The sequence below is a fragment of the Azolla caroliniana genome, unplaced genomic scaffold (genome assembly GCF_043228905.1).
Source record: "Azolla caroliniana isolate FFs.n. ecotype wild unplaced genomic scaffold, voAzoCaro1.0.p SCAF_16, whole genome shotgun sequence".
NCBI classification, from domain to species: domain Eukaryota; kingdom Viridiplantae; phylum Streptophyta; class Polypodiopsida; order Salviniales; family Salviniaceae; genus Azolla; species Azolla caroliniana.
The window spans coordinates 5,968,133-6,039,941 of record NW_028230451.1 but is presented as its reverse complement, the minus strand read 5'-3'; the positions used below and the strand labels follow the sequence as shown (position 1 = coordinate 6,039,941).

General features: G+C 39.0%; 7 protein-coding genes and 1 non-coding gene across 12 annotated transcripts in view; 3 read left to right on the top strand and 5 right to left on the bottom strand.

The window, feature by feature from the left end:
- Positions 1–3,555, bottom strand: part of LOC147853813 (uncharacterized) — a 7,620-nt gene extending 4,065 nt beyond the window's left edge. The window contains exons 1-5 of one of the 2 annotated variants that reach the window (XM_087332115.1): positions 2,831–3,555; positions 1,520–1,633; positions 1,362–1,427; positions 311–330; positions 181–233 (exon numbers count right to left, since the gene is read on the bottom strand). In XM_087332115.1, the coding sequence (XP_087188241.1) occupies positions 181–233; positions 311–330; positions 1,362–1,427; positions 1,520–1,633; positions 2,831–3,359 (782 nt within the window). In that variant the 5' untranslated portion in view covers positions 3,360–3,555. The remainder of the gene's footprint in view (positions 1–180; positions 234–310; positions 331–1,361; positions 1,428–1,519; positions 1,634–2,830) is intronic. The other variant, XM_087332114.1, reaches the window with a different exon arrangement.
- Positions 3,556–4,334: 779 nt separating this feature from the next.
- TRNAP-CGG (transfer RNA proline (anticodon CGG)) lies at positions 4,335–4,406 on the top strand. Its single transcript has one exon. It is a non-coding gene; the product is annotated as a tRNA-Pro (tRNA).
- A 338-nt stretch (positions 4,407–4,744) lies between these two features.
- Positions 4,745–8,387, bottom strand: LOC147853811 (pentatricopeptide repeat-containing protein At2g03380, mitochondrial-like). Its single transcript, XM_087332616.1, has one exon. The coding sequence runs from the start codon at positions 8,256–8,258 to the stop codon at positions 5,289–5,291; it is 2,970 nt and encodes a 989-aa protein (XP_087188742.1). The 5' UTR covers positions 8,259–8,387; the 3' UTR covers positions 4,745–5,288.
- Positions 8,388–12,639: 4,252 nt separating this feature from the next.
- LOC147853810 (pentatricopeptide repeat-containing protein At3g09040, mitochondrial-like) lies at positions 12,640–15,971 on the top strand. The gene has a single exon (XM_087332296.1). It carries the CDS (start codon positions 12,872–12,874, stop codon positions 15,458–15,460), a length of 2,589 nt encoding a protein of 862 aa, XP_087188422.1. The 5' UTR covers positions 12,640–12,871; the 3' UTR covers positions 15,461–15,971.
- Positions 15,972–16,702: 731 nt separating this feature from the next.
- Positions 16,703–19,435, bottom strand: LOC147853809 (pentatricopeptide repeat-containing protein At2g03380, mitochondrial-like). The gene has a single exon (XM_087332441.1). It carries the CDS (start codon positions 19,433–19,435, stop codon positions 16,703–16,705), a length of 2,733 nt encoding a protein of 910 aa, XP_087188567.1.
- Positions 19,436–23,752: 4,317 nt separating this feature from the next.
- Positions 23,753–27,875, top strand: LOC147853808 (putative pentatricopeptide repeat-containing protein At3g01580). The gene has a single exon (XM_087332297.1). The coding sequence runs from the start codon at positions 23,901–23,903 to the stop codon at positions 26,382–26,384; it is 2,484 nt and encodes an 827-aa protein (XP_087188423.1). The 5' UTR covers positions 23,753–23,900; the 3' UTR covers positions 26,385–27,875.
- Positions 27,876–28,825: 950 nt separating this feature from the next.
- Positions 28,826–37,945, bottom strand: LOC147853807 (uncharacterized). 3 transcript variants are annotated; one of them, XM_087331910.1, is made up of 16 exons: positions 37,852–37,945; positions 36,184–36,770; positions 35,099–35,393; positions 34,677–34,966; positions 34,453–34,598; positions 33,538–34,366; positions 33,327–33,424; positions 33,174–33,236; positions 33,006–33,094; positions 32,851–32,922; positions 32,178–32,771; positions 31,986–32,060; positions 31,842–31,912; positions 31,435–31,492; positions 30,645–30,927; positions 28,826–29,886 (listed from the first exon to the last, which is right to left on the bottom strand). In XM_087331910.1, exons 2-16 carry the CDS (start codon positions 36,621–36,623, stop codon positions 29,267–29,269), a joined length of 4,023 nt encoding a protein of 1,340 aa, XP_087188036.1. In that variant the 5' UTR covers positions 36,624–36,770; positions 37,852–37,945; the 3' UTR covers positions 28,826–29,266. The 3 variants fall into 3 exon arrangements, with proteins under 3 accessions (XP_087188036.1, XP_087188034.1, XP_087188035.1); XM_087331908.1 differs by having other exon boundaries at positions 33,538–34,374; positions 34,458–34,598; XM_087331909.1 differs by having other exon boundaries at positions 33,174–33,233; positions 33,538–34,374; positions 34,458–34,598.
- An 8,485-nt stretch (positions 37,946–46,430) lies between these two features.
- LOC147853806 (uncharacterized) lies at positions 46,431–50,099 on the bottom strand. 2 transcript variants are annotated; one of them, XM_087332197.1, is made up of 6 exons: positions 49,938–50,099; positions 49,086–49,125; positions 48,808–48,903; positions 48,404–48,591; positions 47,423–47,530; positions 46,431–46,903 (listed from the first exon to the last, which is right to left on the bottom strand). In XM_087332197.1, exons 1-6 carry the CDS (start codon positions 50,042–50,044, stop codon positions 46,432–46,434), a joined length of 1,011 nt encoding a protein of 336 aa, XP_087188323.1. In that variant the 5' UTR covers positions 50,045–50,099; the 3' UTR covers position 46,431. The 2 variants fall into 2 exon arrangements, with proteins under 2 accessions (XP_087188323.1, XP_087188324.1); XM_087332198.1 differs by having other exon boundaries at positions 49,086–49,345; positions 49,938–50,086.
- Between the last annotated feature and the right edge of the window lie 21,710 nt (positions 50,100–71,809).

Here is a 71,809-nt window from a genome sequence, read left to right as displayed (position 1 = left end):
AAGATAGTCTTTTGACTTTCCTCTTTGTGTGCATGTTGTAAGGTCAAACTCTTTGGGCTTATATTACATATACACATATGTAAGTAGAATTTAATATAAAAGTAGCATTTTGATTCAGAGAACAACTGAACAAGGACTAACATTCTCAGAAAAAAAGAGATGTATGCAGTTGTATTATACCTGTTAACTTCTGCGATCATCAGGGGTACACTATACGGCCCACCAGCTACACACTACCAAAAGGAGTTAGAGATTTCCCTGAGATAAGGTTTCTATTTTATTCATTTAAGAGACATGCTCTAGTTCATACCATTATTGCATCCAGAGTGCCTGCATACAAACATATGGGAAAACTGCTTTAATCCCAAGTAAAGACATCTAGAGCAAGAAATTTTACAACCAAGTGATTTATTTCCTAATTGAACTTTGTGCATCTTAACCTAATCCCCACTATATCATCTGACCATATCTCACTTATATTTGGCATTCATCACTTTCTTACAGTGTACATTTTATAGCTCAATTTTGCATGAATCGCCTGCAGTTGGAATGAATCAAATATGAAATATTTTAACAAACCATGAGATTTTCACACAGCCATTGTATGTGTGCCTATTCATCTTATAATGTCCAAATCAATGACAGAAGAGACTGAAAAAAATGAATGTCTAAAACCCATATCTGATCATACATTATTACACGATGGCTAATAAGTGCGCATTAGTCAAGAGGAGTTGGGTAATGCCCCTAATAAGTGCCAGCATTCAGATTATCCAAATTTATTTACACAATTTTCAAAAAATGAGAATGGATCCACATTATGAACTAAAGAGATTGATTCATCCCAAAAATGTTTAACACGATATTCAATAATCAGAGAATTTGAAGTGAATTGTCAACATTGAATTTCATATTCTTTTTATCATCAATTATTCAATGAAGTAATCAAATCATTTTGCATAGTGTACAATGTAATTTTTGCTTGCTGGTAAACAAGGTGACATGTTTTCCACAACCACAAAATTTAAGAGCCAAACAATATGTGATATCTGTGAAATTTTGTGAGTGATTGCACAGTTTTGGAACAGAGAGAAGTGAACTAAATTTGAGTCAAAAGTTTATCAATTTTAGGTTTCACTATATTTTAACAGTGACCGTCGAAGCCCCTAGAACCACATTAACGAATCTTCTATCTTAAATTTTCATATAGAAATCCTTCATTTGTCTATATCTTTATAATTCAAGAACATACGTAATATTTTTATACAATTTTGTACTTCAGACTGTATATCATCATTTGACACATGGGTTAAGATGGATTTTCAAACTTGACCCTGTAAAAGATCAAAGGAATAACATACCTTTGTCGATGACAGAATCAAAGGAGTCATCATCAAACAATAATTTTGAAACATCCATCGTCAGGTCTGCAAGGTTTAATCAAGGATACAAATGTTTATAATCTGAAATGTGGGGATACCCAAAAGCATGCATTCAAATTCAGACAAGGAGTGGATACATTTGAGCTCAGGAATATTGTGATACTTTTTTTGCATAGCCTCGATGACAATTGATGAGTTATCAATGTTAACAATATCATTGAATCCATCCTTGACCATATGTTCTGACATTTCTGCAAAAGAAGGATGCATGCAAACATTACAACAAGAAACTAATCGTAAACCACAACAAACCACATGCATCAACAACTATTGTTACTTAGTCATTAAAAACGTCTTGCTAAGTAGAATAGATGATAGAAGGTTCAATTTGTTGAGCTTGCACATTGCCAATGCATGTTCATTACCGCAAAAGGATAATAGTAATAGCATTTTTTTTAGAAATGCCCTGTTTGAATCTTAGTCATTCAAAGCATACATGTCTTGGTTAAGGTAGTTTCCTTTGTGGTTCACTTACATATCTGCTCTCATCATGAATGTTGGATGTGACAAGACTATAGTAGAAGCATCTATAAGTGTGTCCCATTACAATTACAATTTCTCCCCTATAGTCAATCTAGAAGACAATTTGAAATGAGATGTGGTATCAGTATGTGTTGCCATCGCAGATTCTTCCACGGAAATCGTTAAAATCACTGGCAATGATCCGTGTGTCTCGTATACTGGCCCCATCCTATAAATGAAGATGTCAATAGCTGATAATGGAGGCTTACCCCAATTTGCAGCAGTCACAAACTTTATTAGGCCATTTTATTTTAATCTCAGAACCCATACTGATATTTTTAATTCAGCCAATCTATAATTTTGTGATCAGGTTCAAAATAAAACATAGTCTGACTCAATTTATATTCATCTTCCAGCCTTCAAAAACTTTCAAACTTGTCCTCAGTCTCATGTCTTTATCCAAAGTCCACTAACCCTGATCTTTCATGTTGCTGCCTGCTTTTGCACACTTCTACAGTTTATTAATTTATGTGTATTTCAATTTTCATTTACCACTTCTACATTTTGATCATACAAATCCACTCTATATAGCAAAGCAATTGTCATCAAAATGCTGCATTGGCAGCACCTTCTAAACTATGAATATATCATGTTGTGCTATGTATAATGAGCAAAGTCCCTCATTCATACATGTATAATTGTGTTAGATTCTTCACAAGAAGAATCATAGGATCAAATACATAGTCTTCACAAACATAATCTTAGGATTGTCTCAGTATGCATTCTTTCACATAATTTCCGATGATTTTTATATGGTATCTAAAGCAATACAGCATTCTTCACAAGCATAATCTCGATTTGCCAAAATATGCATAGTTCCCAATCCACAAACTAAAAAACAAAGCAAAGGAAATTGAGAAACAAGCCTGCATTTCCACAGCCAGCCATGAGAATACGGGAAGAAAAAGGAATGTATCTCCGCACAAGGGGCGCCATATCCCCATAACTCTGATACCATTCTAAAGGTTCACTCTCTTTAGCATAGGTTCTATCCCAAAAGAGAGGCTCTCCATAATTGAAAAACTTTTCTTCTTCTTCTTCTTCTTCTTCTTCTTCTTCCTCTCCTTTATATTTTACTTTAAACTTGTCTTCTTTTTCATCACCCATTCCTTCCAATCTTTCATCTGCCTCTACTTTCAACTCTTCTTCTTCTTCTTCGAAGGTAGAATCTTTAGCTCTCTCGGAGCAAAAATACGACCTTGTCGCTTTCCTATGATCTCTGAAACGAGGGGCGTCAGAGCGAGCAAGGCAATGATCTGATGCGGAGGAAGAAAGAGAAGAAGATTCCCGAAGGAGACGTAGGATCTTGTAAGACAGAAGCTTCTGATGGGGGTGGGAATGATGGAGCGTAGCCATGAGCTTCCCTGCGCGCAGCAGGGATAGCGACAGCGTCATCCTACTAAACCCTAACTCTAGCCCCCAAGGGCAATCTACAGAACGGAGTAATTTAATTTTGAAACTTGAAAGAGTTAGATCCTAACCCTAACCCTAACCCTAACCCTAACTCTAACTCTAGTCCTCAAGTCAATCCGCAGAACAAAGTAATTTGATGTTGATGGATTTAGACCCTAACCCTCAGGCCAATCCACAGAAACAGAGTAATTTTAATGTTGAGATAATCAGATCCTAACCCTAAGATTTAGACCCTAACCCTCAGGCCAATCCACAGAAACAGAGTAATTTTAATGTTGAGAATCGAGATAATGAAATCCTAACCCTAAAATTTAGACCCTAACCCTAACCCTAACCCTCAGGCCAATCCACAGAACAGAGTAATTTAATGTTAAGAGATTTAGGGGGATTTGGCCGGGTGGTCTCAATGGGCGGGCAAAGGGCCGCGGAGGGGCATTTGGGTCGGTCGGTGGAAATATGTGACCATCTCAATACGGTAAACATATGTACATACATAATAAGTATACCGTTCGGATTCATTGATAAGTCTCATACTCTTCATGTCTACCATCGAACATAAAAGCGTTACGCCGCAACCCCCAATGCCCAAAAAAATCTTATATGATCACCATCTCATCATCATTTTTGGAAGCATGTATGTATGTATGTTTGACGTGTTGGGATCCATCGTTGCTCTCATCAGATATAGTCGAACAAAGATAAGAGATTTTCGAGAGAAAAACACAAATATAACATGGATTCTCACACCTTGATAGTTCAGATTCCATTCCAAAATTAGTCTGTGGTGGCCATAAATTGTCCAAGAAGATGCAATGTCAGTTAGATCTTTCTAGAGGGGTGGTGGCCATAAACTAGTCATGGTGTTGTCCATAACAGTTATGTATTTAGTTGATGATTAGATTTTTTAAATTCATTTTCTGTTAATTTATTTAATGTCTTCAATGTTGGTGCTGTCAAGGGTGTTTGGTCTAGTGGTATGATTCTCGCTTCGGGTGCGAGAGGCCGCGAGTTCGATTCTCGCAACACCCCCTTACTCTCTCCATCTATATTAATTTGAAAAAGCACATGTCTGGTTGACCTTTTTTTAAAGCCTATTCCACTTGACATTGATATCTTCATAGATTTGTGTGATGGTAACGTTTTTGCTCTCTTCTCTTTTAACCTTTTAAAAACAAATTATATCTAATCTTTAGTTTAGGTTGATTTCTTGCTGCTTTTCTTTCACAATATATATACATATAGGCTCGGGGGTATATTTATACATACATACATACACAATAATGAACTATGACCCGAACTTGTTGAGTAACTCAGGCCAAGGAAGGTTCTCGGATTAACTCGTATCCCGTTAAGTCGAAATTTGGAAGACATTTCCCCTAAATCTAGTTGTTCTAGGATGACATATAATACAAGGGTCTCGATCGGTGGCAAATTTGAAGAGATTTGTGGTACATCGAGTGTATGTGCCATTGCTAGGAATAAGAAGATGTATATCTTCCAAATATATGAGAGAATGAGTTTATGTCCAAACTTAGGTACATTTTAGCCATTTTTTCGGGATTAACATGACACACTACATGAGCATATATTGTATTGTCTCAATGTATGGCTTTGCCAAATCTAGCCCTATTATGCCATTATTAGGAAGACCAAGACACATAATCCACGCAGTAAGGGGTATCAATGTAAGGCGAATATGGAACATTTATCCCAAATCTAATCCTTCATGCCATTATTAGAAATAGTACAGTATATCATCCGCGCATTATCGGACTCTACATTGCTTGTTTGTTCAAACAAATTTTACGAACAAGCGAAGGTAAATGTATAATACAACATGAATACCTAGATAACTCTAGGGTTTTATGGTGCACAACACTAAGGATGAGAATGGCACTAGATTTTATATAGTTACGCATATTCATATTTTCTTCCCACTCTCATGGCTTCGATCTTTTGGGCTTCCTCTAGCATGCCGGCCGTCAAGTAAATATTAGCCATACTTTGATAAGCTGCATCATTATTATAATCAATTTCCACTGCTCGTTCAAACGCTACTTTTCCGAGGCTAATGTTCCCTCCTTTTAGACAAGCACCCAATAGAGCACCCCAAACTGGAGCATAATCTGAACAATTCATCTCTTTAATCACGACCAATGCCTCTTCAAAAAGCCCCGCCCTTCCAAAAAGATCTACTAAACAAGCATGATGTTCTATATCAGGATTTATACCATATGAGGCATTCATATATGCATAGTGCATTTGACCCTCATCCAAAAGCCCAGAGTGGCTACAAGCGGTCAACACTGAGCGAAATGTGACCTCATTAGGTGAGATACCCTCGAGTTGCATCTCTTGGAAGCAGTCAATGGCTCTCCCCCCTTGGCCTTGCAATGCATATCCTGAAATTAGTGAAGTCCAAGAGATCACATCCCTTATAAGAAGCTTATGAAGAATTTCTTTAGCTTTCTCAAGTTCACCACATTTGGCATACATATCCACCAAAGCATTTCCGAGAACACAATCTTTTTCTACTAGTCCCTTGCTTGCAATCTCATTGTAGATTTGTTTTCCTTTGTCAATCGAGCCTGTAGAGCCACATGCTTTCAACAGGGAAATGCAGATAATAGCATTAGGAGAGAGACCATCGCCTAGCATTTGTTCAAAACACTCAAGTGCTTCTTTGCCTTGATCATAGTTGGCATACCCGGAAATAAGAGTCGACCATGACACTACGTCTCGAATAGGAAGGTCGCTGAGGACTTCTTTTGCCTTTACAAGGCTACCACACCTAGCATACATATCCACCAATGCATTTCCAAGGCTAATATCTTCTTTTCCTAGCAACCCTCGGTGTATAATCTCATCGTGGATTTTCCTACCCATCCAGACTGCCCCCATGTCGCCACACATTCTCAAGATGCAAATGAAAGTTATTGAATCAGGAGTGAGACCCTCTTGTCTCATTGTATTGAAACACTCCATTGCTTCCTCAGTATGCCCTTCCCGAGTATACCCTGTTATCAATGCATTCCAAGAGGCGACCTTCCGACTTGGAAGCTCGTAGAGCACGTCTCGAGCCTTTGTTAATGCACCAGATCTTGCATACATATCCACTAAAGAAGTGCCCAACATGATAGCTTCTTCTTCTTTTCCTAGCAATAACCCTTTCCTTACAATCTCATCATGAATTTGTTTGCCTTTGTAGATGGCTCGCATGTTTCCACATGCTTTCAAAATGCAATTGAAAGCGATGACATTTGGAGTGATGCCTTCTTCGCGCATTCTTTCAAAGCATTGGAAGGCATTCTCACTCAGACCATGTCGGGCATATCCCGAGATTAAAGAAGTCCATGAGACTACATCCCTAAATGGCATCTCAACAAGTGATTTGTGAGCCCTTGCAAGTGCACCGCATTTAACATACATATCCACCACTGCTGTACTGAGCATAATATCTTTTTCTAGCATCCCCTTTCGAGAAATTTCTTCGTGTATTTTCCTCCCCTTATCGATTGCTCCTATGTTACCACAAATTTTCATGATGCAAGCCAGTACTATATTGTTTGGCTCTAGACCTTCATGTTGCATTTGCTCAAAGCAATTAAATGCTTCTTGATACTGGCCTTTTTGGGCATATGCTTGAATGAGTATCGACCATGAGACCACATCCCTGATAGGAAGCACGTTAAGAACTTTGTGAGCATCAGAAATCGCACTGCATCTAGCATACATATCAATCAAAGCATTTCCAATTAGATTATTCGTTCTCAGAGATAAAAGACCCTTCCCGACAACCTCGTCATGAATTTCTCGTCCCTTATTGATTTCTCTCCTGCTACCACAAACCTTCAAAATGCAAGCAAAAGTGAGCACATCTGGTGAGATCCCTTCATTTTGCATGCATTTGAAAGAGTTTAGAGCATCCTCATACTGATGCCAGCGGGCATATCCCGAGATCATGGCATTCCAAGAGGCCAATTCGCGAACACGAATACCATCCAATACTTGTTTTGCGTCTACAAACATACCACATCTAGCATACATATCCACCACAGCATTATCAAGCACGATATCTTTACCAAAATACCCTTTACATATAATCTCTCCATGAACAGAAAAGCCCTTACCATCAGTCCCGCTATCACATGCCTTTAATACACATGTGAAGGTGATTGCATCAGGAGAAAGGCCATCGGTTTGAATTTGTTTAAAGCTCATTATTACTTCATTGTTTTTCCCTTGTTTGGCATACCCTGACATCAATGCATTCCATGAAACTATATCCCGAACACCCTGAAGACCCTCTATCACTTCTTGTGCTTTCTCTAATGCACCACATTTGGCATACATATCAATCAAAGCATTACCAAGCACGGCATCATTCCATAGGAACCCTCTCTTAACAACCTCATAATGGATTTTTTCCCCTTCATTAAAGTTTCTTAAGCTACCACATGCCTTCAAAATGCAAGTAAATGTGATAGCATGCGGAGATAAACCTTCGTTTTTCATCTTTTTGAAGCATTTTATGGCTTTTTCAAAATGACCCAATTGAGTATAGCCTGAAATTAATGCATTCCAAGAAGCAACACAAGGAGATTTTAGCTCTTCTAGAACTTTGGATGCTTTTTCAAGTTCGCCACATTTAGAATACATATTGATCAAAGAGCTTCCTAAATAAGGAATTTTTTCCAGCATTCCTCTTTTCAAAATCTCTATATGGATTTTAGAGCCTGTGTCTAGGTCCTTTTTAGTAGCACAAACCTTCAATAAAGTCAAAGGATCAACATACGCATTGCCATTTTGGATGGTCTCTTCGTATTTGTCCTGTTTTTCCATCACTATTTCTCTTTGCTTCCTCGGGAAATCCTTACCCATGGCTTTCTTTCAAAGTGCAAAGTCTTCCTTCCAAAATCCTGGTTTGATCTTGTAAAGCATGAAATCCATGGATGCATCTGTGCATGTATGTCTGTGAGCATCATATATGCACCATTATGAACCGAGATGAAAAAGTGTATGTATATAATAGGTGTTGTCTAGACTCTATGATGAGTTAAGCAAAATATGGAAGAGACTTGAGAGCAATACAAGGATCTCAATTTTGTTTTCACACACAGTTGAACATGCTGCATTTCTGATCGGGTTGCCCCCCACGTAACAATCGGCAATGGTTTGGTTCGGTTTTAGAGGGTCCAAACCAAACCGGTTTAAAATTGATCGTTTAGAGATGTTAGAAACCTGAACCAAACCAAACCATTAAAAAAAATTCAAACCGTTAAGCCATTAAACCGGTAAAACCGCGGTTTCATGGTTCGGTTTCGGTTTTCAGCTTAGGTCAAATTTTTTATTTTTTATTTTTTAAATTTCAAAAAATTTAAAATTCTCATTTTTAAAATTTTTAAAATTTTCCCAAAATGTGAGAATAATGCGTGAAAATGAAAAGATTATTTAAAAACAATTTATTTTCTTTAATTTTTAAAGAAAATAAAAAATAAAAAACCATTTAACCATTTAAACCATGGTTTTTAATTGTTGAAACTGAACCGTTGCCAATTGTTACCCCCACGCCCATGAGGATGACTACTTAGAACAAGTGGGCTTGGGCAGGAGAGGGATGGGAAGTTGAACTAAGCAAGCCCTGAACAAGGCAAAAAGGGTATGGAATTAGCCACGCTAAAGCATTGGGGCCAAATTATAACCATGTCAAACCTTGGAATACTCTTAAGGCACAATTTCCTCACATTATATTGCAAAGTAGGAGAGTATGTTATGCACATATAATGTAAGGTAAGCGTAGGTCACTAATATTTACATAACATAAATGAAGGGTATGTTCAACTAATGTTAGAAAGTAACCAATGTGATTAGGTAGAAGGAATGATGGGTGGATGCACTATCATGATCTCGACAACCAATGAATGGAGAGTCTTTTAGAAAAGCACATCTATTCAAGGGGCCTTGGAAGAAGTATAATTCTTGAGACATTAGTGGTGCATGCTAGGCTAGGTTTAGGCACATCTCGACAACCAATGAATGGAGAGTCTTTTAGAAAAGCACATCTATTCAAGGAGCCTTGGAAGAAGTATAATTCTTGAGACACTAGTGGTGCAGGCTAGGCTAGGTTTTCATCGTGACGATCATGTTACCTATTCCAAGATACCAAGTCATCCTAATATACATCGTGTTGAGAATCAATCTCAATATAGTGCAACATGTGAACACATCTTTTGAGGATGTTGAGAATCAAGCTTAACATAGTGCAACGTGTGAACACACCTTTTGAGAATCTATGATTACTCAAAGGTCAAGAGTCACACCACTGCTCTCTACACATTAACTATGACACATAAGTAATGAGTTACATATTCCTCATGACTATTAGTCTTCACATTCCCCGAGAGAGAGTGGTTGTTGTAGTTAGTTAATGAAGAGAGAGGGTGACTATATATAAAACACCTTCCTCATACTTTATATTAAGTCGGTTGTGACTCCTTGTAATGCTACATTTTGTATTCGTAATTCTACTTGTGAATATACACCTTCTTCGTGAGTATTCCCTTTCTTTTACTTTAAGTTGGTCCATTGATTAGTGATAGACTCTTAACAAGCCCAAAGCGTTTGAATTGCCCCAATGATTTCGAATGACAAGGTCTATGTAGTTCTAAAATAAAATAAATTCATTTTGATGGTCTGTTTAGTGATAAGAAAGCTTGACATTCAAGTTCAAATCTAGCGATATGTGAATGTTGAATATTTCATTGGCATGAAATAGGCATTGTATGTTGATCCATTATAATGTGGTCATAGGGAGTAATCTAAAACCTTTGGTAACATTGTATTTTTTGGGGGAGGATCCTTGAATTCTCCAAAGTTTTCCTATATGCCCCTAAATGTCTATGCTCAATTGTGTAAAGAGAAAAATAGGGGGCATCTTTGTACATGCAATTGCTCGTAATATCATATTACATAAGATATCAAAACCAGCCTAGTTAGCTTCTTACTTCTTACTCAATTTATAGTTCATACAAAGGTACCCATTTGGGTTGGCTTAGCTAAAAAGGGTATGCTAAAAGGGTGGATCGGCTTAGGTACATGCATCCTTAAAAGGGCGTGCTAAAAGGGTGGCACAAAGGCACACATGCACACCACATTTCCCCCCTGAGAGAAACAAGGAGGTTTACAACACGAGGAAAGGACGGGGGTCAGAAGATGGGCCTAGGGTGGCATGTTGGCAGGTTTGGAATGGATGATTCTGGTGGGAGGCGAGGATCACGCCCATAGAGTGCTCGAAAAGGGGTGATTCGTGCGACAACCTCCTGCTTGAGGGTCTTGTTGAGGCGTTCGGTGAGGCCATTCGTCTGAGGATGGTGTGAGGACGTAAACACTTGCTGGACACCTAGTTGAGTTGGAACGACGTTGAGAACATCCCCGTGGAACTGGCGACCCTGATCAGATAATCATTGGACAGGGTTAGTGACGGAAAACAAGCTAGCAATTGGCAGATAGAGATCAATCCCTCATGTGGACTGAGGGCCACCTGGACTTGGCCGAGGTGGGGGACAAGAGGGCTAAGTGCGGATAGAGATCAATCACTCACGTGGACTAAGAGCCACCTGGATGTGGCTGAGGTGGGGGATAGGAGGGTTATCGTGTGAAGGGGATCGGGGAAACTCGTGGGACAAGAAGTTAGTGGGCAACCTAAGGTGAGGGGGAAGAGGCGGATGCTTGGATGTGGGGGATTGGTACCCCGCATCTCCACCAATATGTGAAATGCACATAAGATGTCAAAACCAACCTAGTTAGCTTCTTACTTCTTACTCAATTTATAGTTCATACAAAGGTACCCATTTGGGTTGGCTTAGCTAAAAAGGGTATGCTAAAATGGTGGGTCGGCCTAAGTACATGCATTCTAAAAAGGGTGTGCTAAAAGGGTGGCACAAAGGCACACATGCACACCACAATATCATATATTTGAGAAATGGGAATTTATGCCTTCAGGTGGTTGATCAAGGACACATTGGGAAAAATGATGAAGATTATTTTTCAAGGGCATTTAGAGAAACAAATAAAAGCTTTTCAAGACCATTTAAAAAGTGCTTCCTTTATTTCTAGAGGGTTCAAATTTTTTGAGAGAGCCATTGTTTATTGAGCTTGATTTTATGGCACTAGTTATGGAATAATAAACCAAGGTCGCGAAAGCATAAACAAGCTCCATTAGCAACTAACACAAGTAAGTGAATAGGTTGGTGCCTTTGGAGCCCAAGCCAAGAATAAATGTGTCATTGTATACTCAATCAACAAGACGAATTTTCTCAAGTAATCACTTTGACAACTACAACTGCATGGATGGGGAATAAATTGTATGAGAAAACGTTTGCCTCCTAGATTGGAGTTTGTGTAGCATCAAATTCTCTTGCCCAATATGTATCCTCCTAACATGCCATGAGCTTGATAACTGTCTTTGCCAAATGATGATAGTGGGTAGAGAAATCGTGTCACATAGATTCAAACTCATGGTTTTCTCATATACATGATACCCGAGCAAAGAAAGTGCATCACACAAACAAGCACAAAAAAGCATCCCTAATTGTAAAACAATAGAATTTCAATTGGCCAATGGCGACCCACTTTGTGTGTTTAGGGTTTAGTTTTGGCTTCAAGAAGAACTATCAACATTTGTCTAATGGAGGACGTCTGCCCTAGAGATAATTCGCTTGAATAATCTATATCCAAACTCATCGCCCAACCATTTCCTCACGAGTGTCTTTTTGTAGCCTCCACTTCATAGCTTTTGGTTCACAAGGAACATGAGTGATGATAGATATATGAGTAACTCAAAGATAAAAGATAATGTTCAAATTATTAAATTGGTGGGTGGAGCCATTAGGATAAATGTTAGTGAAGTGTGCCTACCACATGCATTGAAGTCATTCCCGACCATCGATCATTGAATGAGCAATCCAAATGGAGGCGGAATTATCCAGATAACCTGCCAGTCTCCGTAGGGTCAGATCCGGGAGGTAACAAAAACGAAGGGGCATATATGGAGATAACAAAAATTAAGGGGCATTTGGGAGATAACAAAACCTCAGGGGCATTTGGGGAAATGGACAAAAACTCAGGGGCATTTGGGGAAATAGACAAAAAAGCTTAAAGGTAGGTGTAGACTCTACACTCTATGTATGCAGTAACCATGTGAAGGTTGGTTCACATGAGCATTGCACATACTCACCTGTCTCTGGTTTCTCTGATCTCTCTGATCTCTCCCCTTCCTGCAGCTATGGCCATATCAGAAGGTCTGTACCGCTCATGTGAAGAATACTTCGGAGACCCTTCTCATTGGTATGATAACTTCCTCAAGAGAGCCATACCAATCATTTGGGCGCTCTTTCTTTCTCATATTGAATTGCAGAAACCTCTCGTCTCTGCGAGAAATCACCCATTTCCTTTCGTGGGTTCATGGCTTTAGTGGTACTTGAGAAGAAGGAAACATGTCAAAGAAGAAGCATTTTATGCGAAAAGATGGGTATTGGGTGGCTTTACTGAAGGACTGTGCAAAGAATAAAGACATATCCAAAGGAATTAGAGTTCACACAGATGTTTCAAAGATGGGTTTAGTCGAGAAAAACCCGCACATAGGAAGCACATTGATCAATATGTATGCTAAATGTGGCATGCTTGGTAAGGCACAAAAAGTGCTTGATAATCTTCCTATGCGAGATGTGGTATCATGGAATGCATTGATATCAGGCTATTCAAGGGAAGGGCGAGGAGTAGAAGCCATGAAATGTTTGGAAAGAATGCAAAAAGAAAGGATCTATCCCAACACCATAACTTTCACTTCCTTATTGAAAGTATGTGTTATCATGGGTTCACTTGAGAAAGGTCAAGAAATCCATGACGAGATCATTGATAAGAAGTTGTTAAAAAACGATGTTGTGCTTGGTAATGCTGTGATAGATATGTACGTGAGATTTGGTGAGTTTGTGAAGGCACACAAAGTGCTTGATGAGCTTCCAACACGAGATGTGGTCTCATGGTCCACACTTATTGCTGGACATACAAAGCATGGGCAGTGTGAACATGCTTTAACTTGCTTTCGACAAATGCGAAATGAGGGCGTGGAACCGAATGAGGTCACTTTTACTTGCATCTTGAAGGCATGTGGATGTATAGGAGATATCGACAAAGGCAAAGAGATTCATGATGAGATTGCTTGTAAGGGCTTATTGAAGAAAGATATTGTGCTTGGCAATGCTTTGGTGGATATGTATGCTAGATGTTGTGTGCTTTTGAAAGCTCGACAAGTGCTTGATGAGCTCCCTTCACGGGATGTAGTCTCTTGGAATACATTGATTTTAGGGTACGTCCAACAAGGACAAGATGAGGAAGCAATGAATTGCTTTGAACATATGATAGGAGAGGGAATTTCTCCCAATGTTGTCTCTTTCATTGGCATTTTGAAGGCGTGTGGAAGCATAGGAGCTCTTGATAAGGGCAAGCAAATCCATGATGAGATTGTTAGTAAAAGGTTTCTTGAGAAAGATATCGTGCTTGGCACTACTTTGGTGGACATGTATGCCAAATGTGGTGCGCTTGTAAAAGCAAGGCAAGTATTTGATGAGCTTTCTGATCGGAACATAGTCTCCTGGTCAGTAATAATCTCTGGATATACACAACATGGACAAGGAGAAGAAGCCCTGAAATGCTTTGAACAAATGCAACGGGAGGGCCTCACTCCAAATACAATAATATTTACTTGCATCTTGAAGGCGTGTGGCATCACAAAAGACATCGACAAGGGGATAGAGATTCACGAAAAGATAGTTGGCAAAGGGTGGTTGGGAAAAGATATCATGCTCGGTAATGCCTTAGCCGATATGTATGTGAAATGTGATGAACTTACAAAGGCACAAAAAGTGCTCTATGAACTTCCTGAAAGGGATGTGGTCTCATGGTCTATATTAATTGCTGGGTTAACCCAGCATGGGCAAGGTGAAGAAACTCTATATTCCTTCCAACAAATGCAAAGAGAGGGCATCTCTCCAAATCCAGTGACCTTTGCTTGCATTTTGAAAGCTTGTGGGAGTGTAGGAGATGTCAAGAAGGGAAAAGAAATTCATGAAGAGATTGTGAAGAGGGGATTGCTGGAAAATGATGTTGTGCTTGGCACTGCTTTGGTTGACATGTATGCGAAGTTTGGTGATCTTACAAAAGCACATGAATTACTTGAAAATATGCCTGTTCGGAATGTAGTATCGTGGTCAGCCCTAATCACAGGATATTCACAACAAGGTCAAAGTGAGGAAGCATTGAAATGTTTTGATAAGATGCAACATGAGGGTCTTTCTCCTAATGTAATAACCTTATCTTGCATCTTGAAGGCATGTGGAGGAGTAGGGGCAATTGAGAAGGGTGGTATGATTCATGATGATATTGTCAATAAAAATTTGCTTGGAAAAGACGTTGCGCTTGGAAATGCAGTGGTGGATATGTATGCCAAATGTGGTGCATTAACAAAGGCACAAAAAGTACTTGACGATCTTCCTGTCCGTGCTGTAATCTCGTGGAATGCATTGATTTCAGGTTATGCACAGCGTGGAGAGGGTTTGGAAGCATTGTATTGCTTTGAAAGAATGCAAAAAGATGATGTGGCTCCGAATGAGGTGACACTCCTTTCTGTTCTCAATGCATGTAGTCACTCTGGGCTCATAGATGAAGGTCAAATGTATTTTGATAGTATGACTGAAAAATATGGCCTTGTCCCAAACTTAGAGCATTACACATGCATGGTTGATCTTTTTGGTCGTGCTGGACATTTTGATAAAGTGATGGCGTTGATAAAAAAGATGCCATTTTCAGATTATCCTCCTATATGGGGTGCTCTATTGGGTGCATGTCAAAAGAATGGAAATGTGAAACTCGGAAGACTAGCCTTTGAACAAGCAATGCAACTTGATAACAATAGTAGCACAGCTTACATAGCTATGACAAACATCTATACGGCTGCTGGTATGCAAGAGGAGGCAGCAAAAATTGAAGCCATGAGGGCTAAAAACCAGGAAAAAATAGTTGCATAATATGCAGGTTGATGCTAGTTAAAAGTAATTCGTTTTGTTCTTCGAATGCAAAGCATCCACAAAGTAAAGATATTTATGCAAAACTGCAAAACCTTTTCCATAAAATGTGTTCGTCAGAATAGTTCTTGATGTCACAATAGATGTTTAAGAACATTTTGAATAATCACAGAACAAGGAATGCTCTTTGTGTACATGGTGAATGGATCTCAAGGATCAAGAATACATGTGAAGAAAATGTGTATCTGTGGTGATTGCCATATTGCAGCATCAGTCATATTGAAAATAGAAAACGGTAAGATTTTAGTTAGAGATGTGAATTTCCTCCCATGTTTTTATGGAAAATGTGCTTAAGAACATTTTGAATAATCACAGAACAAAGAATGCTCTTTGTCTACATGGTGAATACATCTCAGGGACCAAGAATACATGTGAAAAAAATGTGCATCTGTGGTGACTGCCATATTGCAGCATCGGTCATATTGAAAATAGAAAAATGTAAGATTTTTGTTAAGAGATGCGAATTTACTCCCATGTTTTCAAGGATAGAAAATGTGCATACGAACATTGTGAATAATCACAGAACAAAGAATGCTCTTTGTGTACATTATGAATACATCTCAAGGGTCAAGAATACATGTGAAAAACATGTGTTATCTGTCATATTGCATAAGATTTTAGCTATAGATGTGAATTTCCTCCCATGTTTTCAAGGATGGAAAATGTGCTTGTGGGGATTATTTGTGACTATTTTATCTCAAGAATTAGGTCCCTTTTTGTAGATAAACTTACTTTCCATGGAACAAGAACTTCTCTTGAAGGTTTTCTTTTAACATGGCATACTTCTTGATCCCAATTTTTGTACCTCACTTAAAGAAGGGATGTGATATTTACTGATTATAGAGGTTCTACAAGTAATTTGAGCTATTCTGGTTTATTGGACTTCGATCTGTTTATCGACACATTCTGATTCTTATGTGGACACCTGTTGCTTTGCAAGCTCTGTAAACACATGCTTAAAGCATTAATGTGACCCCCTATTGTGGCAGCCACTTCCTAGTGGAGCTGTGGGCTTCTTGTACATTCTCTCATGGTACTGCATCGTATCTTATAAAAAAGAAGCACTCGCTCTTCTTTATCCTATTAAGTGCTATTCATGGTGGTTATAAGATGATTTCCACATTGTTCCATGGAAAATATTTGGAAGGTAAGAAACATATCCTCTTTTAGACATTTATGAGCGCGTTATCTGTCATTTGTTTTTCTTTTAGGGACCCTTGTTGGGTTCACACATTGAGCATTTTCTGCTCTCATAGCCTCAATGATTTGAGCATCCTCTTGCATGCCAGCAGCTATATAGATATTTGTCATACAAATATAAGCTGTGGGAGTACTCTTATCAAGACAAATCGCATGTTCAAATGCCAATCTTGCAAGATTTACATTTCCCCAATTTTGGCATGCATTCATTAGAGACCCCCAAACTGGAGAATAGTCAAGTGATGGCATCTCATTAATCATTGTCACTGCTTTGTCAAAGTGACCTGCACGTCCAAAAAGATCAATCATGCAAGTATAATGCTCAAAGTTTGGTGTAATGCCATATTGTTTGGTCATACTATCAAACAGCAATTGTCCTTTATCCACTAGACCTGAGTGACAACATGTATTCAACAAGGAAAGGAAGGTGATAGCATTTGGACAATGACCTTCCTTATGCATCCATTTTAAGCAATTTAGTGCTTCCTCGCTCTGGCCTAATTGAGCGTAACCAGAAATTACTGCAGACCAAGAGACTACATCACGAACAGGAAGCTTCTCAAGAATATTCTTTGCTTTTATTGGTGAACCACATTTGGCATACATATCAATCAACGCAGTGCTAAGCATGATATTGTTGTGAAGCAACCTCTGAGCAATGATTTCTCCATGGATCTGTTTTCCTACATCCATAGCTCCCGTATTGCTACAAGCCTTCAAAATATAAGTAAAAGTGAATGCATCTGGAACATGGCCCTCTTGATGCATCTCTTTATAAGAATTCAGTACCTCCTCATCCTGCCCGTGTTGTGCATATCCTATAATCAATGTAGACCAAGAGACTACATCTCGAGAAGAAATCTGGTAAAGCAAAATCCGAGCTTCAAAAAGTGCCCCACATTTGGAATACATCTCTATTAAAGCATTATCTAGAATGTTATCATTTCCTAACATACCCTTCTTAATAAGCTCATCATGAATTTGTATGCCTTTGTTCAGAGCACATGTGCTTCCACATGCATTCAGGATACAAGTAAACGTCACCAAATCTGGAGAAAGACCCTCACTCAACATGATTTCTAAGTATTTCACTGCTTCCTCTACTTGCCCTTGCCTAGCATATCCGGCAATCAATGTAGACCAAGTCACTACATCCCGGATAGGCAGCTCATCAAATAAATCTTGTGCATTGGCAATCATACCACATTTAGCATACATATCCAGTAAAGCATTACCAAGCAAACCATCTTTTCCATGAAATTCCTTGCAATCAATGTTAGCATGGATTTGCTTGCCCTTGTCCAGGTCTCCTATATCCCCACACACCTTCAAGATGCAAATGAATGTGATTGCATTTGGTGGCATTCCTTCACATTGCATTCGCTTGAAAATGTCCATTGCCTCCTCACCCCGATCATGCTGGGAATATCCTGATATCAATTCTGTCCAAGACACTATATTTCGGGTTGTAGAAATCCTGTCAAACACTTCATGTGCTTCAATAAATGCCCCACATTTTGCATACATATCAACCAATGAATTTCCTAATAAATTATCATTTATGAGCAACCCTTTACATATAATTTCATTATGAATGTGTTTTCCCTTGTTCAATGCTCTTATTTTACCACAAGCCTTCAAGGTGCAAATGAAGGTAATTGGATTCGGCGAGATCCCCGCTTGTTGCATTGTTTCAAGGCAGTTCAATGCTTCTTCATCTTGTTCATATTGTACATACCCAGATACTAACGAGGTCCAAGGAACGACATCCTGGATAAGTAGCTCATTGAGCACCTCTTGGGCTTCCACAAGAGCGCCACATTTGGCATACATATCCACTAGGGCATTACCAAGAATGATATCCTTTCCCAACAATCCTTTCTTGACAACATCTATGTGAATTTGCTTTCCCTTATCAACAACTCCTCTAATGCCACATGCCTTTAAGATGCAAGTCAAAGTGATTGAATCTGGAGAGAGCCGATCATCCATTTGCATTTGTTCAAAACACTCTATAGCTTCTTCTCCCTGCCCATGCATAGTGTATCCGGCCATAAGTCCCGACCATGAGATCACATCTCGGATTGGAAGCCCCTCAAGCAGTTCTTTTGCTTTTGTAAACACACCACATTTGGCATACATATCCACCAAAGCATTCCCAAGTACAAGGTCTTCTCCCAGCAAGCCATTGTTCATAATATCATGGTGAATTTCTTGGCCTTTATCAATTGCTCCTATTCTTCCACATGCTTTTAAAGCATAAGTGAATGTGATTGGTTGTGGAGATACACCCTCACTTTGCATCTTCTTGAAACAATCAAGCAATTCTTCATCTTCTCCACACATTGCATAACCAGAGATTAATGCATTCCACGATACTATGTTAGGGTTTGGAAGCTTTTCAAGAACTTGTTTTGCTTTCACAAAATCACCACATTTAGCATACATGCTAATTAAACTGCTGCCCACATAAAGATTCTCATAAAACAAACCACTTTTGACAGCCTCATCATGAAGCTCAATACCTTTACAAAGATCCTTCTTCTTACCACATTCCTTCAATAATGCCACAAAAGCAATGCTTTCCTTTACCCCTTCCCTCTTCATCACCATTGGCTGAAATTCAAGGAATTCAGTTTCCATGGGTTTCTTTTGCATGCCAAGAAGAATAAGCCAAGGCATTGAATGAATGCCAGAGAAATTGGTGGTATTCGGCATACCATTGGGAAGAATAAGAAAGCTGCTTGTTCCATTGGTCTATGCTTATATAGAAATTTTCATTTTCTGCCCAAGGAAGCCATGTTCAATATTGAGCTTTGGATCAGAAATCTTGGTTCTTTATATTGATTTTGTCCTTAGGCTAGTTGTGTGTGAAGAACACCCATGTATGTTCCATAGCCCTGTTTGTAATATTAGTATTCTCATTTTTGTGTATAGGAAAAAAAGGGCGATTTGGAGATGCAAGAAATGGAGATCGGAACCAGGGCTCATCCAAGGTGAGGGCCGGCACAGGATTTGCCATTAGGCCTAATGCAAAAACCCATCTGCCTAGCGACAGCATCGGATCCAGCTTAAATGTGAAGAAAATCCCGGACCTGGCCCAATGCAATCTCAACCCTTGGTGGAGGAGATTTGGCCTGTAATCGCTTCTTGTCTTGTGTAGAACTAAAATCTTATATGTACACGACCTCTTTTTCTGTTGTCAAATTTGAGCAGTTTTCCTTCCCAAAGTTTGGAATGTGCGAGCGAGTATAGCAGAGTGGGGGTCATATAGGAGAGACTACTGTAAAATCAAGAACAAAAAAATGCAATTTCTAAGAGAAAGAAAGAAATATTGAGGCCTTTTAAGAAAGAGAGAGATTTGAATTACCAAAAGACTGCTATTGCTATGGTTAGAACTTAGAACTTAGAACCTCTTTTTCCTTCAATGTCTCTAGATAGAGAGGTATTTGTATGTCCTCTAGAACAGAGGAGATAGGATATAGTATCATAGTATTATTATCCACAATGAGAAGCAACGGTTTGAACCGAACCGAACCGTGAAACTGCGGTTTAACGGCTTAACGGTTCGGTTCGGTTTCAACAGTCAAAAACCGTGGTTTAAACGGTTTTTTATTTTTTATTTTTAAAAATTTAAAAAAAATTTAAAAAAATCTAAAAATTGTTTTTAAACAATCTTTTCGTTTTTAGACCTTATTCTCACATTTTAGGAACATCTTATAAATTTTAAAAAATGAAATCTTATAAATTTTAAACAATTAAAAAGTAAAAATTAAAAATTTGACCTATGTTGAAAACCGAAACCGAACCACGAAACCACGGTTTTTACGATTTAATGGTTTAACGGTTTGAAAATTGTTTCATGGTTCAGTTTAATGGTTTCGTGGTTTGGTTCAATTTTCAAAAAAATTAAACGATTCAGTTTGGACCCTCTCAAACCGAACTGTTGCTGATTGTTATGTATAACCATCTCTAAAGAAAGAGCCCAATCTCACCTACGAGACAAAACGATGTACTGTATCTTATAGTTTGTTTTTGCTTGTTTGAGAACCCGAAACTAATAAATCAATGTAAAACGAGAGAAGGCAAGATTGGTCATGTTTTATCCCATCCAAAACCCCCAATCAGACGCCTCATCTCAAGCGCGCTAATGTACGAAAGAGTCTCGACTCGACCCTTTGATGCTTCTCAGTAACGAAATCTTATGCATTTATGGATTGGGTTATCATTATTCTCCCCAGTTGGGCATCTACTAGTGTTGACTCCAAATCTCCAAAGTGACGCCTTTAGTGTTTAAAGCTCATTTGCTTCTCATGCACTCTATTTGGGCTTAAGCAGGTTGTGAGGCCATTTATTTTATTTTATTTTTTCCAAACAAAATATGCTTCATTAGTAAAATTCAGCATACATGACGACCTGACTAGGCAAACAACATCACAATGGCTCTAGCCATGACATCCTATGAAAACCACAAATAATACAGTCTAAGATTATTTCCACCTTCTCACCCAACATTTTTGCCAAAAACTTCAAGGCACAAAACTATTACCACTGTTTCCATAGCATGTGATCAATGCATTCAATGGTGCCCTACCTATTATTAGGCATGTTTCATTTTTTCCCCCCACATCAAACTCATATCAACCAACATCCATGTCTTGTATGCCTTGTCATCATTGCATTCCATGAAACCACATATGTAGTCAAGAAGCCTCTGGAACACATCTCATACTTCAACAAGCCGACTAACATGATCATGAGAGTTCCATTTCCAACTTTCATAAAATGGTGTGTTACACCTTCCTTTCCAACTACTCTTTTCTCTGCGTGAGCTTCCATTGCAACCATCACAACAGCTACGACCAAGGTTCATTACAGCTTTTGTACCAAAATTCCTATGAATCCTCCAAATTTCTTGCATCTTACCAAAGTTGGTTTGTAAACATGAACTCCACAACTGATGAACTTCTCCCTAAGTAATGTTGTTGCCATGCCAACGCCCATAGCAGCAAGTAATGTTGATGCCATGCCAAAGCCCATAGCACCGAGTCCATCGGATTCAACATGTTGTACTGATATAACTTCTTTCACTATGATTACTTGATGCACTCTATTTGGGCTTAAGCAAGTTGTGGGACCATTTGTATAAGGAGGAGGCAAGTTAAAGTTTATGTTGTTTTAATCGCTATGGGGTGCCCTATCTTTGAATATAGTTGGTCCACATTTCTAAAGTTCATAAAATAGAATCCATTCACATACACTTAATGGCTCCAAGTTATTGTTTCCATTCACTTGTTGATCCCATTGTACAAAATGTATGTTGTGACATTGGAAAATACAAGTTTGTGTTGACAATTACTATACTCAAGGTATGTATTCTATTGCATTGTGAACTTTTAAGTGACTTGAAGTGATCATGACAACTTCAATTAGGCAACTTGGGTCATCCACTTGAACCATTATTTCCTTTGAATAAGTGGCGATGATCAATGCTACTTATCAAATATGATGATTGGATTGGGGGGGTGTCATGCATACCATCTGAGCCTAGCCAAGTCTTATATTTGTCAGTTGTTGATTATTTAGATGATATGAATGCAATTTGCAAGTACTTATTGTTAGCAAGGCACCATAATCTTTGTATGAAAGTCATTGCTTAGTATAGAGCTTTAACTACCTTGAGTCCTGCCCTTAACTTTACTCTAGTGGCCTAATGTGGAGTTTAAAGGTTATGATCAAATCCTACATGCTATCAACATGGTGAATGGGTTTCCAACAATCTCCTAGTCATCGTACTACTCTTTTATTAGTTGTCTACGTATATCTAGAGTTCTCATTCCCCAAAAATTGACCCCATATACGAGTGAGTGTGCACACAAAAATGGTGACAAAAAGCCATAACTTGGGTCATATCTCTTGAAATTACATGTGTACCAAAAGGTTTGCAAATGTTATTTTCTAATATCTTTCGCAAGAGAATTGTGGCCCTTTGAGTGTAGGCCCCTAGTGGATGTGGCGTCGACCATATTCCACTAATGCTTCTCCAAAGGTAAATTGATTTTCAAACTTTTTGGTCCACAAGAAGGAGGCGTTAAACACCGCCACTTTGCATTTCTCAAGGTTCCCCATGAAACTTCTATCTTCGCAAAAAGGTATGGAGAGAATCCAGGTGGGTTTTGAAGAAATGTTATTAGAACTATTGGACGAAAGATGGTATGCCACCCAACCAATGACTAGCTCAAAGGTGGTGAAGGTGGATTATTCATCGTTTGCACGGGCATGGTTCCTTTGCAACTTGGTAGAAGCCTATCATATGCTAGCCTATAGCCAATCCACCAAATAATATAGCTTTTTGCGAACAATCTTGGAATCAAGAACACTAGCAACTTCGTATGACTCTTTCTCTAACACCCCCCCCCAACAATGTGCATACACACACATCCACCCACCCACCAATGCGCATACTGAGTTGGGGATGTAGGAAAACTATCTCTTATCACGTTTTGTGGGCAATTGTTGATTTGCCAAGCTGTGGTATGTGGATTGCCTCATGTGCCAACTTTAAAGCATCGCCACATTCTCAAATCAGGACAACTTCGTTTCTTTCTTTTTGTGTAACTGTGATTGATTGAGAATGATGCCATGCACTAGTTAACGCCATTCGGGTTATTCAGTCACGAACTTTGGGCATCATTAAGTAGGATAGTTTTGTCACCCTTTCATTGAGACATTTCATGAGGAGGGGTTTCTTGTTCTTGTATTAAAATTTAGGACAAAGAAAGAAGGGAGAATTGTGCGTGTTGGATTTTGGTAGAATTCCACTATTTCTTATAATCATTCATTCATATTACCAAAATATTGATTCAGATTCAAAACTGGCCTAAAAACAACTGAAGAAAAAACTGGATGTTTGTTTTTGGTCTTTGTTCTGCACAGGCCTGCACTCTTTCACAAGTTTCTCTCTCTCTCTCTCTCTCTCTCTCTCTCTCTCTCTCTCTATATATATATATATATATATATATATATATGATGAAATACGCAGATGCGTTTCTCTCTATATGATGCAATTCTAGATTTAATGAGTAGAGGCTGATTTCATAAAGATGGATTTTCTTTTTATTTATTTAAATAGCTATAGGTTTCTTCTCTCTTCTGCGTTAACAATGCCATTTTGAAGAATTCTATGGATAGCCTTGTAGAGAAGGGTATTTCAAGAATAAATGTCAATAACAAAGAAGGTATTGCTTTTGTGGTGTCCCTTAAGGAATGTGCAAGGAATAAAGACCTACAAAATGGTATGAGAATACATGAAAATATTGTTCAGAAGGGGCTTTTTGGAAGGAATCCTTATGTGGGCACTAGTCTAATCAACATGTATATAAAATGTGGTTTGATCTCAAAAGCACAAAATGTGTTTGATGAGCTTCCGGATCGGAATATTGCTTCATGGAATGTAATGATTTCCGGATATGTCCGAAATGGGCTCCCAGAAGAAGCTCTTCGATGTTTCATCCGAATGCGAAGTGATGGCTTATTGCCAAATGCGGTCACCTTTACTTCGGCATTGATGGCTTGTGGCCGTGCTCGATCCCTTGATAAGGGTAAAGAAATTCATGACGAAATTTGGAAGAATGGGTTATTAAGATCTCGGTTTCTCTGTGATAAGGATAAAGAAATACGTGATAAGTTTAGTGAGAATGAACTGTCAGGGATTCAATATGCCTTTGCTAACGGTAAAAGAATTCGTGAAGACGTTAAAAATAAAGAGTTGTTAGAATTTCGATCCTGTGATAAGTTTAAAGAAATACATGCTGACACCAGTGAAGATGAAATTTCTCTTGGCAATGCTTTAGTTGACATGTATGCAAAATGTGGGGTGATGGAAACAGCCAAACATGTATTGGGGATACTGCCTATGGCCAATGTAGTCTCATGGTCGGCCCTTATCATGGGCTATACCAACCAAGGTCAATGTGTAGAAGCAATTGATTGTTTTGAGCAAATGAAAAGAGATGGTGTCTTTCCCGATGCCATAGCTTTCACCAGCATTTTGAAGGCATGTGGCAGGATTGGCGCGATCAATAAAGGCAAAGAAATTCATGATGAGATTATTAGCAGGGGTTTATTAGGAGAAAATGTCTTTCTTGGGAATGCTGTGGTGGATATGTATGCCAAATGTGGTGCTCTTACAAAAGCACGGCAAGCATTTGATGATCTTTTTGTGAGGGATATTGCTTCATGGACAACATTAATCTCGGGATATGCCACACATGGACAAGGTGCGGAAGCAATGAGAATGTTTGAACGAATGACATATGAAGGATGTTCTCCAAATGAGATCACATTTATCTCTGTTTTGAAAGCATGTGGTAGCATAGGAGCTGTTGAGAAAGGCCGGCAAATCCATGAAGATATTGTTAACAAAGGGTTTTTAGGGAAGGATATTGGCCTTAATAATGCATTGGTTGATATGTATGCCAAATGTGGCGCACTTGGAAAGGCAAAAGAAATTCTTGATGAACTATTAATTCGAGATGCTGTCTCTTGGTCCTCATTGATTGTGGGATATGCCAATCAAGGACAAGGTGAGGAAGCATTGAAATGTTTTGAACAAATGCAACAAGAGGGACTCTCTCCGGATGAAATCTCATTCATTTGCATCCTGAAGGCATGTAGTAATGTGGGAGCAATTAATAAGGGGGAGCTAATTCATACCGACCTTGTCATTAAGGGGTTATTAGGAAAGGATATCTCGCTGGGTAATGCTTTGATTGGTATGTATGCTAAATGTGGTGCACTTACAAAAGCACAAAAGCTGTTGGACGAGCTTCCTAGGCGGAATGTAGTATCGTGGAATGCACTAATTGCAGGATATGCCCTTCAGGGGCAGGGTGAGGAAGTCTTGGACTTTCTTCAACATATGAAATTTGAAGGCCTGTCTCCAAATTCCATCACCTTTACATGCATCTTGAAGGCATGTGGCAGCGCTGGTGCAATAGAAAAAGGCAAACAAATGCATGAAGAGATTATTGGCAAGGGCCTTTTGATGAACAATATTTCACTTGGAAACGCGCTGGTGGATATGTATGCTAGATGTGGGGTGCTCGAACAAGCACAAGAAACATTTGATGCTCTTCAAATTTGGGACGTAGTGTCATGGTCCACTCTAATTTCTGGATATGCACAACATGGGCTTGGGGAGGAAGCTTTAGCATGCTTTAGACAGTCACTAGGCCATGGCATCTCCCCAAACCCAACCATATTCCTCTCGGTGCTATGTGCATGTAGTCATTCAGGACTAGTCAATGAAGGCCAGATGTATTTTGAGAATATGAGCAAAATCTATGGCATTATACCGCATGCTGAGCATCACAGTTGTATGGTTGATCTTTTTGGTCGGGTAGGACACTTTGACAAGGCTATTGCAGTTATTATTGGGATGCCTTCTACCAATTACCTTCCACTTTGGGATTCTCTCTTGGGTGCATGCAGGAAATGGGGAAATGTGAAGCTTGGAAGATTGGCATTTGAACATGTGGTGAAGCTAGAGAGTAATAATGAAGCCGCATTCATATGCATGAGTAACATCTATATGGCAGCAGGTATGGTAGATGAAGCTGAAACAATTGAAGCTATGAGAGAAAAATATTATGATAAACATCCGTGAAATGTTAAGATAGTCTAGGACTATGTACTGCCATCAATGATCACCATAAAAACTGGAGCAAAGCAAGATGAATCACAATGGTTGTGGATCCATAGCATCTACTCAAGCAAGAAAGAAATGCATGTCAAACATCATGGAAAAGAAATTCAAGTGCAAGATTCGAATTTCACGATCCTGGGTTATTAAAAATACCTAAAGAGCTACCTGAGGAGATTAAGGAGTTGGTCTATGTTTGATTTGCATCGTGAGGACTTGAAAGAAAAGCATTTTATGGATAGGATCTCCTTTCATGAGGATGTAGTACTTGTAAACCGAAGGTATTAGATGAATCCACATTCATAATGGATGTGAAGATAGAAATTGGTAAACTCCCAAGAGTTGCATTCATGAAAACTGATTAGTAACTTTGCAAGATGTAGCAGCACCAATCCCCCTATTCCACTTCCCTTCATGGATGCATAAATGGACAATGTAGCTAATCATGAGCTGTATTTGTTCTTGACCAGGTACAGTCTTTACAGATATATGTGGATGACGCCATTCATGGTGATACAGAATGGCCTGTCATAGAATGAGGACATTTTGGGGGTATTCATGATGAAAACAATCAGGATAACTCTTTGGCACGATATGATGTATGCATAAATAGACACTGTATCTGTTTTTTATCAGGTACAGTCTTTACAAATATATGTGGATTACTCCATAGATGTCGATACAGAATGGCGTGTCATAGAATGAGGACTTTGTGGGGGTATTCATGAAAAAAACAATTACGATAATTGTTTGGTGGCATGATATAATGGATATTTATGCAGTTTCATGGGATAAATATTAGAGTAACCAGATGTTTGGATAAGCTTGTAGCTAAATGTTAACAAGTGGGCATAAGTTTAAATCTATCAAGACTCAAAACTGCTCTTTTGCAGTAGTCAACATATTGTGTTGTTACATTAACAAGGTCACTGGTCTTAGCAAAGCTCTTCATTCATTTGGAGGAATAGATAGACCCAAATGAGAAGGTGAGACCCTTTGAAACAATTTATTGATAGATATGGACATATCATTGCATTGGATCTATTTTATGTGGATTGTTTTGAGGAAGTCTTCAAGGAGTTAAAGTTGATCCTACCTAAACAAACTCTTGATTAGTGTAAGAATATGGTAATATCATTGCATTTGATCTATTTTATATGGATTGTTTTGACAAAGCCTTCAAGGAGTTAAACAGTCTCTTATGCTAAGTAACTCAAAACAGTCTCTTGTGCTAAGGGAGAAACCTTGCACATATCATATTGACACATGCATAGCTTGATTGGTAAGGTTGTCCAGCGGAGAACAGAAGGTCATGTGTTCAATCCCTACATTCTACAATGGCATTTACTAAATCAGCGAAAATATATGGCATAAATATGGAGGGCATACTTTTTAACTACTTGCCACAACAATGATCTAAAGCAATTTTTAGGACCTCAAATATTACTTGGATCTAGGTTAATTACTTGTACAGACAGTTTCTGGCATCTTGCATTTGACTCATCTACAATTGCAATGCAATTGACCTCTTGGTTGCTTAATGAGTGCATTAACTCCGCTTAACAAAAAGAACATAATTCTAGTGATTACTATCATTTTCAAGTATACTCTACACTGACTGTAGAATACTAGTAATTTTAATAATATTTTATTTATCATCCATGCCAAACTTTTATGTGAATGCTGTGTACTGGTTGATTATAAGCCCATGGTAATTCAGTTGAGATATATAAGAAACCATTTTTCTTGTACCCACAAACTATGTTCATGTTTTGATGCTAGACATTTTGTAACTCTCTTAACCTATATTTGTTGTTATATTTCGTTTTGATTCTAGACATTTTGTAACTCTCTTCACAGATTTGTTGTTCGATTTCATATTGGTATTTGGACAGATTCAGTGTATAGTGCAAAAGGGACTCATTTTTTTCTCAATAAAACCACTCGCTACAAAATTGTCATAATATCCACTACAATCAACCATAATCCACACCGCCTACTTCTGAAATGATAATAATCAACAAAATCATACATAGTGGATGTACGCTTTGCTGAATTCCATGACACAAGTCTCATCAGTAAGTTACCTAGACATTGGCACTTAAATTGGAGCAAAATCTCTAAATTCAAGTGTAGGCCATGTTAATAGGAAAACCCAAATGACAGTATACTATCAGGAATATCCCCTCATTTACTATATTCCAACTTCCTTTGAGATCATTTGATACTTCAAATTCAATCCTCGTGGCATGTTTTCTCAACTTTTGAATTTAGAGAGTTAATAGTGGCACCAAAAAGGAGTGTGGAACAGTCTCATGTAGCTAAGAAGAATACTACCACCAACTAACCAAGTTCATTCCATATCCTTTACACTAAAATCAAAAGTTTTTTCACCACATCAAGAATCCCAAATGCAAAAAATAACAAATACAAAAGAAGAAGCCAACGCTTCCAAAGAACATAAATTACAATGCATTCTCCCAATGAGAACTCTGAAATGTTCATCGTTTCAAGAATTATAAGTGTACAAAGTGGTGTTATAAATGCTTCAGCAATGAATTGAGCAGCAATCCCGGTCATATGGATCACTTTGATATGCCTTTTAATCAGGTAATTTGCTACTGCTACAGCTTTCTTGTAGATATAAACGATCCTGGCTACTCTGTACATCAACGAGGTCCGCCATTTGCAAACATTTTGTTACAAAGGAACCTCAGGTAATAAACAAACCCCAAGTTGCTGTCTATAAGAGGTTTTGTAAACAGCTGTATTGTGGTATATATTCTCTAATGCTTTGTCTGTTCCTGTTTTTGGCTTCCAGAAAGCATTAAAACAAATCGGGCACCTCACATCATCATGGCAAGATCCGCCAAGTCATCCATTGGTACATCCAGACCCATGAAATCTCCTCCAGCATCAGGTAAACCTGGATCATCAAAGTCTAACCAAGAACCCAAATCTTGGCCTTGACCTTCAAGGTCACCATTGACTACAAGGTCATCCATTCCAGGAATTTGCAAATGAGTCAAGTCAAGGGTTGGCTCTCCTCCCAGCTGCATTCCCACTCCAGGACCTAACAAGGAAGATTCTGGTTTGACTCTCACTCCTGACTTTTCCAATGACTCATTCGGTTTAGCCAGCAGCCCATTCACTGCCTTCAATAGCGGAGCAGTCTTTTGCCGAGGCTTTGTTTTTGTCTTTCTCTCACCTTTAATTGTGCCGGTGAGGCCATGCCGACCACTCCCTTTGACATGACTAGCATCCCTTTCCCTCTCACTCCGTTTGCCCTTACTTCCGCAAGGAACACTACCAACAGCAACACTTGCAACCACATCTTCAAGAAGAACCTCTCTCTCTTTTGATCGATTACACCATACATCATTCTTCTCTCCTGATCTTTCTGAAGAATCCTTGTCAGCTTTGTGTGCTCCTGGTGCATGACAAATCCATCTCGTTCCTGCTGAACCTACATTTACAGTTGAAAACAACCTTAGTAGAGCATTTCACAGTCACTGATTCCTCAAATAGCATAGTATCTTTTCCAAAAGAAATGCCTTCTAGGATTTTGATGAAATAATCCTTTTTATCTTTCTTTCTTTAATGATTATCCAAAAGCAAGGACCATTGCCTCTGGAAACAGGTTTAAAGAGATCCATGAATTGGCGTTAAATGCATGCTGAAGAAAAGAATTCACGGAAAAAATGATAGCTAGAAATATTTCTTTATGTCTCTTTTCGGCTTTTTGAAATGTGCAGTAGGATGGTCGCATGCTCAGACATATGTATGCATAAGTGGTATTTTGATTGATTTATCTTTCTTTCCCTTTGTTCTTTCGGTTAATCAAACACATGTATGTATGTCTATATATTTGGATTTTGATGATATAATCCTTTTTATCTTTCTTTTCCTTAATGATTTTCCAAAAGCAAGACCATTGACTCTGGAAACAGGTTTGAAAGGATGCATGAATTGGTATTAAATGCATGCTCAAGCAAAGAATTCATGGAAAAAATGATAGCTCGAAATATTTCTTTATGTCTCTTTTAGGCTTTTAGAAATGTGCAGGATTGTTGTACGCTCAGATATATGTATGCATAAGTGGTATTTTGATTGATTTATTGTTTTTTTTCCTTTGATCTTTCAATTAATGATTTGCAAAAACAGAGGCTGGGGTAGGAATTGGTGGATTTATCAAATTTCCCACTTTTCTGGTGAGGAGCAAACCTGCCAATTTTAGTTCCAGAGAACCCATCAAAGATAGTCCAACTGAGTTGATACTGGCTCGGAACTCAGCACAGCTAGGGGATGCTTTTGTTTCTCCATCTTTGGATGAAATACACAGAAGAACTTCCCGTAGACCAGCTTCTGTGAAACAACTCTCTCCGGTCTCCACAAAATGTTTCCACCTTGCTATACATCTTTTTGCCATTGCCAAAGCAGTAGCTCTCCCTGCCTTGGATGCTGCACTTTTACTACCTGAAACTCCCAAAAGACCTCCACGGTTACCCTGAAAATACAAACAAAAGTCACAATTCTGTCAAAGAAATTCATTTGCTTGTGGCTGATTATATGGGGGGGAGAGTCAGTTATCTCCTATGTACTGGAGGAATAATTGAAGTGTCCATGATTCTTTGATGCATGAGTGAAATTACATGCACTAATGCATAGGAGTCTTAATGAAGGCACTCCAATACATGCCGAGATGCTGAGATAAAATTTGTTAAGACTCCTTGACATATGTTTAACTCATCATTATCTCCTTAATGCTCTTTTTCTGTAGTTGTAAAATGTGCATTAATTAATACATCAGCTCTATTCACGAAAAAAGGCACATGCAAGCAACATTGAATGAGTTAGCTTGTTATGGCAAGAACTTTAACCTTAGTATAAAGTATAACAATGATGTCTAATGCTCTGTAATGCAAACCAAGGAAGACAAAGTTCATCTGGGTTTAGACCAAAAAACAGTTCTATTTTTGTATAAAGTGAAATGTGCAAAAAATGAAGTTCCTACCAAGCGTTTACTGAATGCATTCTCCAGAAGTTTCCTCATAGCCAATTGCTCTCGCTCTCTATAGGGCATCAAAAACACCACTTTAATACTATCAATATTTAGAAACAAATTGAGTATAAAAGAGTAAAACAAAGATCACTAAAACTTTGAGAAAGCTCTGTGCATCCAATGAAGCTTTCTATCATCAATACATGATTTTCGATCATGGGTTTATCAGTTCTGATAGCATCTTCATTGAGCACATTAACACCATGATGGGTATTGATGATTATTAACGGCCTAAACAAATAACTACAAGAACTTCAACCGAACAGTAGACCAAAGAACTCAAGCAAAAACCAATTACTGAGGCAAACAAGACTTAACACTAGAATTCATCCAGAAATTAGGCAAATCAGATTTAATACCTTTCTTCAGCTTCCTGGGAACTAGAAACAACTTTCCCCAATGAGGACAACCTTGCTTTATTTGTATGTATCTGTCCCACAAAAGAGTTAAGACTTGGCTCAACAAGAATCCTGAGAATGAGACACTCTTAGTAAAAACCATACCTGCTCTTTAAGATCTATGTAAGACTTCTTTAGTTCCTCAGCAATCTGATCATCTTCTCTCACCACGAACTCATTCTAGGAACCATTCACGGAGACTTAGTACGAGATACAATGCACACAGATACATATATATATAGAGAGAGAGAGAGAGCATTCAGGAACTGTCTTAGAATAGAGAATGTAAGCACATACAGGTTCTGGGTATAATCCTATACTCTGAAGTTCCAAGGCTATTCTGTCATCCAACTTTAAGTCCTGATATGCGCCATCCCATTTTTTTAATTCATTGATATCTGCAGGATGTTCTTCTTCTTCTTTCCTTCGTTCAGACTTTGCAGGAGATATTCGGAGTTCAGATTCTGAATCCCAATGTCTATGGCCATTAGACATATAAGACGATTCATATGGTGATATTTTTGAACTTCCATTGAGTTTCCCATTGTCACCTTTCCTTATCTCTACTTCTGCTTCTGAATCTTGTTCTTTCTCTAGGCCGGCTTGTTCACTATCAATTGGATCATGATAAGACCCATCTCTGCCAAAACCCTGAGGCTCAAGCTCTTCTTTATATGCATCATCAACATCCTCTTCAATGATGAGAGCTGATAAAAGCCTTTGAGAGAGAGGCAGTTGCTTGGAATTGATCCAACCTCCACTTCTAACAGCAACAACTTGTTCTTCTTTTAAATTATTGAACGCCATTGACACTGCAACTCCATTGACCTCTGAGCCATTTATCAAGTTTGTCACTTTGGCAGCGTCAGAAGAATTTAGATACATCGGATTCTGCAACAAATCAACATAGATTTGTAGAAAACTCCCACTTTTTTTTGGAGAGAGACTCATAATAACAATATATACAAACCTTCTCAACAGCAGAATCACTCGTGAATAATCCTAGAAATATTTCTTCCTCTTTAAATTCTCTAGCCTTTACCTGAAATGTACAGCACAGAAGCTATAAATAACGTTTCTATCTAAATATCAACCATGTTTAAAATGTCCAACCAAAAAACTCACTTGTATTCTCAGGCTTTCTCTTGCATTATGAGTTAAATAAGCAAAGAAGGGCTCCATCTCTTTCCAGAATACACTAGAACAAGCATGCACTACAAATCGGAAACGTATTACATCACCAACAGGTTAATGAACAACTCATCTCAGAATATCAATAAACATGAAACTTACAGCCAGCATTTACTGCAGCTTGTATAGCAGCAACCAACTCTTCATGATCATCATCAGATTCTGCTAGTACCAGACACATGCATCTAAGATCCCGATTTCCAAACATGCTGAGATATTGAGGTTGCACATATAATATCTTAAACCTCTGCCTACCTGAAACTTCACTGCCATTAATGGCCGGACGTCTTGGTCTAGTTAAGGCTTTACGGTCTCCTATTCCACCCTTCTTTGAAGGTGGTCTTCCAGGCTTGCTGAAAGATAGATGATTTATTGTCTCATAATTGAGCAGATAATGATACATTAATATTACATTTTTTATTAGAATTCTAGAAAGCACACTAACGTAAAAAAAAATTAAGCTTACACATCAGAATTCTTCTCTGGTTTCTCAGTCCCTGGCTTTGCACTCCTCAATTGCTTTGCATTTGCAGCTGCGACATCTCCTTTCTCAACTTGAGGTACTGTGGAGCTTTCTCTTACAGCTATCACAGTCCGCCCACTCCGACCTTGTCTCCGTATCCCATCTCCACTTTCTTCTTTGCTTACCCGTGACTTTTTCCCAGTACTAAATAAGGGCGCCATTTTCTGATTGATAGCTGCAAACCTAGCTTCAGCATCTCCATGTTTCTTCCACTTTTCCTTTGATTTGATATCACCCCCTTCTGAGTCCTCACTCTCCGAAAGCCCAGCGGGAGAAGGAGCTCTATCTGGTTTTGTCTTCATTTGAGAAAGAGCTGAGGCGCATGTGACCTTTTTTACAAAGCCAGAACCTGGAGATATACTAAGGTTCGATCGGACACCAGTAGGGGTAGCTATGCTATCACATTCTGCTGCCACACTCACGCCTTCTTCCCTACCAACACCAGTGGGAGCAACAGGAGGTGCAACATTTATTCTTCGTGCTATTCGAGCCATTTTCTGTGATCTTTGACCAACCCATTGTGCTACTGGAGGAGATGAAGATCTTGTTGGTGTGGGTCTCTTCCGATTAGTTGGGCCTACGGGGATTTGAGTTCTGTTAGGAGCCGCTGCTGAGCTGGCAGCCGATGGACGATCCCACAGTTCAGCCGAATGTGGACGTGAGGCATGAGCTCCAGTAGGGTTTATAGAAATCCCAGTACCTGTTCGGGGTGCTCGTGCAACCTTTGCCTTCCCAACCGTGGTTGGAATTACAAGTGACCCTTCATCTTTTTGTAACAACCTGCGATGTAATAACATCAACTAAGCATAAAACGATAGTTGAAAACATAACTAAATCACTTAATAGTCATATTTCCAGCATACTTTGTACCACTCTTCAGCATTATCCGTTCTTTTTCTGGGAAAGCCAACCGATCTCCTTTATCTCCAACAGAAACTGCACTATCAGACTCATTCCTTACAGATGACTTATGTATAGATACTACCCCATGCACCGGACCAGACCTGTTCCAGGCAACATGTATTCATCAAATTTCCCTTAATGATCAAATGATTTATCCTCACATTCTTGAAAAACCTCACCTGAAGCTATGACCTTCACTTGGCCTTGGGCGATTATCAGTGTTGGTTCGATGCTGAGCACCCCATTTATGATCCCGATCAATTTCTGATGTTCCAACTGCAATAACACACTCTGATTTTGTTGCTGATCTTTTACCCTTTGTCTTCATCCTCTCCCATCCTTCTCCAGAACCTTGTCCTAAACGATCTTTTTCATCAGATAGAACCCCAAGCTTTATAGACTCACGTTCTCGATCACATATCCCAGAAGCCGACCTCTGAAAGTTGGGTGTATTTACACGATTCTCAAGCTATATAAAGACATAAAAGTACTCTAGCTGAGTATCCATAAAAGAAACGAGCAAAAAATACAGGAAACCCCATACTATTGTCAGAAAAAACAGTTAGATGGGGTGTTTTAGACCATATATTTAACAACCTACCCTGACCTCTTGCATCGATGTACGCATCCGTTTGTTTGGGACCCCGCCTTTGGCTTTCTCATCTGGTTTGGCCATGTTCCCTTCTGAAATACTTGTATGACTTGGTGAAGCACAAAAAGTTGCTTTGCTGGCATTTGCAGAAGCACCTGTGGCAGTTATTGGTCGTTCTCCTGAACCAGAAGTTACTAGCCTCTCAACGCCAAGAGTTTCAGCACGAGCTCGTTTTCGCAACTGAAGCGAAGCTCGATACTTATCGAGCTTCGTTATTGCCTCCAATAATCCACGTGATCTCTCTCTAAACAGTTTGAAATAATTGATCAATGAGTTCTGTGAAGTTTGTTTTTGTTCGTAAGAAAAGACTGTTGCAAATACGTTGGATGCTAAGACGTCTAAGAATAAAGAGCGATATGAAAGGTTGAAGTATCAAAGACGGAAGAAACTTAAAGGGAGTAAAGTTAGAGGCATTTCTCAAAAGTGTAAAAAAAACAAGGCCTAGATATGCAGATTTAGGTTGAGAAAAAAGCTCATAACTTCTTCATCCAATATCCAAATTTCAAAAGAAAAGATTCATAAAAAATCTGAAAATGAGAGCTTTCCAAAAATACCATATGAAAAAATTAGGATTACAATGGAGAAATAGTGATATAAAAAAACGCCTCACATGGACTCGAGTATATATTTTTTTTAAAAGCAAGAATAACACAACCAAAAACCTATAAATAGGAGGGTAATCTTCGCCATAAGGGGGTGAGTGAGGAAGAATAGAAGGTCTATAAGAAGTGAGAAGAGTCTTGGTAGGAGGAGGGAAGAAGGGAAGTCTATTTTCGTTTAGAGTCATAGAAAGTAAAAAAGTTCTATGTAGTTGAGTTTTTAGTTGGAGTCTAAGAAGTTTGTATTGTTCCCCTAATGGTATAATATAACATTCCTTTCTCTTCCTCTTCTCCTCTCTATCTTTTCTCTATCTCTCTTCATCAAGTTCATCTTAAATTGTGCATGCATGCTATATGACTAAGCATAGATTACCAATTAAGAAAGCGTGGAGTATTAAACAATTAGCTATAGGCAGCCAATCAGCCAAACACTACCTAGCACGGGTGGCATTCTCAAGCAGGCTCAATCTTATCCTTTTGAGTTCTTCTACTCCTTGCTGCTCAAGAGGCTTTTGCTGCAAATTTCCATTAACTTCCCCAATTATGGCCATTGCAGCAACAGTCGCCTTCCTCAGCTCCAATTGCCGAGCATATTTCTGCTCTCCTGATGATATCACTTCCAAAGAAAGGACTTGTGACATCGGTAGAAGTTCTCCGAGACTATTAGAACTAGATGGACTTGTAAAGGTTTGCCCTGATCCTCCTGGAGTCACTAATCTCCCACTACTGTCATGATTCTCCCGCAAACTTGTCGACCTTTCAAGACTTGGTCCATTGGTTCCACTTGCAAAGTGAGTTCTATGAGAAACTGAGTAGCTGAATGCAGTACTTTCTGGACTGCTAGAAGCAACTTCAAACCGTGGGTTGGCAGCCATTACTTCTTTCCCTTTTCATGCACCTCTTGCTGATGCTCCAAAATTGAACCTAGTTTGCAACAGAATCCTCTATAAAATGGTATGTGGACATATCATATTGTTCAATCTCTCGCCAGGTTCCAGAATGTAAGCCAGCTGACACATCCTCTGATCATATTGACACAATGAGGATGTTAGATTTTACAATGTCAAACCATGCAAAAGTTAAAAAGCAGATATGAAGCAATGTACCCTCCAGCATTGTGCACTCATTTATCATTAAATTATCTGGGCATTCAATAGAGCAAGTATAAACATAGAAACACATCTAAACATAGCTTCAATAGATGTATCATCTCGCATCATGCATCCATCAACCATCACATACTCTACAAAATTAATAAGAGAAGTGTACTGTAAATAGAAACACGTCTAAACATTTGTTGAACAGATGGAATTTTTAATTACAATATAATACACATACATATATCTATCGTCATGCCCGTGCAATATATTAGCTAAAGCACATAAATCATATTACATATATGCATCCCCATGTATCGAGTACAAAGTAAACATGCTTAGCAATCAATTTACCATATATCTACACTGACGACCTTGCACAACAATTATTAAAACGTAAAATCACGGCTACACTTATAAACTTCTCAAACATGGGAACTGCACACCTGTGGATTTTTATGCGTCAATGCACAAAGTAAACACCTTTAACACTCAATTTACCATATATCTGCATGATGAGCTTGTGAAACGCTAGCTTAAACACACAAAATATAGTTCATTTGTGCACTTTTTATGCACCAATCCACCAATGCACCAAGTAAGAACCTTTGATATTTATTGTAGCTTATGTATAGAGTGATGAACTGGCAAAATACTAGATAGAACACACAAAAAAAGAGTTGATTTGAGCATTTCAAGATATCAATGCACAAATTAAACAAACTTATCATTCATTTTAGCACACGCCAATAAAGAAGAGCTTGCAAAAAACTAGCTAAAACACACCAATAATATTAATTTGCGCATTTTTATGTGTCAATGCACAAAGTAGATGCTCATCACAGTCAGTTGAACACATATCTACAACTATGATCATCAGTTCAAAATGATCATCACGATTGAAATCACTATATAAGAAGAATGAAAGTCGGCTATTCTGCAATAAACCCTAAAATTCTACTACAGGGAAAGAAAACGCGGAAGGTTAGATTTTGAGCAAACATACCGAATCTTCAGAGATGTTGGTGGATCGTTGGAGAGGGGGGGCGGTTCAGAGAAGCGACAGCTGTGGCAGCAGAGATTCGAAAGGGGGGAGGGGGGCAACAATAGACAGTGATCGGTTGGAGGGAGAGGAACAGGGAGAGGAGCAGGGAGGCAATGGACGGAGGAGTCAAAACGCAGGCGCAATTGGGGAGGAGGTTTAGCTTTCGATCATCTGTCTGCTGTTCTTCGTCTACCTCCTCTGTCTTTTCTCTGCAGAGATGGAGGGAGTACACACACAGAGGTCTCTCTCTCTCTCTCTCTCATTCTTCTAGAGAGAGAGAAGAGAGAGAACGAAGAGAGAGAGAGAGAGTGTGTGTGTGTGTGTGACAGAATTGATCCATTGAGGAACAAAAAAATTTAATTAAATTTCTTAATTAAAATTAAAATTAAAAACCAGAATAAACTGGTTTTGATGGATTTAAGCTCTGATTTTTTCAGAATTAAGCAGGATTTTGGCAAGGCCTCTCTCTATTCACACACACAAGAAAAAAGGAAGGAAAAAAGAAAAACTGCTAGGTTTTTTTTTTTTTTTTTGCTTTTGACAACAACAAAAAAAAATCAGATTTGGGCGGCCGCCCAAGAGGATCGGCTAGGGCAGTTTCCTCGTGTTTTTTTCTGGTCGGATACTGCCTCTCTCTCTCTCTCTCTCTCTCTCTCTCTCTCCTTCTCTTCCTGGGGCCAAGGCCGAGATGCTGCCGCCGCCACAGATTTTACAAGCCTTGAAATCGGACACTAAAAATATTTGTCTATCTCTGTTCTCTTTCTCCCGCTCTGCCTCGACCAAAAACACGAGAACCTCGTAGCTCCCCCATCGAGACATTTTAAGATCTATCTATCCCCACTCTGGATATATCAATAGATAGATAGATATATAATTGAACTTGCTGCTCCATCAACGCGATGACCATGGCTGCTTATTGGCTACATTAAAGTTTTTGGACATCCATATTATTTGCTTTTGGTCAATCTCTCAGCCTTCTTCTTTTTCGTGATCTGCTTCTGGACAATTAGTGCTACTTATCGGCTACATTAAAGTGTTTTGACATCGATATTGTTTGCTTTTGGTCAATCTTTTTGTCTTTTTTTTTGTTATTGTAATTAGCTTACCCTAATGGTAAGTTTATATGCTACTAGCACCATGTCTTGGGTTCGAAACCACATTTCCTTGCTTTGTCATTGTTATTGCATACATATCCTCTTCATTTGCCAAATTACCCGAAGTCTCAACCATCGTTGATCCAATCATGGATGTAAATAATGCACATTATACCCAGTATCCTTTCTCCTCTCTCATACGAATAAAAAATTTAAATGGGATAATTGACACTATATCGATAAAAAAAAAAGATGATTTTCAAAGATGAGTTATATCCAACTCCTCAAGTATCTGACTTGACAAGGATTGATGATTTACTAGATGCCACCTGTGGAATGCAAGGATTGAAGCCATGACCTTCTGGTTTCCATTGGGCAACCGTACCAAACTAAGCTATATTCATCTCTCTCTTTTCTCTATTACATGGAGTGTTATTTCGTATTCTGATCAATGTGGACACTGTTGTTATCTTTTAAGCGCTTTGTGTAGCTATTGAACTTTAATGTGCTTTAGGAAGATGTGCTCTCACATCTCTATTTGTCTCTCCCTTGGCCTCGTACATATAACGAATTTTGATTCGTTTTCTACATCATCTCGACCTTGAGGTTTTGACTTGGGCAAAAGTAGAAGGGGGGGGGAACTTATCGAGTGTCATTAAATGTAAAATTGATATATGACGATGGTGCCTGAGTGCATCTCTTTGATATCTCACACCTTTTTGTTCTCTCTCAAAGAATTACATCGAGCTTTGATTCTTTCCCCTTCGTATAAAACCTTCCTCACTCACATTCTTAAAGCTTTTTCACTATGATCGCTTAAATTTTTTTTAACTTTAAATTGGTAAATGACGTCATTTGATTTGAACGGGATTGGAATAATGTGTAGAACGTTAACACGTGCCATGTTCGCCACCCTCGTTATCTTATTTAACCAGACAATACATATTAAATCTCAACATGGAAGCATTGGATTTATGCCTTATATACAAGAGGACCTAGATATCCCTACACATTTTTTATTTTCACTGCTCATAACTTTATCATGTTGAAATTATCAATCCACATTTAGGTTGTTATAACTTGCAATAGTCAACCCGCTTCGAGTTGTGAGGGGTAAGCATTGGGTTTTTGGGTTTGTGCAATGTGTTCATGCATGCTAAGTTTTTTACCCTAACAATGGTGTTATACAACAGCCTAAGCAAAAGTGGGTGCCTTCTAAAAGTCAAATTCTAATAACATTGTGTGCTAGATGAAACATGTTTTAATTGTTTCCATGCATTCTACCACAATGTGCAACATGTTGACCATCAATGTGTAGCACTTTGAAAGGAGTTTTTCTTGCAATATTGACAATTAGTTGAAACTTGTCGGCCATAAACATATAGAAGAGGAGTGAACAATGATAGTTGTGCCTTTTAAAAACGAAGATGTATAAATAGCACGCGAGTGGAAAATGATAACATTGCTTTTAAAAGTAACTTTTAATATCTTGACCATCGTACGAGACATGTTTACCATCAACATGCCTTCTTAAAGGCAATTTCCAATAACATTGACCATTAGATGAAACTTCTCGTTATTCAACATGCCCAAAGCTAGTGATAATGATAAGTGGTATTCTTTCCTAAATTCACAATCATATCGAAATCACAACTATTTAATGGCATATTTATCTGGAGATATTTCAACATTTTTTTCTTTTTCAATTGAAACTCTAGAAATTTAGTTCTATCGAAAAAAACTTCGTATTATGGCCATTTTAATGTTGACATTTCTGGCAATAAATTAAATGCCGCAAGCTTTGGTAATTGTTAGCATCAATCTTTCTACCAATAGTAAATGCTAATATTTTTGACATCTAATGCTGCTGAAAATATTTCAGTTATAAACAAACTTATAATATGCTAAATAGGAATGCTGTAAATATACAAGTAATATAGTCCCAATAAGTAATGCCTAAAAATTCATCATTCCGAAACTATTAGAAAAAAAAGTGGAATGTTGCAAGCCACGACCAATTTTAGGTGAGCCACAACATTTGGTTTTTTTATTTTGTTTTTATTGCAATCATATGAACTAACTTTAAAATGTTTGTGCTATAAATTGAATACATACAATATGTTTTGGATATAAAATATATATACAGTCAATTGATTTAACTTTGATCAACATAATCAACCGCATATTGAAAAAATCTTTAGAATGATTTTTATTATTAATAAATAAGTTTATATAATTTATATTAAATAATCTATGCATGGGAAAAAAATACAATCTAAGAGTTGTTCTCCCATGAGATCAGTGTCGGGCTTGGAGACTACCCACACAAAGATATTGCTTTCGTTTGTTTGAAAATATTAGCCATGTAATCTTCATCATCCCTTTGCACCAAATTATCGAGCTCAATGGTGTTTGGTCACTATGAAAGAAACAAGATATTGATTGTTTGGTCACTATTAAAAAATTTGTATTGATTGCATCTATTAACAAAAAAAAACGATGTTTGTTTGTGCATTATTCTAACAATCTCAGGCTTGAGGGTGTGATGGCTACATCATACCGAAATCTCTTGTTGTTTTGCAGGAAGACGACATATACCTACAATAAATATTTTGGAAACATTAAGGAGATTCCATCTAAATGCCATTAGATACCTTATTGTAATTGTCGTTAATAGTCCATCACGTAGTATGAGCATCACGATTCACCATATGACAATTATTTTCATTCATGCATCGTTAAGTCTCCCTTATTTTGATTTGTCATTCCTACCCTTAAACCATTACTTTCCTTAATCTTTTAGTAGTTGCATTAGTATTTGGTTGTAATGTAATAAGCTAGCCCTCCTCTTCCAAGCATCCTTCCTCTTAGCTCTCTCCTTTGCAAGGATGTCTAATAATATATGCAAAATAAAGACAATTGCAAAAACATTTTGCAAGGGAGACAATTGGTTAACCATTGACAACTTGATAATTAGTGAATGTCCTAGTTACCAACATTATTTCTCCAACATCTTAGTGATGGTTACTCTATCTAATCCATTATGCATGACATATGAAAGAGTTTTATAGACATGTGTTATTCTTATTTTGATTAGAGTTTGTCATGGCTCTTCCCAAAAGGGAACTAACAATAATATATTGCCAATCAAGTGCAAGTGTGATTCAATGTCGATAGTTCACATGTTACACTTTAGGAGTTACAAGAGATGAAGCCCAAAACTAGTTTCATCCTTGATGAATTTCACATCGCAATGGAGTTTCCTAAGAGGACGCCTCCTATAGTCACAATATATCCTATAACTAACACACTAACATATGGAGACCCCCGAATTTACACCTTCCTAATCATACAATATAACATCTCACTCTCTTTGTATGAGCAATATGCGTTATTCTCTAATATGATTATGGCAATTACACTAAGATGCTCTATCTTAGGGTAAGAACAAGGTCATGCCTACATTAGCATGTATTTCATCTCTCTTTCTTCCCTTGTCTTGCGTTTAAAATCGCAAAGTTGGGCCCTCCATGGTATTATGATGGCATTGTAACCCTTTAATGTGAATATCCTTGAATGGTCCGTAATCGATCCTAAATCCACCATCTCGTCTCTTTCCTCGTAAGTGCATGCACATGCTCTCATGCGTCCCTTTCTCCTCTCTATCTTGACATTCACTCATTGTTAGAGAATCATTCCATCATTACCTCTTTATGACTTTTTCCTTCGATGCTTATAGGTAACCCGCACAATTGATGATAGACAATAAATAGGTTTGACAAATGCTTAGGTGTGTTTATACGTGTTTCACAATTGATCTAAATACCTTGTGCAATGTTCCATGTTAGATGTGCATATCTAGTTTTATACATAGAATCTTGATACATGCATAGTTTTGAAATGTAAAATCTAGCATTATACCGCTAGTTCATTTAGGTTTGAAAATGAGAATTCTTTTCTACATTGAATGATTTTTTCCAAATTACGATATGATAAACCACTATATCATACAAGTTCATATTGCAAATTAGGTGTTGAGGTTTAGGAAAAGGGAAGGAAATTTAACTCTCCAAAAAGTTATCATTAGTCTTAATGAGCTGCAACAATAAATGAAGGTCCTTTAATTGGAAAAGATATCTTGAGGATAGCATTTAGAATTGATGGAGAGACAAGGTCTAGAATAACTCAAATGAAATTTCGACTAGCCTAATCATCAATGCTCAACAATTAAGCATGTTGCATGAGTTCGTGGGCTATTGTTTGTTGCAAATTCATTCAAAAAATGATAACATGGGTTATCTAACGTTGTAAAACTTCATCGTAATTCAAAATTTCTTAAATTGTAAAATGGACTCATATCGAAGCTTGTGGTCATCGGAGACCGATGTCTTATGGTATAAAGGATCAACACTTGTCAAATGCCATGGTATGAACTAGTATGGATATCAATCAAGGTATGATAATTTCAATATTCAACGTAGACAATATTTGTGGCTTAATAACAAGATTGCACAACCTTTTATTTGAACTAAATTCTTTCTCCTAAAAGTGATGAAAGGATTGAAAACTATAGAATTCTCCTTTGTATGATGTCATGAGGTAAAGCGAAGATCCATGATGTAACCATGCCATGATCAATTGTAGATCAAAATTGAAGGAATTTTAAAATAAAATAAAAGCCGTAGCTATTACTATTGAAAATGAGGCATTCAACGCAAAGGTTCTCATGTAGTCAAAAGTCTAGTGTACGAAAAATGTTGAGAAAGATGCATTTACAATGATCAAATGTATGATATTATAGACCATGGTCACAAAATGGCATGGTAGCTCAAACTAAAAGTTGGACTCCTCTCAAGGTATTCTCAATCGAGTGTTAAGGAATCAATCAAAGGCTCGAGAGGAAGTAAAGAATGAGGAATTGATGAAGAAAAAAATGACAAAGTGAATATTTCCATAGAATCTGAAAATAATTTTATTGATAACTATATATAGATATTAAAGTTTTCAAAATTAAGTCACATACAATTCATAAATGCTCACAGAGATAGATCATAGAATCATTCTACTTTTAATAGATCACTATTGATCTTATCTATGTTTCTTCACATTTGATTGAATTACTATACAAATGATCTATTGAATACTTAAAACACACACACACACACACACACACACACACACACACACAATTCACAAATTGTATCATTTCCTTAAATCCAATTGAGCGTTGAATTTTATAAACACCTTATAACAAATGTTTATTGATGACACCCGTCACCATTCAATGCTTCTACATGATTCTTATTCTTACTGCTTAGATCACATTTGTTTTTTATTTATATTTCTTCATTTTTTATTGAATTACTATACGAATAATCTATTGAATACACACAAACACACACAATATTAAAAAATTGTATCATTTCCAAAAATGCAATTGTGCTCTGAATTGAGTCTTTATAAACATAATACAACATATGTTTATTGACGACTTCCATGACTCTTTACTTTTATTCTTTACTAGAAGCTTGTCCTATAGAATAGCACGAAATAGATTCTAGTAGCTCTATCAAACAAGCAAATATGCTTACAATTGGATTCGACCCTCACATTGTAACAAAATTATCAGTTTGGAGTTTATCATTTTCACTTAAGAGACGAATATGATTATTTTCCATGGACAATAGGCTAGTATAGCACATCCACAAGTAGGAACTCTTTCTAAGTCGATTGTCAAGAGCTTATGTGGATTAGACAAGTAAAGAGTGAATCTTGTAATACATATAAGTTGGGCACACTACTTCTAGATCCTTCCTTTCTCTTTGTTTCTCACCATTGTTCCTCTCGTGATTAGATTGATGTATGGTAGACATTATTGTATTAAGAGACATAGTTTCAACGGTTTCTAATGCATAAAAAAAAGTTGGGCACTTTACTTCTAGTCTCTCTTGTTCACCATAACTCATGTTCTAGTTGGAGTGTGATATGAAACATGGTTTCAATGGTTTCTAATACATAAAAAGAGTTGGTCACGTTAATTCTAGATCTTCCCTTTCTCTATATCGATTACCTATGCTCTTCTCCCCTAATTGGAGGGTGATCTTACATACATTGTTATATTAATTTTTAGGAAACATTGTTTCAAGGATTTCTCATGCGTATACAAAAATCCTCTTTAAACACCATCTCATACAATGAGAGAACTAACAATTGAAAATATTGCATAACTAGCCCCACCTTATTCATTTTCCCTTATTTCATATGATATCGGGGTGTGAAAGATAAATAAGAGAGACAAATCTTTACGTCAAGCCACATAAGATGCAAAATGTGAGTGAGGTGATAAAAAAGCATTGAAATATGTTCTCTCTCTAGAGTCCAAACCATGATAGGGCTTGTTTGATAGCTCAATAACAATTAACTACATGGAGATACATAGACAAGTCACTTACCCCATGGCCATTAAAATTGTGATTTATGAAGATGTTGCACTCCTTAATCAAGGCTCGAAGTGATTATTGATGACTAATCACTTATTATAGTTCTATCTTGCCACCTCATTCCCCACATTTAAACTTTGCTTCACCCTCAAACGCTATTCCAATATGTTTGCATCCTAATGTTAGGCCCAACACACAATATGTCACACATTACATCATGAGGGATTTCTTCTGAAATGAATTATCCAACACTACACATCCATTCTTTCAAGCTTTGCTTACCAATGGTAGTGATGACCACATCTTAACGCCTTGATTTGCTTAATGATTGATCAACCTTATCTATCACAAAACATATTTTAAGTGCAGACTTCCTTCAGCCAAGTTGTGACCATTTTGAAACCACAAATTTAATTCCACTAGTCCCAGCATCCTATTTTCCTAAAAACATGTCAACATGACATTAAACCCAGCCCCTCTAAATGATGTGCTGGAAACTTCACTTCGTGAATTCATAATTCCAGTTAAGCACAGCCTATTAACATCCCAAAAACTTCCTTAGGGCTGTTCAAATTCTTACGTTCACAACAAGAACAAGACAATACAATCTCTTAAAATAAATTGTCAATTTTGAATTGTGTGGATAAAGCCTAATCTTTCAGAATAATAAAAGTTTGAATTATGCAATAGAATTATTAAACCAGTAACACAAGCCAATCTCTTCCATGAAGTATATACTGTAAGCTAACCCTATCAAACACTTAACCAATTATCCAAAAGACAGTTAAGTCCTTTGATGGTAGACTCAAGCACATGTTCAATGCCCAAATTGGATATGTTCTAAATTGTAAAACTCTAAAAGACACCTGCCATTAACTAATCAGATAGTGTACCCTTGTTCACCCCAGCTCAGTTTGAATGGGAGTTGAGCAGCCTTTCAATCATTCAAGATGGCAACTTGAAAAGCATTTTACATCATCAAACTGCCAAATTTCCCATCATGAACTTTAACCAGAGCGGCTTGGACTATTTCCATTCTGAGGAGACACATAATCTTGATGTAGTCCATTATCACGCTGAGGGCTACTACTAGCACTACGGCTTGCAGCACCACGACCAGCATCATCATCACGCTCACTATTATTATTCGGACTCCATGCATTGCGAGGTGAGCTGGGAGAAATATCTCTACGATCTTCTTTACGAACTGGACTAATTGAATGGTTCCTTGCAGGGTTCTCATCATTGGGGGCCGGACTCTGCGAATGGCCCCTTTTAGGGGGGTTAACCAGCGGACTATGCGAACGGGTTCTTTGTCGGGGGCTTTGAGTTGGACTATGTGAATAGTTCCTCCGGGGAGGACTACGAGACGGATTCCGTGAACGTGTCCTTTTTGGGCTGCGAGATAGGCTGCGGCTCTCACTTCGTCTCTTTTGATCAGGGCTAGGTGAGTTAACAGCTTCTTTTCTGGGCGATCGACTATATAATAATATATAGAAAAACAAGCATATTATGTATGTTATAACTGGAAAGAAACAAGGGCTTCAATTGCAATAGAAAAACAGACAACAAATTAAATTGTAATCAGAAGAACGAAAGACAATTTAAAAAACACTCAAAGCATTCAAAAAGGAAAATTGGAATTAAAATAAGGGGAGTTACTAGCAAAGATTCAAATGAAGATCAGAAACAGTTGAATTACTAGCAAATATTCAATGTGAAGATTGAATGACCCACCTTATTCGAGAAAAGAAAACAGAAATTCTCAGCATATTAATAGAGGAATTAAAATCAGGGGAACAATACAAGCACATGCTCAAATGAGAATATTTAGGTTTGATTGTAGTTAAAAAATAAGGAGAGATTAAAATGAAACTGTACTGTCAAACATTCACACTTAAGTTCATTAATTGAAAAAAGACAAAAGAAACCAAAACTACAACGAACATCTCAAATCAATGATATAGAGTACACATCAAAGAGCACAGAATTCCTTACCTGTATCTGTTGCGTCTTGGACTATAGCTATGGCTTCTACTCCTACGCCTCCTTCCTTTCAATGGAGACCTTGAACGAGATCGAGATCGAGATGCACTTCTTTTGGCCCTGTCAAAACAATGAATAAAAACATATTAAACATTAAGATCACCTTAGCCAAGATATATACACGTGCCTTTTGGTATCAAGGAGTCACCTGATCTTTTTGCATAGAAGTGTGAAGAATTCCAAAAATGTTAACCAACAATTAGATCAGATTGATGCACACAGCTATTAAGTTTTGGAACATTCATTATAAATGATATCATGGCAAGTTTAAACATTTAATGGTACACAAAAAGGATCACTTTGCTCCTCCCTACTTATTTATCATAAATGGGAATGTCATTGCAGAACATTTCGCTCCGAGAAAGCAATTCAAAGACCAAAAAGACAATGATAGGGAGGACTAGGGCAAAGTTCCTTGCAATTCATTGCAGAGAACTTGAAATTGACGAGTTTTTTCAAAATAACAATGTGAACAATGAACAAAACCAGCCAGTTATCCAACTCTGCTAATGATTTCCCAGTATCAAACTTAGGGTTTATCAAATGTTAAAAAAGTGAAGACAAACCATAGAATAATTAACAATAGTGTAACAATGGAAACACATTTCATCAAAAAACTGTAAAGCCGATGGGGCACCCAAAAAATAAACTTTATATTTACATAGTGTGATATCACAAAATGTTGAATAGCAAATCGTTCAGACTTAGAAAACCACTCACAGGTAACTAAGGAAAACATATTTTCTCCTAGAACACAAACAAACCTTTTTAAGATTTTTAAAAGTAGTAGGATATGACAAACAAGAGAAAATCATTAGATTTAGAAAGAAAGAAAGAAAGATATATTAAAGTCTTCTAAGGCCAAAAATTGGCCCAAAACAAACCTGTGACAGAAATATGTACACAAAACAAATTGACCAGAATGTCATTTACCTGGGACTGTTATTGCAGTTCCGCTCTATGTGTCCTTGCTGCCCACATTTATAGCATTTGTTCTTCCAATCTCCTGCCTTGCAATCTCTAGCCCAATGTCCATCGTGACCACAATTGTAACACCTACCAGTACCAGGGGCCGGGCCTCTCCCAACATAATCCCGGGAACCACCATCACCCCTAGGACCCTAGGTCATCCAAAATAGATGAACTAAATAATGCTCTATATTTCAACAATCACACTTGATAATAATCTATGTTTACGTTTAAAGAACCATAGCTGACAACAATTGATGAGTAATTTAGCTAAAAGTAATGTCGTAATGGGACTGCAATATGCAATTCAAGGTTATAGAATGAAGGTGGCATTGTAATCAAGCATCTATTTAAATATAGATGCATACCCTCTTGGCAAATTCCACAACAATTCTGCTTCCATCGAATGTTCGACCATTTAGGTAATGTCTAGCATCATCAGCATCTCTAGAATCACCAAAATCCTGCTTGCAATTCCAAAAAGACTTGAGAAAATTTACGAATAACAGGTTTTTAACATGTATCAGAGAATATAGAGAAATTTCAATATAACATTTCTTAACACAACTCAGATTGAAAAACAACTTAAAAGTATCAAATTTAACAGGATTCACAGAATGGAAACCAAAGGGAATGGTATACATACTACGAAGGCGAAGTCATGCTTCATGTCCACGTCTCGTACTCTGCGTCAATCAAGTCCATGTCAAGCAAGTAACCAGATACTACTGCCCATGAGATGAGCCAAACACCATTTTTCCAAATTTTCCACCATGACTCTCGTAACTCCACCATGAAAACACCATACGACGACACATACATCAAAAGCATCATTGCAAGTCTACCCATGTGATGGAGGCCACCAAAAATCACCATGACCACCAAAATATTTAACCTCCATCAGACCTTCAACAACATCATCTCTGAAGTTAACAGATGCACGTAGTACGAAACCCATTATATATCTCTTTTTGTGTCACAAATTCACATGACCACTCGCCCCAAAAATGCCCTATCTCAAAACACCACACGTTCCTATTCTCCCTAGAGAAATCTATCAGAATGGGCAATCCTATTATCCAGAAATTGAACCGTAAATCATATATGCTGAAGGACAATGACAAATGAAACTCTATAAAATATGCACCAATATGAACATGAGAAATCAGGGTTCATAGCAAAGTGACAATGATAAATAGGACTTTAACTCACACATAACGAAGGACAATGACAAATCCAACTTTAAATCATATAAATGGAAGGGAAATAAAAAATCAACCTTCAAAACATACATATGGAAGGACAATGAAAAATCAAGCTTCAAAATCACACACATATGGACAATGACGATCCAAACTTCAAGTCATAATATCAATCAATGTCACCACAATGAAAATCAAACTTTAAAACAAACATACCAACATGAAAATGACATGTTGACTGTTAGGATTTCAGTTCATGGTGTCATCCATTATGTAAGATATGCGCGTTTACATACCTGCCATATTTACTAAAAATATCTTCAAGGTCACGGCTCCGTGTGCGTCGAGAGATATGACCAACATAGAGTCGTGTTGGCCCAGATCGCTCATCATACCTTGGCATGTTCGCTACGTTTGAGCTGTATCATTGCAAATCATGTATAAATAAGCATGCAATTTGATATGTCTCATATCTTTATGAACAATTCAAGACTTTCTTCAAAAGTGTAAAGATTCATGCAATGCAAAGAAATATAAAATCACAGCAATGGTATTAACACAAAATATAAGCCCTACCAAAATTAATCAAAGAACAATATAAATATACAAAATCTGGACCTAACAAATTTATTTGTTTACTTCAACAGCTACCAGTACCATATGATGAAGTCGTAGCTTCATGAAATGAAGGCAGTTGATGCAATTCACAAAACAAATAGATATAAATGGCCGCTTCCACAAAAACCAAATATATTTCCCAATATCTACAAGGAAAACATTTTCTTGTTTTGTCCACGAATCCATATTACTTTATTCCCAACGGGTTTAAGACGTTCTGGCTAAATATCGAGAAAGATAACTCAGTGGGGTAGAGCATGTGATTTGAACAGAAATTGCTCAACGCGATTCTATTGTCTCTATAATAATTACAAGAAGAAGAAATATAGTAAACACCCCTTTTGATATACATGGATTCATCTTTAATTTATGTGAAAATAGTAAACTGTAGAGAATGTATGTACAGGTATAATGTTACAAACCTGAGGAAAAGTGAGAACAATGTGAACATCTTATCCTAAGTTCAGCAAAAGGAGTTAAATGAACTAACACTAAATAACTGCAGAGAATGGGAAAATGGTGGCGAAAAAACTGAGAACAGAAAAGTATCACAGAGTACGACTCTTTAATCTGCAGAAATCAGGAAATTTTCTGATATATTCTCGAAGAAGAAAATCAAAATGGAAAGGAAACCCTAAAACAAATCCCCAATTTAAGATTTTTTTTTGAATTCTTTCCAAAGAAGGATTATACAGACAATAAACAGAAGAGAAATAACTTGAAATCGAACTCTGGAAAACATTCCAAAGGGAATGCAAAAGGCCTGAATGTTTTCTCTAAACATGAGAAATAAACAGATCACTACAGATACCAGCATGCCTTAAAAAGCCCCTAAAAGGAAGGGTCGTTTCTGAAAATTTTCGTTACTTCTCATTGATGAATCCTTGAAACATAAGCAACAGAGGCGGAGAGAGAAGCCTTTTTCCGAGGAAGAACAAGAAGAACAAGAAGAAGAAGGAGAGCCAGACCAAACCCTAGAAATGGGACAGGGAAGGAAGGAAGAAAGAAACCAGAAGAAGAGAGGGGGAACATACCTTGAAGATGCGAGCGATGGCAGAAACAGGGGGAAACAGGGGAAAAAGCAGAGATCTGTTTCTATATTTATTGGGTGAAAGAGAAGAAGGGGGAGGGGGGGCGCCTGGTGTAAACTGCCTCTAAGTTAAGGACACTCTACTCTTCTCTAATCTTCTAAGCTCTTCTCTTCTCTACTCTTCTAAGTTCTTCTCTTCTCTAATCTACTCTCTCCGAAAGACTCGCACACGAGTGCCAGGACCCGAGCCGACCCGGCCGAAATCTGGCATCGGGTCACTATGATATAATGCTCTTAGATGGCCTTCCGTCTGCCGATCATATCCCATTCTCCTTCTGTCTGGATGCTCTCCTACTAGCGCGAGACGACCTTCGAATGATGATGATGATAAGCTCATGAATCGCAAGGTCAAGGGATCGATATAGGCTGCTTGGATCGACCGATTTTGCGATGCATCTACAAAGAACGAGGCCCTAGCCCCCTGGCGAGGATCAAACCTCTGTGACTCTCTCGAATTTATGACTTTCGATGTTGTAGTGCGGACCATCTAAGAGTCTTCCCGAGAGAGAAGTTTTTGTTGGTCATCACTTGATCGGTTGATGCTCATCACCGTGATAAAGAGTATTTTCAAACGAGTTATATGTCGCTTGAGTAATTAATGCTTCGCTTTCACTAGTTGGTTGTTGATGAGTTTCCTTTGACCGCAAGAGTGAAGTTGCCGATCCTTGCACAACTTATTGATGCTTAATGTCGTGAGTTGATAGTGAGGCCCTTCCTTGGGTCTTACAATATACATTATTGATCGTTATGCTAGTCTTATTATCATGAAATAATTGTGACATATCATTCTTGTGTTTTTTAAGAGAAGTAATTGATCCATCTTCTTTTCATGCTTGTTTCTTGATTGATTTTAAGCAACATGTACCCCGTTACTTCATATGCATGCTTGCATGTGTTTGTGTATGGAAGGGACATAAAAATGCTCCAAATACCGATTAACTATATATGTTGTATAACATGCACAAATCATTGGAGCTCATTCGCGGCATGATGTGTTGTTGACATGAACATTTTCCTAATTCTTAAGTAGAACATACACAACTCCAATAGTGGGGAAAGATGGGAGGGTTATGTCCCAGGATCCAATTTGCACACATACCACTCCAATAATTTAATGGTAGGCATTTATGATAATGTATGGATTTGAACCAAAACCACACTCACCATATGATTTACTGATTTCCCATAAGATATGCATGAAAAGCTAAAAATTGTTACAGTTTGAATTACAAATATTCAAGATCATGTCAAGTTTTGTGCAAACCAACACCACTGGCCACATTTACTCCACGAAAGGTATGTGGGTGTACCTAAAGATAGACAAGGCAATTACTCCACAATTACAAAATGATTTTAATAGAATCCAAACATGGAGATTCCCATGTTATTGTCTAAGCAATGCATATTTCTCAAAGTGATAAAAATACATGAATAAAGAAGGATCTCACAACCTATACATATAGCCTTTGCATGTTACCGTTTATACAATGAATGAAGAAGGATCTCACGACCTATAAATCTTGCAAATAGGGAAACAACTTCGATACAATGACATGGTAACTCGTGGGCAATAAAAGGAAATGATGCATATAGAGGACGATGCACAATACATCCCAAAATTAGAACTGAATCAATCAACCAAAAACATGCAATACTTGTCACGTGTCTTATCTTGAACTATGACTCATGAGGTAAATACAAGCATCTCTTTGAGGATGAGATAATTTAGGAGTTGCTTGAACCTATGTAGGATTCAATTCCCAAACATTTTGTCTTGACGCTACTGAGGAGAACAATGAAAATGACAAGAGGGTGTATTACATCCCTAAACATTTGGATCGGCATTAAGCATGTGAACATGCATTGGTTAAGCAATTCTATTATTGGTGGTACAAGAAGGCAAGCATGTTTGGGCTCAAAGGTTACTTCCAAGGCTCAAAAGCTTGACAGATCTATCAAGTTTTTTAGTCTAGCTCCCAAGGTCAAGGGTGAGCATGTTTGCGCTTTATGGTTGGCAGGTGTGCATGTGCTAATACATGTACACTTTGTGTGTACGTTCACAAGGGTCCCAAGCTAATAACATATGGTAGAGCTTTAATATTGTTGTGGTACTTGTCAATGAGTCGCGCCCCTTTAGATTGCTCACACATAGACACCTCATTGACATATAATGTAATACAAGAGAACTAAGTAATAGAGTTTGTATTTTTGCCACCACTCCATTTTCTATGTAAGTCTCATGTTTCCTCTTATTTCAACGATAGCCATGGGTTTTGACTATTGCTCAGATCAACCTCCTCAATCGACACATGTTAACACATTCATCCCCCAACGATAGTATTGGTGGGGTTGTGGGATGAATGTTAACATGTGTCGATTGAGTTCAGTGTATGCAACAAATAGGTATTATTTCATACATGGGGATGACTATATGCATTGTGATCGGAGTGATAATCAATACTGTGTCTCTCACATCAAAGAGCTAGTTGGAGCTTGACATGGGATGGGATAAGTAGCTCATCATTCTAATGATTCAAAAACCACAATATTCATGAAGTATAAATCTAAATTTTGAATATATTAGGAAGAGTGGGAAAAATGGGGAGGGAGTTTATGTAGGTGTAAAACTTGTGGAAAGACTGGCAAGGAAACATAGGAGTATAAGGAAAGTAAATGTATTCAATGCACAAGGGAAGGAGTTATATTCAGTGTGTGGCGTTGATTATTAGTGGGTGCCAAATTGTAACCGGTCGTGCCAAATTGTGTTATCTGTTCCTTTGAAAAACACCTTCGATGAGCCCACAAGCTATCGGTGTCAAGGGATCGTGTTACGTGGAAGCTTCTTCTACACAGAGAAAAAGAGAGGAGAACAAGGATCGTACACGGGCTACAACCCGTTAAGTATGAACGTAGCCCAATTTACGAGTACGGGGAGAATACACAAATAGAAGTTTAGAAAAGACGAAACTTATATTCCATGATAAAGCTTACAACGATTACAGTACTCGGCCTCAGCCGGAAACAGTACGTACAGAGCTTGCTCCTATGATATTACTTTCGCTCAGAATGATCTAGGTATCCCCCTTGTCGAGGTACGCAGACCTCGGTTTACATACTTTTTCTTCATACAGAGCCGAGCCGTCGGCTGACTGTGAGGCTCGAAACTCGGCGTTTTCCTAAACTCTACCTTCCTCACCTACTAGCCTTACCTACCAGCGTATTACATTTAACAATTTATCTTTTTGTCCCATGGACAACAAATTGATAGTCCCATCTAACATCTTTTTTAGAAGTAAACTCATTACTAACTCCATGACTCACCAGGACCTTGTACTACCTTCCATAACAATATTCAATAATTTTTACAAGGTTACACAAAGTGTTGTAGCTTGGTTGGTTGTCCCACCAAGACCAAAACAATTCGAGTGTGTGGTATGATGCAATTTGTTTGATTAAACCTACATGCTACGCGTGAGTTCCAAGTTATAATATCAAGGTTAGGAATGTTGGTAAAACCAATGGCATATAAAACATTTATGGGTGAGTAATGTGTGATCAAGAAATAACAAAGGCATTGCAAAAGCCTATAAGAAAGAAATGTTTCTATCGATGAAATTTTGCATTGGCTAAAAAAAGACAAGCACAAACTTGAAATTGTCACACCATAGTTATGAATCGAGAATCTTAAGCAACATACATACATACATACGTACGTACGTACACACACACACACACACACACACACACACACACACACACACACACAATCAACATTTGCCATGGATACGACACCATGAATGCTAATCGATGCACCACAAAGACTTTGGAATATCCATAGTAAGAATTGCGATACAATCACGAAGTTATGCAATTGTGATTGACAAACCCAAAGTGTTTGTAAAACTTAAATGGATGAAAAGCACAATGGAATGAGGAAAACAATAGATGAACTTTGGGCAATGTGATTGAAATTGTGAAGTGTTCACGGACAATCGCATGAATATTATTTTCACAGCATTGAAATTCGAGTTAATGGATCAAATCAAGCTTTGCGACGAAAGTATTGCTACAACAAAATGTTTTTTGGATTACATTCTACAAAAATGTGACGAATCATGAGATTACATGGTACGGATCAATATAAAAGAATGATCAGATGGAAAACATATGATTGAAAAAAAATGATTAGCTTTTAATGGATTAATCAATACCTATAACAACTTTGGTTGGGAGTTCTAGTGGTAGAGGCATGCAAAGAGACCATGCTTGTAAGGAAGGAATGCCTTCTTCTTTTCCAATGGATCTTGTGGTGATGATTTGTTGTTGTTCTTTTTCTTGTTGTTGTGATCCTTCAATGGAAACCTCCATTCAATACTACTAGTTCTCCCTTTGGTCACATTGCTAGGTTTAGTTAATGATTCCCCATGCTTATCCTTAATCACATTCCTAATTAACTTATCCCTCTTTTTAAGTACAAGAAATGGATTTGCCCCAAGGAAATCTTGGAATGCCGATCTCTTTGGATCCATACCTTTCATCTCCGATAGAGTTGGAGATCTTGTCCCCTCGGAAAAAACACATTTTGTTGAATTTGAGCTTAACTCTTTGTAAGCATTAATGTCATTGGCACTTTTAATCCCGTAGTAAATGACATCCTTATCACTATTAATCCCTCCATAATTAGCTCTAATCTCACCCGGCTCATGATTAGCGCCAATAATCTCATTGCCTTGATCTTTGAATGAGCAATATGCACCATTAATATTGCAATCTGGGTTGTGTTGGGACAAGTTTTTGAATCCGTTATATTTTGAAATGTCGAGGTCGGGATTCGCACTAAATCCTTGGGAATGTTTATTATTGTCATTGTTATCATTTGAATGATTGCAATTCAAGCAATAATTGCTATGCCCATTAATATTACCTCTAATTCCACAATAACTCGAGCAATTATTTCCTTCCTTCATACTAATATCATTGTAAATTGGGTAATTATTGCTTTCATTAGCACAAACCCTATGATTATCTGAGTGGTTAATGCCATGATTAGCAATAATTCCTCGATGAGTACTCGAATGATAAATGTCACTATCGGGGTTAGCCCCATGGTAATGTAATGAGTGATTGATGTAGCAATTGTCATTAATCCCATGATGATTTGAGTGACCAATGCAACAATTATTGATATTTTCGAGATGATTAAGGCCTCCATTAGAGGTACAATAATCAAGGTAGTAATTTCCGGGTCGATCGAATGCATATAAGATGCGATCATTTGGGCGGTCGATTATAGATAGTTGGATCAACGTTCGGATCTTACCGTTGTGAAATAGTTCATCCGCATGCATAGCCATATAACAAGTGGCTTCTTCTTCTGTGCTTTTGAATGTGAAGGTATGATCTTCTCCACAATCATCATGGTAATTAGCATCAGAAAAATCATGATTAGGATCAGAAGTATGATTAATGTCACCATAACAATCAAGATTAGGAGCATCAGGAATGCTATGGGGAGAATCATCAAATACATAACCATGAAGACCCATTTAATAGTTGATGCTAATCTTTACAATTAGGGGATACTTAAATCCTAATCTCTACAATTAGGGGAATAGATATGTCCTAACCATGAAAACCCATTTAATGGTTTGTGCTAATCTCTAAAATTAGGGGATAGATATATCCTAATCACTACAATTAGGGGATAATTTATTTCCTAATCAATGCCATTATATATTGTTTGAACTTTGGGATATTAATTGAAGAGCTAATTTCCAAGGATTTCTAAGGCAAGACAAATATGCCACTTTCTAAAGGCATGGTATACATATACATATATATAGGGTGGATGGATGCTATTATATATTGGTCATGGAAAACCTTGTGTGAAAGGGACCCAACACCCATGCAAATATATATTGGGTACCCAACTCCCAACATAGGCTATATTTCGGGGCCCTGATCTCATTCCTAACTCGCGATGAACTGTATTGTGTTGTGTAGCGCAACTAACCTCTAATTTATAGGCATCTCTCGAACCAAGTTTAAGGTCCCAACAACATGGCATTTGGATTTCACAATATATGCATTGATACACAACATATTTAAAGGATTTCTAAAAGCTTCAAGCGGTAGTCTTACCTAGTCTTCAACTCACGTACCACTCTAGTCTTCAACTCACGTACTACACACACACACACACACACACACACACACACACACATTCTTTTCTTTCCGTTTCGTAAATAATGCCTCTCATTACAAACCAAAAATACCACCATGTCTAACTTACAACAAACTTTAGATTTGTGGGGATCTAAACAATACAAACTCAATCCTACCCCAGACCAATTCATTCACATACTCTCTCTCTCTCTCTCTCAATCAACAACCAGAACATGTGCTTCCTTCGAGTAGACGTAGGAGATTGACATAAACATTACATGTGTGTGTGTGTGTGTGTGTGCACCTTTGAGGGAACATTCACTAGTTATTTTATTTTTATCTTAGAGTTCTCTTCTCATTCTTTGAACCCACGTAATTCTTGCTTATTCCCTCACATATAGTGTTAGAATTATGTTTTTCTATTGATGTTTCGTTTCACCAAAAGACTTTCTTGTTATCTCCTTCTCTCGAAGTTGCCCCATTCCACTCCTGTTGCACCTCCTCCTCTCAATTATCAAAACATAGTGTGATGACTAGTTGTCACAAGCTAATATTCAACCAACACACGAGGAAAAATGTTTTGCAAGCTGGCTACACCACCACATTTCTTGTTTTCTTGTGTTGGTCCCACTTTTGTGGGTAAATCATCAAAGGGGTCCAACCCCCTTCACGTTTTTGTGAGGAAATATTGAGCACTCCATCACTTCTATTGTTTTCCTTAAGTAAACTTCGTGTGTGTGTGGCGAACGTTGTTACTCCCTCCTGTAGAAAACACCTTCGATTACTCCTCCCAAGAAATCGGGTCAAGGTATTGTGGTGCGAAGGAGAGTTATGGTCCCGACGCCTTGCCGAGACCGTTAGCTGAGTCGTTATGGGGTATAAGACCTTCCCTTACTTGTGATTGTTATTTTAGACTGTCCCCTTGGATGGGATTACGACTGTGAAATTCAGAAGGACACACTGCGGGATGGGCTACAACCGATCCTTAGAGACTACGGCTACATAGGCTGAACTTGTATGAATATATATATATATAACGGAATATAGACGAGACAAAACACTGAAGTTACCCACAAGTATTTATATTCGATTAAAAAGTAACCCACAGATACAAGTACCGAGTACTCTCGATAATCTCTTTTTTGTAGAGCCGATGTACAAAAAGTTATGTCTCTTAATAAATAACTCTTCGTAATTACTTATTTTTAATAAGAATAGTAATATAATATTTAGATTAAATATTTCCACACCCCCCCTTAAGCTAAATATTATTTTATTCAAAAGTATTGTCGTTCGAAGAATAGTTTGGCATTGTTAGACCAATCTTTCCGCAGCAAGCGGCATGCTTTGTTTGAGGTATTGACTTTGTTAGAAAATCGGCCCACATTAGTGTTGTAGACGCATACTTCAAATCTAACTTCTTCTCTTCGATTAAGTCTCATAGAAAATGATGCTTGAAAGAGACATGTTGAATATTATCACTCATTTTTGGATTACAAGCTAACTTTATACACGATTGATTATCACAATGAAGGATTAGCTTTGAAGTCGTAAACAAGTTAAGTTCTTCAAGTATAGAATGAATCCATATTCCTTCTTTAGCAACGAGTGCGGCAGCTACATATTCAGCTTCTGTTGAAGATAGAGAGACCATTGTTTGCTTCTTAGACCTCCATGCTATAACGGCTCCGGCGAGCCAATATATAAAACCACTTGTTGACTTACAACCATCAATATCCCCTCCCCAATCTGAATCCGTCCAACTAGACAATTGTGATGGATTGGTCCATCCTTCAAGATTCATGTTGACGGACTTTGATTGCGATCTAGAGTAAGTCAACACCATATCTTTTGTTCGTTTTAGGTAACGTAGTAGTTGTTTTAAAGCTTGCCAATGTTTTGGTCCGAGATCCTGCATAAATCTTGAAAGAATTCCAGCAGTGAAACATAAATCAGGACGTGTACAACTAACAAGGTAGCGTATACATACAAGAATTTGCTTGTAAGGAACATTGCACATTTCATCTTGTTCTTTAATAGTTCTTGGAGCATCTTCGATTGATAATTTGCATGGAGTTGACATGCGTGTAGAGATAGGCTTGCAATGTAGCATGTCAAAACATTTCAATACACTTTCAATGTATTGAGTTTGGGAAAGAGAAATGGTTCCTTTGACACGATCTCTTTGTGAGTTCATTCCAAGGAAATACTTCATTGGACCAAGGTCAGTTATTGGAAAATCTTGTTGAAGTTCCTTCTTCGCAAGTTGTAGATAGGCTAGTGAGTTGGCAAGTAGAGGTAAGGCGTCGACATAAACACCAATTATGATGAAATTATTTTTAGCTCTTTTAATGTATACATTTGGTTCATTCTTTAATCTTTTATAACCATTGTTAGTTAGGAAATTATGAAGTCAATGATACCAAACTCATGGAGATTGTTGCAGACCGTATAAGGATCGATGTAGGCGACATACAACATTTGGTCGAGTTGAATCTTCAAAATGCGGTGGTTGTTGCATATAGATCTCTTCTTCAAGTTCTCTGTGAAGGAAAGCGGTTTGAACATCTAAGTGATGGAGTTCCAAATCAAGTTCGACGACAAGAGAGACAAATATGATAAATGTTATACTTCACAATGTAGGGCTAAATGTATCTTTGAAGTAGATTCCAGGTATTTGCGAAAAACCACGAGCTACGAGATGAGCTTTGAAACACATAATATTTCCATTAGCATCGGTCTTCTTTCGAAGAACCCACTTACAACTAACAATTTGTCGATCAGGTGGTGGATCAACAAGGCTCCAAGTTTTGTTCTTTAATAAGGCTGTCATCTCTTCTTCCATGGCTGCTCTCCATTTAGGGCCATCGGAACCAGACAACGCTTCTCTAATGGTAATAATCAATTCATTTGTGGTATCCGACTCTTCTTCAATTATGAGAGCGTCCATATCGAGGTCCACAAAGTGTGCCTCAAATTGGTCGAGTTCCTTATAGATATCGGACAAGGAGCGCGTACGACGAGGTGGTGAGTCGTTATCATATGGGTTTGGATAGTCTTGTGAGGATTGTGATTTTGAGTTGATTGAAAAATCACTAGTGATGTCGGGTGATTCAAGATGAAATGCGGATTCATGATTTGATGGGTTTGAGGGCTTTCAAGAGCATGTTGATTAGAGGTCGACAAAATGGATAAAGACAGTGGTAAGGTATTAAATGTATGTAAGTGTGGTGAAGAGATGGTTGATGGAGAGGATGTGTTTGTGAGGTCATTATAATGTGTAGAGTTGGATGGTGTGAAACCACTACCAAGATGTGGGTGAATGTAGTTAGTTAGTTAGGGTTGGGTAGTAACTCTTTTATGTTGGTTGGTTAGATTTAAAGATGTAATTTTCATTTTACTTTGATTTTTAGGAAAGCGCTATTTGCCCCCCCATTGTTTTTACAATTTTTGATAGTTCTCACCTTGTTCAACAACATGTCTCAACAAGCGTCTTCAGCTTCAATTATCGATAAAACCTTCACCGAGAGAGGGGCTCTGATCAGTTTTATCAAGGACCATTTCTGCCGTGCTCAAAATATCATCGTTGTATTGGATAAGCATAACGACAACCGAAAAGTCACTTTCAAGTGCTACTATGGGGGGTGTTGAGAATCAAGCTCAACTTGGTCTAGTGTGTGAACTCACCTTGAGAGTGAAGAGACACCTCAACGGTCAAGAGTCGCCATTATGTCACCACTTTGTATTCTAGCATTTAGTATGAGTCATAAAATCATATTCTGTGACACATAACTTATGAGCTTTCACATTCGCCATGCTCCATGAGCCTTGTAGTTAATGAAGAGAGAGGGTGACTACATAAAGCACCCTCCTCCTATCTTGTATAATGTTGAGTCTTTCTCCTTTGCTAATATACTCAACCTTGCGTATACTCTGTGTCTCTCTCTCTATCTCATACACACATACACACACAGTTCACACCTATTCCGCTTCACAAGAATCCATCTCTTGATTCTTTACATGGTATCAGAGTGATTTGGTAGCTCGATCTAGCCCATTCGCCTCATCGTGATCGTGTGTTGTGCTCTACGCCAACGACCAAGAACCGGCTCATAGCTATCGTAGCTTCGCTACATAGCTCGCATTTGAAGAGAGAAGAAGAAGAAGAAAAATCGATATAATGAATACTCAAATGGGGAGCGCTCTCCCTACCGAGAAGTTGGATCGAAACAACTTCGCATCTTGGGAGTACAAGATGCACCAATACCTTGTCGGACAAGGCTATTGGAGCTACATCAAAGGAGCGCATGAAGACCGACCCGCCGAAGCGGCTCCCGGATACGCGACATTGGAGCAAGTCGCAAGCCGCGTGATGTATTGTTTGGCGACATGTGTTCACGACCACATGCTCGGTTACATTCGAGAAGCCAAGACGCCGAAGGAAGTGTGAGAAAATCTACGAAAGATTTTCCCCGCCAACACGACCGCGAGGAAGCTTAAACTCTGCCAAGAGTTGAACAACATTCAACAAAGGCACATGTCCATCACGACATACACCTTGAAGATCAAGGAGCGTTGTGACTCGCTCGGCTCAATAAGTGTAAGTATAGATGATGATGAGATGGTGCAAATATGCCTCGGCGGCCTCGCACCACGGTTCGGCGTGATGCGAACCGCCGTTCTAGCACGGGAGAAATCTCCCTCCTTCTTCAAGCTCCAATCAATGCTATTGGTTGAAGAAAACCACGTGCATACAAGGAGCAATGAGTCGGAAGGACACATGCTCTACACACACTCTAATGGAGGAAGTGGACGCGGACGAGCGAGAGGTTGATTCGGCCAAGGACAAGGCGGACGAGGTCTGACCTACAACAACAACTCCCAATTTCGGCCGCAAAACGGAGGCCAACGAGGAACCTTCGCAAGAAGAGGGAGCTTCCAATCCGGTCCGAGCCGTCAAAACGCAACCGAATGCGGATATTGCGGAAAGCTCGGCCACCACGAAGAAGAGTGCCGAAAGAAGATGCGTGAATCGGCTTCCACAAGCCGACAACTCACGAATTACGCACACAATTCCGACTACGAAGAGTATAGCGGAATGTACAGGAACAACTCCGACTACGAAGATCGTGGCGGAATGTATGCATGGAACTCCGACCGTGGCGGAATGTTCATGATGAAACATAGAGCAAACTCTATGTTGGCCTCTACCTCAACTAGTGTATGGTTTGTAGACTCCGGAGCCTCAAACCATATGACATCCCATAAAGAATGGTTTCTCAAACTTCGAGAGCCGGAGCGACCCAGTTATGTCGAAACCGGAGATGACACTACGCACCCGATTCGGCACATCGGCAATGTTTCGTTCGGCGAAAGAGGTAAGCAAACATACATTAAAAATGTCTTGCATGTTCCCACCATCACAAAGAATTTGGTCTCAGTCGGCCAAATGGTTGAGCAAGGGATGCAAGTACGATTCGACCAAGAAGGGTGCTTCAAAAAAAAAGAAGGCCGAATCATCACATGTGGAAGAAGAGAGGGCTGGATGTTCATTTTCGATTCGCATGAGATGAAATCCGCCATGTTCGCGAAAAGCACGAAAGTCGACTCCGACATAGAACTATGGTATAAGCGAATCCGCCACATCAATCTCAACAAACTCAAAGCAATGAGATCGAAAGGAGTCGTTATCGGACTCCCGACATTCAAAGAGAAGGAGATTGAAGGTGTATGCGAAGCGTGCCAATTCAGCAAGCAACACCGACACCCATTCCCGAAGGAGCGGAATGTGAGCAAAGGCGTACTCGACGTAATTCATTCCGATGTATGGGGTCCGGCCCAAACGGCGACATTCGGCGGATGCCGATATTACGTGCTCTTCATCAATGACTTTTCTAGGCACACTTGGATCTATCCGATGCGGCAAAAGAGCGAAGTGTTCGGACACTTCCAAAAGTTTAAGAATGAAGTCGAGAAAGCCACGGGCCGACATGTATGATGCCTTCGATCGGATGGCGGCAAGGAGTACTTCTCGGATGATTTCACGGCGTATCTCCGAAAGGAAGGAATTCGGCAAGAATTCACTTGCCGACACACTCCGCAACAAAACGGAGTAGCCGAGTGCAAAAATCGGCACATCCTCGAAGTAGCGCGGGCCATGATGAACGAGAAGCATATGCCCAAGTCATATTGGGCCGAAGCGGCAAATACGTCCGTCTACCTAATGAACCGGTGCACAACATCCGGCGTGCACGAGGTCACTCCGCACGAAAGATTCTTCGGAAAGAAGCCGAACCTATCACATGTTCGGATATTCGGCTCCATTGCGTACGTGCACATCCCCGACGAGAAGCGTCAAAAGCTCGACCCGAAGTCGTATCCTCATAGGATACTCACTGGAGCAAAAGGGGTACAAGTGCTACAACCCCTCAACTCGAAAATCTCGGGTAAGTCGAGATGTCGTCTTTGACAAGTCCGCATCCTGGTACGCACCAGAGACAACTTCGTCTCCGACTCCGCTCGACCCGGAATCCACCGAACAAGAGATAGAGGATGAAGATCATCTTACGTGCATGTTCGAAGAAATTCCAATCACGATCCGACTGAGCGGACCACAAGAGCCTTTGAGCGATCAAAGCACATCACGGCCTAGCCCGAAGATGGACAAAGGCAAGGCGAAAATGGCGGAATATGAAGACGATCTCTTTGACGACGATGAATCGACTCACTCACTCAACAGTGAGTTCGGCGGTTTCGAGGTACCAATCGGAGCCAAGAAAGCCCTCATCTCTACAAATGAAAAGCTCCACCGATCCATTCGTGAAAAGAACCCCGTAAGCCGATTCGGCTACAACGATTACATGGCATACCATTACGCCTTTATGATGAAGGTAGCGATAGTACGGGAGCCGGAAACCTTTTCGGAAGCCGCGAAGGACCTGCGATGGATCGAAGCAATGAACGAGGATGCAGGCACTACGGAAGAACGAGATGTGGGATCTCGTTCCCACCTCACCACACAAAAAGGCGATCGGATGCAGATGGATCTACAAGGTGAAGTATAACGTCGATGGCTCCGTAAACCGCTACAAAGCTCGACTCGTAGCGAAAAGATATGCTCAGACGCATGGCGTCGACTACGAAGAGACCTTTGCCCCAATGGCAAAGATGACGATGATACGGACCGTAATTGCGATTGCCGCGACGAAAGGGTGGCACCTCCATCAAATGGACGTCAAGAATGCCTTTCTACAAGGCGAATTAGAAGAGGTGTACATGATCCAACCACCCGACGTTAACTTGAGCACTCATCCAAAAGCCGTATGCCGACTCAAGAAGCCACTCTACGGCCTCAAGCAAGCACCACGTGCTTGGCATTCGAAGATAACGCAATATCTTCATCAAATCGACTTCCGTATGTCAAAATCGGACAACTCCCTCTACATACGAAGCGATTCCGCAAGTCCGATCGTCATCATCTTATATGTGGATGACCTAGTCATTGGAGGTGAGCATCTCGTTGAAATCACTAAGGTCAAATCCCTCCTTTCCGACAAGTTCGAGATGACGGACATGAAGGAGCTCCACTACTTCCTCGGCATCGAGGTAATTCGGACTCCGGTCGGAATCATGATCTCTCAACGGCACTACATCCTCAATTTGTTATACAAGTTCGGGATGGCGGAGTGCAAATCCGTGGCAACCCTGCTCGATCGTAATCTCAAACTAGATGCGAACTCCGGCACCAAAGCGTGTGAGCCGACTCAGTATCGGCAACTCATCGGGAGTCTCATCTACCTCACGATCACACGACCCGATCTCAGTTATTCGGTCGGTCTCCTTAGCCAATTCATGCAAACACCGCGTGATACTCACTTGGATTGCGCTAAGCGAGTTCTACGATACGTGAACGGCACAATGAATTGCGGCATCCTCTACAAGACTGCGATGCCAATACGACTCAAGGGGGTACACAAACGCCGATTGGGTTGGCTACAAAGCTGATAGAAGATCAACCTCCGGATTTGTTTTCTCCCTCGGTAGCGTAGCAATATCCTGGAGTAGCAAGAAGGAGCCTACTATCGCTCTTTCAAGTACAGAGGCGGAATATAGGGGCGTAGCCGTAGCTGCGTGTGAAGTCGTATGGCTCAAGAGGATTTTGAAAGATATGGGCGTACCCATCAAGGATCCGACTTCCCTTTACTGCGACACCATGAGCAGTATCCATCTGGCTCGGAACCCGGTGTTCCACGCACGGACAAAGCACATCGATGTGCACTATCACTTCATCCGAGAGCGCGTTCTGGCTGGTGATGTTGACCTACAACACATAAGCACCAATCTTCAAATGGCCGACATCTTCACTAAAGCCTTAGGAGCCGACAAGTTATGGCAATTCATGACCGATCTCGGATTGACAATCCCTGATCTGCCAAGCTTGAGGGGGAGTACTGAAGACACTACGCAATAACGCGTAGATTCTGCAACCACACATCGTAGCAGCAAAGAGCCGATCTACCATACAAAGTCGCGAAGAAAGACGCAAGCCGAAGCACAGACTTCGTAACTACGCACGCAAGCCGAAGCACAAACTTCGTAACTACGCATAACGCAAGCTGGAGCACGGATTCCGCAACTCCGCATAAAGCGAGTCGACGCGAGTTGACGCGGACTCCCGAACGTGAATTGAAGCGGATTTCGGATACCGTCAAGCTCAACTTGGTCTAGTGTGTGAACTCACCTTGAGAGTGAAGAGACACCTCAACGGTCAAGAGTCACCATTATGTCACCACTTTGTATTCTAGCATTTAGTATGAGTCATAGAATCATATTCTATGACACATAACTTATGAGCTTTCACATTCGCCATGCTCCATGAGCCTTGTAGTTAATGAAGAGAGAGGGTGACTACATAAAGCACCCTCCTCCCATCTTGTATAATGTTGAGTCTTTCTCCTTTGCTAATATACTCAACCTTGCGTATACTCTGTGTCTCTCTCTCTATCTCATACACACATACACACACAGTTCACACCTATTCCGCTTCACAAGAATCCATCTCTTGATTCTTTACAGGGGGAAATATCGCAACCCTCTAGGCTTGACTGACGATACTCGCAAAAGACAAACGAGGACTCATCACAATGCACGCACTTGCGATATGCGAGAATCTGAGCTATGTTGAGTTTATTAATTAATTAATAAACACTTTGATTATATTAGGTTCTATAAAGTTAGGGGGCGGGATAGCCAAAATGAGGGGGCAAATAGCGCTTTCCTATTTTTATTGACTTTAAATTTAAACGTTGGTTTCTTATGTAAACGTAGTGGAATGGGAGGAGTTCTTGGAGGAGAGGAGATGGGAGGAGATGCAAGGGGTTGATGTGCAGGAGAGATCGGAGGAGGTGCAAGAGGCTGATCATCATGAATAAAAGGGCGAGGGATTACCACATAACGATCGACAACATCGGGGACTTCATCAAAGTGAGAGGTGACGATGATATTGGCGGCTTTCTTTAATCAATTGCTGGCGGCGATTGTAGCGGCATCAACATCAACATCCTTTTGTTGGTGGCAAGGGCGACGATTATCATCATTAGTGTTGTTGTGTTGGTAGCAAAAGGTGGCATCGGCGGCAATGCTGTGTGGGAGGCGGCGATCAGCAGTAGCAACAATGTTCTGTTGGCGGGAGGCGGCGGTTGTCAGCAACAACGATTTTCTATTGGCGGTAGGCGCCGACGGTGACAATGACGTTGGTTGGGAGGCGGCAGTCATCAACAACAACAATTTTCTGTTGGCGACGATAATAAACAACAACAAATTTGACAGTATGACTATAAAAGAAGGTGTTCTTGGTTGGGTCAAATAAACGGTAAACCTTTTAGCCGTTTGCATCCCCGTACCCAACGAAGATTGCTTTTCTAGCTCTTTGTTCTAACTTGGATCGTTTTTCAATAGGAACAAAGGCGTATGCAAGGCAACCAAAGATTTTGAGATCTTGCATATTTGGTTTTACTCCAAACCATTAGTGTATGGTGTGATTAACCCAAGTGTTTGATGATAGTTACGATTTTGGAGATAACATGTTGTTGCGACAGCTTCTTCCCAAAATGAGGGTGAAAGTGACGCGAGGTTCGGCATGCTCCAGGCCGAATTAAGGAGTGTTCGATTTTTTCATTCGGCTAGACCATTTTATTGTGGTGTCGAAGGAACAAAAATTCGTTGTAAAATTCCATGGTCTTTACAAAATTTTGTAAACTTGTTAGATGTATATTCCCCTCCCTCATCGTCAGATTGTAGACATTTCAATTGTAGATTTAGTTGCTTTTCTGTTAGTGATTTGTAATTTGTAAAAGTTGTGAAAGCTTGGTCTTTGCTTTTGAGGAATGTTAGTATCGTAAACCTTGTATAATCATCGATGAAACTAATGAAATATTTTGATTTAAAAAATGATTGAGTTGGGAATGGACCGCATATGTCACTGTGGACGAGTTCAAGTGATCGACTTCTTCGTGAGTTACTTGTAGGAAACTTTGATGATGCCATTTTGCCAAACAAGCACGCCTCACATAGGTCGATTTTGCAAAACATATCCTTTGGGACTCCTTGAGCAAGCTTGTGAGTTTGAAGTGTTCGCATAGCAGCAAGGTGTGGATGTCCGAGTCGATAGTGCCAAAGTAAGGTGAGTTCCTGTTGTCTTTCAATTTTGGTTGTGTGAACTTCGATTTTTGATTGGGTTGTTGGATGTACACTAATTGGATATAACCCTCATTGTATTTTGCAGGAAGTTTGTATCGTGAGACCATTTGGTAGAAGATGACGAATCACGGCTTGGTTATGATGGAACTCGATGATGGATCCATTCGAGACTTATTGAAAGGAGGTTCTTGGTGATACCAGGCACGTGGTACACATCATTTATGGTGAAGTTTCCTCCTCCGGGGAGATGAAAAGTAAGTTGGCCTTTGCCTAATGCTTATTTTATTCCATTATTTCCAAATCTAACAGTTATTGGATTTTGTAGGGGTGTGTACCTTTGAAGCCAATCCGATCAATGTGTGAGGTGGTTCGTTGCTCCAGGGTCGAGATACCATTTCTCATCCTTCTTTGTTGGTATATCCGTGACAAGTGCTTCAACCATGAAAGCTTGCATCAAGTCGTTGTAACCTTCTTCTTCATATTCATCCTTTTCTTCCATTGAGGCAACATAAACCTCTTCTTCGCCATTTCTCTCTTCCTCGAATTCTTCTACAATGTGTGCTTCTGGTCGACGAATGTTGCTTGGGAATCTTCGAATAGACTTTTGTTTTTCCTTACATTCTTGTGGTGTGTGGCCTAGTCTTTTGCAAATGTTACAATAAGACTTAGTGAACTTCATTCCTCCTTTAGTCATAGGTGCATTAGTCCACTGACTCTTGAAACTCTTGTATCTTGCTTGTGGTTTGTAATGAGGTCGATAGGCTGCCATAGTGATTGCTTGTGTTGATGTGTTTTCTTCTCTTGTCTTTCTCATCGAGTCTTCCTGTCTTATGTCTCCCATGAGATCTTCCATAGTAGCTTGTTTATTTAAATTTTGTGTAGTCACAAAAGATGACCAAGAAGAGGGTAAGGCGCCTAATAATAAACATCTTTGTTGTTTGTCGGAGATGTCCAAGCCAGATGTAATTGTATCATCCAATTTCTTTTCCCAAGTTGTTATAAAATTATCTACATCATCATCTTCTTTCATTGTGTGCATGTAGTGTGTGCACTTGTGCTGCATCCGTCTTTGGTTCATATTGTGTCTTTAATTTCTCCCAAATTTGATGCGAAGTTTGTAACTTTCTAACCGCTTCTCCTTGAACATCTGATATATGTGCTAATAATTCCATCTTTGCTACAAGATCTTTCTCTTCCCAAATAACGTGATCAGGTCTAGGGAGATCAAGTTTTGTTGATAATTCTCACACTACATCCCAAAGTTTGTAGTGTTGAAATAATAATTCGAGTCGAGCACTCCAATGCGATAATTTTGCTTTGATAACTTTATTAATAAAAGTTTATGTGTGTTGAGAATGTTGGCAAGAGTTGAGGATTGCGCCATTTTTATGGTACAGGGCTATTCGGCTTAGCGCTTGTCTTGATGACAAATCGATCAACACTTATGGGATTCTTTAGTCTTATTTGATAGATGCGGAAATCTATAAATCTGATACCATGTAGAATTCGGCAACTATACAAATAGAGAATGATTGCTAGAGAGAGAGAGAGAGAGAGAGATCACACATACATAAAATTTGTTCTATATATAGATTGTTTTGTTACATTAGCCAAATGGCTTGTTTGTAGAGTCGATGTACAAACAATTATGTCTCTTCAATGAAGAGTTTTCTCTACTAAAGTCTAATAATAAATAACACTTCGTAATTACTTATTTTTAATAATAATAATAATAAAGTCTAATAATAAATAACTCTTCGTAATTACTTATTTTTAATAATAATAATAATAATAATATAATGTTTAGGTTAAATATTTCCACAGAGTAAACAGGGATGGCAATGATAACATGTGGTCGTATTTAAATCGGGCAGCTTAATGAGCAGGTGGTTGCTCTTGTTCTGACGCTTCCAACCGATTTTCTGCAGGGCCGCCTCTTCGTCGGGATAGCCTTCTGGACCATAATCCTATCTGTGTGTTCCTCGACCATGCGTGTTGTGATTGAACCCCAATCGATCTGGCCTCTAGTGTATGCAGTGATGATGCCATAGTTTGTAGTATGGACACTGGCAATTTCGAGGAGGAACTTTGCAAGATCGCGGAACAACTCCTTTGGACCTCCTTGTGTTCTATTGGCCTTAGCCGAGGCTGAGTACTCCCCGAAATATGACTTGAAGACTTGTTGGGGTGGAATCTCAATGTCGGGATGGCCCCCATGTTTGAGACCCAACACAAACCTAATCTAGTCGTTCGTGATGGTGTCAAGGTGGATGTGCAGCCCAATCTCAAGTGCTTCTGGATGGGGCGGCGCGTTAGAGACTTTGAGATATCCCCGAGGCCGTACCTTTTCAGCCAGGTGTGGAGTTCCATGGAAACTTTGAGAGGCTTGGTGATACCTGCCGTTTGTTGGGGGAGTGGAGAGATGGGTGGCTTCTGTGCAGAGAGTGAGAGCACGAAGAGTTTTCATGGAAAGCTTGGGAGTTTTGGGCTTATGCTTCGTTGCACGAAATAACTCTATGTGGTTGTGAGACAACTTTTTGTAGGTGCCGTTGTCGTGAAGATTTCCCGCCACAATGAGAAAACTGGAAAGTTCGAGGAAATCGGCAAACTGCACCGTGTGCACTCATACTTGTAGAAAATGTAAATATTTAGTAAGTGCCATAAATGCATTCATATATATTGTAGTGATTGAAAGTGATGGGATTAAGGGCACCTCTCCATCACTACACCGGAAAATTGGGTAGATTATCCCCTCGAAAATGGGGGATATTTATCCTACATTGTAACACCTCTCCCTCCTTGTGCCATAAAAGGAAGGGAGGGTCTCTTGTAAAGGGTTCCCATTTTTGTTTAGTTTGGGTTCCATAATAGAGTTTTGTTCTCGAGGTCTTGTTAGTTCATATACTAGGGTAGGGTTTCTGAGTTTCTGTATTCTAAGGGTTCCGGTCCGTAGATCTGTCTCCTGTGCAAGGCCCCACTCGGCATGACGAGCAACGTGCCCCCCGACCGACGGCTTGACAAGTACATGTGGTGTTTCGGTACGAGGACCGTCTCCAACGCAAGGTCTGCAGACAACCCCTATGCCCCTTGGAATCGGACCGGCTTGAAGCCGGCGTTGTAGCAGTCTTGTCTATTTACATATATATAAAGAAAGTTAGGTATATCTGTGTCAGTGCCTTTGGCTTTCGTTCTCTCCGGATGTGTGTGTGTGTGTGTGTGCGTGTTGAATCGTTTTGCGTAGCGACATGTCTCCTTTTGTCATTTCAGAGACTCGTCGTTATATGTATATAGTGGGTCCCTATTGGGCCAAGTGATTTCTACTCTTCCCTCTTACACAAGAGGGTGCGAGGAGTCAACGTGCGTGTAAGTACTCTCCCAATTGTGTAATTGGGGTGACATGGACTCGGGAGCGACCGTTTCACCTACCTCCGGCTGGTCATGGTATTGTGTTTTGTTGGGAAAGGGGTTTGGAGGTGTGATGCCTCACCAACCCATCCTTCCGCTTGAGCCATTCCAGAAATGGGGCCTCGACTTCGTCGGCCCATTCAAGCCAGCCGCGACCCGAACAAGTAATCAATATATCATTGTCGTGACTAA

Coding starts and splice junctions, on each gene's coding strand:
- LOC147853811 (XM_087332616.1), bottom strand. CDS start 8,258: ATGGGTAAGGATTTCCCGAGGAAGCAAAGAGAAATAGTGATGGAAAAA.
- LOC147853810 (XM_087332296.1), top strand. CDS start 12,872: ATGTCAAAGAAGAAGCATTTTATGCGAAAAGATGGGTATTGGGTGGCT.
- LOC147853809 (XM_087332441.1), bottom strand. CDS start 19,435: ATGCCGAATACCACCAATTTCTCTGGCATTCATTCAATGCCTTGGCTT.
- LOC147853808 (XM_087332297.1), top strand. CDS start 23,901: ATGGATAGCCTTGTAGAGAAGGGTATTTCAAGAATAAATGTCAATAAC.
- LOC147853807 (XM_087331908.1), bottom strand. CDS start 36,623: ATGGCTGCCAACCCACGGTTTGAAGTTGCTTCTAGCAGTCCAGAAAGT. Junction 34,967..35,098: donor CATCGATGCAAGAGGTCAGG/GTAGGTTGTTAA, acceptor GTCTTTATATAG/CTTGAGAATCGTGTAAATAC. Junction 32,772..32,850: donor GTGATTCTGCTGTTGAGAAG/GTTTGTATATAT, acceptor GATTTGTTGCAG/AATCCGATGTATCTAAATTC.
- LOC147853806 (XM_087332197.1), bottom strand. CDS start 50,044: ATGCCAAGGTATGATGAGCGATCTGGGCCAACACGACTCTATGTTGGT. Junction 48,904..49,085: donor AGCATGACTTCGCCTTCGTA/GTATGTATACCA, acceptor AATTGCAAGCAG/GATTTTGGTGATTCTAGAGA. Junction 47,531..48,403: donor AACTGCAATAACAGTCCCAG/GTAAATGACATT, acceptor TTGTTTTGACAG/GGCCAAAAGAAGTGCATCTC.